We start from the raw sequence: 72089 nt of genomic DNA, 5'->3' as shown, positions 1-72089 counted from the left end.
GATTTTTTTATAAAACCCAGGAAGAAACTGCAAATCACAACATTATGTCACTCCTGCTGCATCGATGCTGTCAGGCTGCCTATCTTCATGTGTGAGGGGTTATTATGGAAGTCTATCTGAAATCCCAGTCTTTGCGATGTTAAACCAGTAAAACTAGGTTAGAATCATAGTCTTTTTCAATTAAATACATGTAGTAAACAGTAAGTAGATTGGTAAGTAGATTACGATATCTGAGAAGGGTCTGAATTGCCTCTAAAGCTTGCACATTGCAATCTCTTTAGTTAGCCAATCAAAGGTGTCATTTTGCTTGACTCCTCACTCCATCCATAATGGCTAACACGGTACAACACCCTAGTACTTTGTAGCGATCAGGTGTCGCTAAGATTCACACTGTCAAGATGACGGTGATTTCTTTATTGTTTATAGTCGATCCCAAGGACGTTCCCAGCCTTGGCTTGACCCACACACACTCACAACAGAGACCAAAATATAGCACACTGGGGAATAACAATAATTAAAGAATGTAATGCAATTAAATCATATAAATGAAAACACTAATACCACCCCTGAATCCCTACGGCGACATTACATCAAACATATAAACACAGCAAAGTCAATGGAAACAACACCGGATGAAATGATAGATGACGATAGTGAGTCCTGAGATCTGCACGCTGCAAGGGGATGAAAAACAGTCCTACCGGTAGCCACTGTAAGGGTGAAGATGGATGGATGGATGGTTCAGGAGCGCTCCTTTTCTTGCAGGGAAGCCAATGAATCCATAATCAATCCTCTGGACACAGGCAGACAGAAGACAATCCAGGACACAAAAGTAATTACGGTTTAAACAGAAGGCAGTCTCACAGGTACATGGAACCAAAATGCAACAAAACGCCCTCTCTTTCCTTTGGCCACCTGCCCTCCTTTTAAACTACTTTGACCACCTTTGACCCCAACAGCCCCTGCAGGGACTGCTGGGAGATGCAGTTTTATTTATAGTAGCACTGCTACAACTTCATACCTGTAGTAAATTAAATGTAGTAATTGTAACACAGAATTATACCATTGGCTTCAGGTGGTCCACCATATCTTTGACTTTGGCATTGTGGTTCCTTGTCTGTAACATATTGTGAACCACCAGATTAGACTTTGATTCGTTTTTTTGTGTTTTGGTTTTGTTCAGCAATATTATGATCTTCACTGGCACAGCACAACATTAATGGCCCCCTCAGTGTAGTGAATCCTGGGCCCACACCAAGATTTAATGCTCCCATATTTAGCATTTTTCCACCTTGTCTGAATGAGCGCTTTTAAGTCACTATTCATGGAGGACAGTGCAGGCTACTTCTAAAGAAACATCCAGTCTGCCTAACAGCGTAGTAGGTATGATCTGTTTGTGTTAGTGTCCTGTCAAGGGGTGGAAGACACAAATTACCTGTATATTCTCAACTTCCCTTCATAGAAACTACCATGTGATATGATAATCTGGAAATATCTACACATCACCTGTGTGAAAGAAACAGCCGGACACACAACAAAGGTTTGGGGCAGCCACCCGTATTGTTTCCCTGGCTGCAAAAGACTTTAAAGTAGCGTGTAATGTGTACAGGTTAGAGTCCAAAACAGAACTGTTTAAGTATGGAGGATGAGGTGGTTCACCGGGTGACATTTTATAGGTGGTTCACGGAAGTGATGTCCTCTGGGTCAGGGGACAGGAAGTGACGTCCTCGGGGCCAGGACAGGAAGGATTTCTCATGTTTGGCCCGCGGAGAGAAAAGAGCGAGGTTTAGTGCACCACGTTGCCCTCCCCTGGCCTGGCATGGAATTGCCGTTCTCTGGTCCCTTTGGTTGACTCCCAAGCGCATGTGTGTGACGCCTGCCAAACTCATGAAAAAACAAAATAAAACTGAACATATTAAATAAATTTCAGTACAAATATCTGTGATGATTTAAACATAAGAAAATAAACTTATGTAATAAAGTTTGACATTTACATACAGTATAACCTGGTATTTTGGCAAAGCTTTAACAATTCAACAGAATGGAATATCAGCACTTGCTAATAAGGTTGCAAAAGTAATTTTGATGTTAGCGTAATGTTGTTTCTGCCTTTAGTGTTTCTGCCACATTGACGTCACAGAGTGGTAATAAAGAAACGCTGCTTACCATGTGTGACAGATAGGGAGCTCTCGCTCCCTTGAACCCTTGTCCACGACTCCAGACACCAGGTCAAAGTCTAATAGTTGACTTTATTAAATCGCCACATTGCACAAAGAACCCTCTCCTCCACTATACTCATATAACAATCACCAACAACAATAATACACAATCCTCCACTCCCAGACACGTTGACACCCTTCCACCCAGCTCAGCTCGCCGTCTGGGAGCTCCCACAATCCTTTTAAATACCCTGACCGAAGCGTTCCAATCCCCAGTCTATGTGACTCTCAATCAATTCGGTCAGGTAAAAGTCCTTTTCTTCACCCGGAAGCACGTCATTCCCTTGTCCATGTGTGCTTCCGGGCGTAGGGAAAATATCTATTGTTCCTCCCTGCAGTGTCCCCTAGTGGCCCCCATGGCATCCAGCAGGGCTGCGTATAAAAACTACAATGTCCATGATGCCCTGCTGGTCTTCTAGGGACCTCCATACTGCAAGGAGGGCTCCATCTGGCAGCTTGGGGGTATTGGCCGAGATAAACGGTCAGCCATACACCACAGTATTCCCCTCCCAGTGACGAATTATCATTCGGAGTGGCCTGCCTCGAGAGGGAAGTCCTTCTCTAAGAGGACATTCCAGTTGAGCTTTGACTAATCTTTGTATCTTGATCCCTGGAGAATCTAGGGGAATATTAGTCCAATTCGACATGTTGTCCCCTCTCTCCAAGGACAGTTTCGCCATATGTGGCCCAACCTTCGCATCCGTAGCACTGCCTCCATCCTCCTGTTATTCTCCTGCGGGACTGAAAACAATTGGGAAATGTTAGGCCCGCCTTTTCTTGCTGGGAAAGAAACCCTGGAGCCTCTAACGGTGCTCTCTCTCCTTTTCCTTTCTTGTCAGGAGACCCCGTTTTATTTTCGGGATCTCCTGTTTGCTTTGGGGTTTTCCACAGTCTAAGCCTCTTTATTTAATAAAAAGACCCTTTACTGTCTGCACCCCTTTAGATTTACAAAAGACCGGTGGCGGCATCTTTAGGACCGCCTGCTCTGGGAGCCAGCACTTTCCAGCTGCCCCGGCTCAATCGATCCTACCTCCGACCGGTCTGTCTTTGATTCGTTTTTTTGTGTTTTGGTTTTGTTCAGCAATATTATGATCTTCACTGGCACAGCACAACATTAATGGCCCCCTCAGTGTAGTGAATCCTGGGCCCACACCAAGATTTAATGCTCCCATATTTAGCATTTTTCCACCTTGTCTTTTAAGTCACTATTCATGGAGGACAGTGCAGGCTACTTCTAAAGAAACATCCAGTCTGCCTAACAGCGTAGTAGGTATGATCTGTTTGTGTTAGTGTCCTGTCAAGGGGTGGAAGACACAAATTACCTGTATATTCTCAACTTCCCTTCATAGAAACTACCATGTGATATGATAATCTGGAAATATCTACACATCACCTGTGTGAAAGAAACAGCCGGACACACAACAAAGGTTTGGGGCAGCCACCCGTATTGTTTCCCTGGCTGCAAAAGACTTTAAAGTAGCGTGTAATGTGTACAGGTTAGAGTCCAAAACAGAACTGTTTAAGTATGGAGGATGAGGGGTTTTTATAGGTGGTTCACCGGAAGTGACATCCTCTGGGTCGGGACAGGAAGTGACGTCCTCGGGGGCCAGGACAGGAAGTGACGTCCTCGGGGGCCAGGACAGGAAGGATTTCTCATGTTTGGCCCGCGGAGAGAAAAGAGCGAGGTTTAGTGCACCACGTTGCCCTCCCCTGGCCTGGCATGGAATTGCCGTTCTCTGGTCCCTTTGGTTGACTCCCAAGCGCATGTGTGTGACGCCTGCCAAACTCATGAAAAAAACAAAATAAAACTGGACATATAAAATAAATTTCAGTACAAATATCTGTGATGATTTAAACATAAGAAAATAAACTTTTGTAATAAAGTTTGACATTTACATACAGTATAACCTGGTATTTTGGCAAAGCTTTAACAATTCAACAGAATGGAATATCAGCACTTGCTAATAAGGTTGCAAAAAGTCATTTTGATGTTAGCGTAATGTTGTTTCTGCCTTTAGTGTTTCTGCCACATTGACGTCACAGAGTGGTAATAAAGAAACGCTGCTTACCATGTGTGACAGATAGGGGGCGCTCTCGCTCCCTTGAACCCTTGTCCACGACTCCAGACACCAGGTCAAAGTCTAATAGCTGACTTTATTAAATCGCCACAGTGCACAAAGCACTCTCTCCTCCACTATACTCATATAACAATCACCAACAACAATAATACACAATCCTCCACTCCCAGACACGTTGACACCCTTCCACCCAGCTCAGCTCGCCGTCTGGGAGCTCCCACAATCCTTTTAAATACCCTGACCCGGAAGCGTTCCAATCCCTAGTCCATGTGACTCTCAATCACTTCCGGGTCAGGTAAAAAGTCCTTTTCCTCTCCCCGGAAGCATGTCATTCCCCTTGTCCATGTGTGCTTCCGGGGCGTAGGGAAAATATCCGTTGTTTCTCCCTGCAGTGTCCCCTAGTGGCCCCCATGGCATCCAGCAGGGCTGCATATAAAAACTACAATGTCCATGAAGCCCTGCTGGTCTTCTAGGGACCTCAATACTGCAAGGAGGGCTCCATCTGGCAGCTTGGGGGTATTGGCCGAGATAAACGGTCAGCCATACACCACAGTATTCCCCTCCCAGTGACGAATTATCATTCGGAGTGGCCTGCCTCGAGAGGGAAGTCCTTCTCTAAGAGGACATTCCAGTTGAGCTTTGACTAATCTTTGTATCTTGATCCCTGGAGAATCTAGGGGGAATATTAGTCCAATTCGACATCTTGCAAGGAGGGCTCCACCTGGTGGCTTGGAGGTATTGGCCAGGATAAACAGCCGGCCATACACCACACATGGAATACTCATAGTGCACATACAGTACATGCAGCACATTTTTATCTTTTCTGAAGATCTTGTTACTTGGCATTATAAGGATACTTTCTATGAATAGTACTTTATTTTTAAAAACATTGATTTCTGAGTATGTGTCACAGGGGACAAAGAAACATACTAGCATGAACGCTGTGGCAGTTTCACAGGCTCACATTAAAAACAATTGGTTTGTTGTTAAGTGCAGGCAAATGGCACAGTGAAAATGATGGAAATTAAGGATGACAGTTTGGCGAACTTCAAATGTTTTGCTCACTGAGATCAAATAACCTTGACAACTCTGCATGAGTGATCTGTATCTCATCTGGGGTGCTGGAATAGTTGTGGAACGACCCTGGTTTAAATAAGCAGCCACAACTCATCGGAGACAGCTTCTGATATTCAATATACAGATCTGGGAAAACGAGGAAAGGTAAAGTAGCACAGAGAAGGGCAATCCGTTACTCACAGGCTCCCACAGGTTTTTTTTTTTCCAACTTCAAAACAGCTCAAGGTTTGTTTGGTTTTATTTTTCTTTTGTGTCTTTTTTTCCCAAACAGCTTTTTGCTGTAATACCATACCAATCAAAAAAACTGTAGACTAATTTTGGAGGTGCTTGCCAGGGCCAAACTTCACAATTATGTTTTTTAATATCTACCTTAACTATGCTCCAGAATGTAAGAGTCTGTGTTTAGTTGTCTTGCCGTTGTTAAAAGACCCATTGTTATGTGTGGAGGTGTTCTAAAAAACACTTTGGGTTGAGCCCCTCTCTCATTACTCCATCATTTTATCCAACCATCCCTCCATTATCCAACCCGCTATATCCTAACACAGGGTCACAGGGGTCTGCTGGATCCAATCCCAGCCAACAGAGGTTGCAAGGCAGGAACAAATCCTGGGCAGGTCGCTCACACACACACACAGACACACACCAAGCACACACTAGGGACAATTTAGGATCGCCAATCCACCTAACCTGCATGTCTTTGGACTGTTGGAGGAAACCCAGGCAGACATAGGGAGAACATGCAAACTCCACGCAGGGAGGACCCGGGAAGCAAACTCGGGTCTCCTAACTGTGAGGCAGCAGCGCTAGCACTGTGCTACCTTCCATCATTTTAAAAAGTTATAATTACTCCATCATTTATTTGTAAAAGTATGTCTGGATAAACACATTACTTGCATTGTGAGGGAGCGTCAGTTACGGCACTATGGCCATGTGGCACGATTCCCCCCGAGTGTGATCCGACCAGACAAAGAGTGCGCCCACCTAACACATGGCTGTGGCAGATAGAGGGTCATTTCTGGAGGGTGGGACTGGACAGCATGTCTGCCTGGGGGTTGCCAACCAGGATCCCGAGCTGTTTCATCATGTGGTGGGTGTGGCAACTTGCTGTACCAGTGCATGCTCCCCAACCTGACCTGACCTGACCTGATAAATGTGCTGTTAATGCCAATCAATCTTTACCCAATAACCCATAATGACAAAGTGAAAAGATTAAATATTAAAACCTGAAATCTCTGAGTCATATACAGTGCCCTCCCTGAGCAAGTTCTGCACTGGTGGTGCCCCCATCCCGAGCCATGAATAAAAGAATGGGATCAAAACATCCTCCGAGAGCAACTTCTCCCAACCATCCAAGAACAGTTTGGTGATGAGCAAGGCCTTTTCCAGCATGATGGAGCGCCATGCCATAAGGCAAAAGTGATAACTAAGTGGCTCGGGGAACAGAACATTGAAACGTTGGGTCCATGGCCAGGAAACTCCCCAGACCTCAATCCTATTGGGAACTTGTGGTCAATCCTCAAGGGGCGGGTGGACAAACAACAACCCACCAATTCTGACAAACTCCAAGCATTGATTATGTGAAAATGGGCCGTCATCAGTCAGGATTTGGCCCAGAAGTTGATTGACAGCATGCCAGGGTGAATTGCAGAGGTCTAGGAAGGGCCAACACTGCAAATATTGACTCTTTGCATGAATGTAATATAATTGTCAATAAAAGCCTTTGAAACTTATGAAATGCTTGTAATTATACTTCAGTGTACCATAGAAACATCTGACAAAAACAATGAAGCAGCAGACAGACTTTGTGAAAATTAATATTTGTGTCATTCTCAAATCTTATGGCCACAGCTGTACACCACAGACTATAAATATAAGAGCAGGTCATGTCCCTTACAGAAATTCTCAGACGACTTTGCGCTTATGGGTTGTATTGATAAGGGAGGTGAGACAGTGGAGGGGAGTCAGGTGAAGTTTGTTTCTTGGTGCAAAATGAATCGTCTGCAACCTAACATCAGCAAAACCAAAGAACTGCTTATTGTCTTTCGCCTCACCAAAGAACCTCTATGTCCAGTTACTATTCAAGGAGTGGTTGTAGAGGTGGTTCGCTCCTACAACTACTTGGGGGTCCACATTAATGACAGGTTGGACTGGTCTTGGAACACAGAGGTACTGTATAAGAAAGGGCAGAACAGACTCTTTTTCTTAGGAGAGTGCATCCCTTTAATTTGGGAAATGACATCCCTCACATCTTTTACAACTCTGGGATGGCCAGCGCGGATTTCTACAATGTGGTAACATCACAACAAGAGAGACCCACCGAATCAACAAGCTGATTAACAAGGCAGGCTCAGTTACACTCTGGACCCCCAGGAGGGTGTAGCAAAGGAGAGAATTAAAGCAAAACTGTGTGCCATTATGAACAATACTGCACACCCTCTTTGTGACACACTAACACTGAGGACTTTCACTCAATGAATTATTCAGCAGAAGTGTGTCAAGAAACGCTATGGGGGGCTCCTTTATACCAACAGCAGTACGCCTGTTTAAGGCCTCCTTGGGACTGGGACTGCCAAATCTATCTATCTATCTACAGTGCATCCGGAAAGTATTCACAGCGCATCACTTTTTCCACATTTTGTTATGTTACAGCCTTATTACAAAATGGATTAAATTCATTTTGTTCCTCAGAATTCTACACACAACACCCCATAATGACAACATGAAAAAAGTTTACTTGAGATTTTTGCAAATTTATTAAACATTAAAAAACTGAGAAATCACATGTACATAAGTATTCACAGCCTTTGCTCAATACTTTGTTGATGCACCTTTGGCAGCAGTTTAGGCCTCAAGTCTTTTTGAATAAGATGCCACAAGCTTGGCACACCTATCCCTGGCCAGTTTTGCCCATTCCTCTTTGCAGTACCTCTCAAGCTCCATCAGGTTGGATGGGAAGCATTGGTGCACAGCCATTTTAAGATCTCTCCAGAGATGTTCAATCGGATTCAAGTCTGGGCTCTGGCTGGGCCACTCAAGGACATTCACAGAGTTGTCCTGAAGCCACTCCTTTGATATCTTGGCTGTGTGCTTAGGGTCGTTGTCCTGCTGAAAGATGAACCGTCGCCCCAGTCTGAAGTCAAGAGCGCTCTGGAGCAGGTTTTCATCCAGGATGTCTCTGTACATTGCTGCAGTCATCTTTCCCTTTATCCTGACTAGTCTCCCAGTTCCTGCCGCTGAAAAACATCCCCACAGCATGATGCTGCCACCACCATGCTTCACTGTAGGGATGGTATTGGCCTGGTGATGAGCGGTGCCTGGTTTCCTCCAAATGTGACACCTGGCATTCACACCAAAGAGTTCAATCTTTGTCTCATCAGACCAGAGAATTTTGTTTCTCATGGTCTGAGAGTCCTTCAGGTGCCTTTTGGCAAACTCCAGGTGGGCTGCCATGTGCCTTTTACTAAGGAGTGGCTTCCGTCTGGCCACTCTACCATACAGGCCTGATTGGTGGATTGCTGCAGAGATGGTTGTCCTTCTGGAAGGTTCTCCTCTCTCCACAGAGGACCTCTGGAGCTCTGACAGAGTGACCATCGGGTTCTTGGTCACCTCCCTGACTAAGGCCCTTCTCCGCCGATCGCTCAGTTTAGATGGCCGGCCAGCTCTAGGAAGAGTCCTGGTGGTTTTGAACTTCTTCCACTTACGGATGATGGAGGCCACTGTGCTCATTGGGACCTTCAAAGCAGCAGAAATTTTTCTGTAACCTTCCCCAGATTTGTGCCTCGAGACAATCCTGTCTCGAGGTCTACAGACAATTCCTTTGACTTCATGCTTGGTTTGTGCTCTGACATGAACTGTAAACTGTGAGACCTTATATAGACAGGTGTGTGCCTTTCCAAATCATGTCCAATCAACTGAATTTACCACAGGTGGACTCCAAGTAAGCTGCAGAAACATCTCAAGGATGATCAGGGGAAACAGGATACACCTGAGCTCAATTTGGAGCTTCATGACAAAGGCTGTGAATACTTATGTACATGTGATTTCTCATTTTTTTTATTTTTAATAAATTTGCAAAAATCTCAAGTAAACTTTTTTCATTATCGGGTGTTGTGTGTAGAATTCTGAGGAAAAAATTGAATTGAATCCATTTTGGAATAAGGCTGTAACATAACAAAATGTGGAAAAAGTGATGCGCTGTGAATACTTTCCGGATGCACTGTATCTATCTATCTATCTATCTATCTTCAGGGCTTTGGCTTCTGAGTTTATTTTAGTTTAGTTTACCTTCTCTAAAAGTGTTAATTTGAGAATTCTACAACTGTTCCTTATTTCAGTTTATTTGAATTTGGTACGTTCAAATGTTTTATTACTGTCAGTGTACAACTATTCCAGCTTCCATTTTTTATTTTTGGCAGTAAGTGTTTACTCCCAGAAGGTAAAATTTGGAAACCAGCAGTGCATCTGGTCCTTTATAATTGTATCTGCTTTTCTTTTTGCTCTTTTGTTATTCAGTATAGTCCTAGTTGTGATTGTTCACAGAGAGCAGGCCCCAGATGGATTAGTTTCCTAAGTTTGTCTTTATTAGCCACAGACACTCCAAACATGATATGTACACAAGTTCTGTGGGATTCTAGTTGAAATGTTTTTTCCTCGGTCTTCATAATAGATCGCTGCACTCTTGACATTTTTGTAAATGTATTGCGGGTTTTCATTAAAGTCCAAGCTATTATCCAATATGGTTCCCAGGTACTTAAAGCTACTAACTCTCTCATCGTGTTCTCCATTGAGGACCAGTGGTTGTAAGCACCTTGAGCATGGGAAAGGTGCTGTATAAGTAAAACGTATTATTATTATTGACAGTATTATTACTGGCTCAGCATTGTTCCTACAATCAATGAGCAGTTCTTTTGTCTTCTTCACATTTAGATGGAGGTTCTGTTCCTGGCACCACCTCGACATTCTCTTTTCCCAAATTGTGCCACATTGTTAGAGGTGCCAATCAAAGCTGTGCCATCTGCAAAGTTGACAGCTAAACTTTAAATCACACATGTACAAGATTACTAGGAGTGCATTGTTTCACTTAAGGAATATAGATAAAGTTTACACCTCTTATAACACTACAAGATGAGAAAAAATTCACGCTTTTGTTTTTAATTGGCTGCATTACTGTAACGCACACCTAACTGGACTACCTAAGAAAGATGTCAATAGGCTGTAATTACTGCAGAATGCAGCAGCCAGATTCCTAACTAGAGAACAAACGACTAGGCACATCACACCAGCATCGTTGCAATGGTTACCCGTGTCCTTTAGAATTTATTTTAAAATACTTCAAATATAAAGCCTTAAAAAAGTGTGCCATTTCCTATATTTTGGAATGCCTGTCCCCCTAGACTCCCAGTTGTAACCTTAAATCTTCTAATGGTGGTCTGCTTAGAATTCCAAGAGCCAATCTTAAAAGAAGTGGTGAGATGGTCGATTGCTGTTATGCACCAAAAGACTGGAATAGATTACCAATAGAAATTTGGCAGGCTAATACAGTACTGTGGAACATTTTAAAAGACTGCTACATTTAAAATTTTTTTTTATAGCTATATTTTAGTTGTACTCTTAATACATAGAATAGTCATACTGTTCAGGGATTTCTAATTTTTACTCATCTCCACTTTTCTCTACTTCTTTTTCCGGTTCTTCTGTGGTGGCATTTTGTGACACCACCACCTGTGCAGCCACCTGTGATTATGGAGGGAAGGCGGGTGTCCCAGCTGTCCATGAGACCCCCTGCATTAAATCCTCTCAGACGAGGCCTGGAAACAAAGAGGAAAGAATTAAGAACATTTATGTTAGAATGGTGGAATGTTTAGTGGGAGTTAGGTGGGCTTTTGGCCTCGAGATCCCTGGAAATTTTTTTTTTTTCCTCCAACTTAACTAGAGTATTTTTTTTTTTTGTTTGTTTGTTTGTTTTTGATTTTTTCGGCTTTCCCAGTCATCTGACCTTATCACCGGACTCATCTTGAGACACTTATATTATGATGTGATATGTCATGTGAAGATCTGTCTAATTGAATGAAGAAGAAAAAATAACTATACTCTGTGATCTTTTATATTGTTGGTTAATTTGTTGTTTAAGTTTAATAGCTTTCTCGATTATAATTTATGATTGTAAATTATTGGTTATTACATCTTTTGACTTGTGGCAATTAACTACTGTTACCTGTTCTGTTACACCTACTGAACAACTAGGCCCGAGCCTAATGTTACTCGATTGTGTTTAACTCTGTTGTAAGTTGCTTTTATCTGCCAAGCAAATAGATGTAAATTCAAATGATATTGTACATAATGACGCTACCCTTCTACTAATTACATAGCCATGTTCCATAAGTTTGCAAGGCTTTTTTTCTTTCTTACTTCTTCATTATTGTTCTTACCTGATCTTTTTGCTTTGTGCCCTCCGACACCCTAAACTATCGTCTATGCGGGAGGAGTGAAAGCTTAAGATTCGTCAAAAATTTCAATCTACAGTTTTCAACTGATCTCGATGTTTTAGGGTCCCCTGATACCAAAAACATCGATATCTTAATGTTGGTGTATGTCTGTGTGTGTGTGTCACAGTTTCTTGAGGACGCTCTACAGCTAAAACGGCTGGACGGAAAAATACCAAACTCGAAACTTAAGCCTGTTATGATATGACGATGTGCTGATTAGTTTCTGAGCCAAATCATGCAAAAGAAAGCGACAATCTAGAGCAGGGGTGTCTAACTCCAGTCTTTGTGGGCCGCAGTGGCTGCAGGTTTTCATTCTAACCATCTTCTTAATAAGAGAGCCGTTTTTGCTGCTGATTAATTTGTTTTGCTTTCGTTTTAATTGACGTGACTCAGACCCCTTGGTTGTTTCTTTTTCCTTAATGAGCAGCCAAACAATAATGAGATACAAAACAATGACCAGCTAACCTGAAAATAAAGAAAGGTGAAGGTCTCGGTCGTGTTGGTCTGCTCAGGTCACCAAAACATCTTGACGGTGGTCTTAGAAAAAACAGAAAATCAGCAGTGAACTGTGGCAGAAGGAGAGCACCAACAAATCCTGATATTCAATAACGGCTTTAACAGCAAGAAATGGCTTCTCATTAAGAGACTGGTTGGAGTGAAATTGGCTGGAGTTTGAAGCCCCAATTTAGCTGGTCATCTGTTGACTCGTGCCACATCTCATTTCTGTTTGGCTGCCATTTAATGAAGAAACAAATCAAATCAGTGGAATGAATCCTTAAAAACAGGGCTATGAAAATGAGGGGAATAGGAGTTAATTAGCAGTGAAAACTGCTCGCTGATTGGGAAAAGGGTTAGAATGAAAACTCGTAGCCACTGCGGCCCACCAGGACTGGAGTTGGACATCCTTGCTCTAGAGGAACCTTCAAATATGGTAATTCTACAATTAATTATGAATTCATCTCTTCAGTTGCCATCGTAATGACCTATTTTATGATCACAAAGATCCTCATCAGAGTGATAAATAATTGCTGAAATGTTATAGAATAGTGTGGGTAACTGGGTTCCTAAGGCGCAAAGCCTACTGATGTTCACGTCTAAATTTTTTCTTTTCTGGTACTTTCTCATTGACATAAACACTTTGAGTTACATTCTTTGTATAAAAACCTGCTTTCAAAATAAATGTTGTTGTTGTAGACAGCTAAATGATCTTCCCAAGCTGTTAGTCTGAATAGAGAAGAGCATAGTGGCGATCGCTGTGCCTTGTGGAGCTCCTAACTATCTATAATGAAATGCATAAATATAATCGTCCATCTTAACAAACCGCTCCTTGTTAGGGAGAATTTCTACAATCCATAAGGTGAAGTAGGAGTTCACTTGTAACTCCTGTAATTTACTGCAAAGGATAGCTGGCTTCATGCAGTTAAAGGCTCAAGTAAAATCAATAAAGAGTTTTCTCACAAAGAAGTCTGGTCTCTCTAAGTGTGTATAGGGTGGTCCAAATCTAATTATACAATTTTCATTACGCTATAACTTATTAAGTTTATTACATAGAAAATCACCCAAAAAATCCCGGACCATCGAGAAGTGTACAAATTGACAACATGAAGAATTGTCTTCGTGCCGAACTGGAATCATCCCCGCATAAATCAAAGTCATCCAGACAATCTGGATCTGCATAATTAGATCTGGACCACCCTGTAGAATGGGTGTGAAGAACAGTCATAATAATAATAATAATAATACATTTTATTTAATAGGCGCGTTTCTTAACAGTCAGTGTCACCTTACAATGAAATGAAACAACAGTAATAAGATATAAAAACAAAGATGATAAGATCAAATAGCAATAAGGTACAGAGGTAGTAGCAAAGATAACCGGCAGTATGAGTGTTAAATTCATAATTGGTATGTCATGTTGAAGAGATAAGTCTTGAGGGCAGTTTTAAAATGTGTTATTAAGTCTAAGATAAGAGAGGGAAGAGAATTCAAGAGCTGAGGAGCACTATGACAGAATGCTCGAGCACTCAGAGAATAGAGTTTGATGTGCGGTACAGAAAGGAGAGCAGCAGATGAGGATCGGAGGGAGCGAGAGGGAGTGTAAGTCTGTAGGAGATCAGGAAGACAGGGAGGAGCAAAGTGGTGGAGAGCTTTAAATGTTAAGAGCAGTATTTTATATTGCATTCGGTAGTAAACAGGGAGCAAGTGAAGCTGAGAGAGAGGAGGTGTAATATGTTCAGTGGATTTAGAGCAGCAGGTTATTATCCTAGCAGCAGAAGTTTGGTTAAGTTGTAAGCGATGGATACGTTTTTGTGAGATCCCGGATAGAACAGCATTACAGTAATCTATACGTGAGGTGACTCGGGCATTAACCAGTACTTCAGTACTGTGTGGCGTAAGAACAGGACGAAGTCTAGAAATGTTTCAGAGAAACATTACTTACTGTATATGGGATGAGAAAGAGAGGGTACTGTCTAGAACGACTCCCAGGCGCTTAATCTGAGAAAAGATGTTTGTGTTAATGTTGTTAATTAAAATGGAAGATGGTTAACCTTAGCGAGTGTAGATTTAGACCCAATGAGGAGCACCTAAGTTTTATTGCTATTTAACTGAAGAAAATTGTGAGTCATCCATGACTTTGTGTCTTGCAGACACGCCATAAGTGTATTCAGAGGGAAAACAGAAATGGATTTAATGGAAAGATAAAGCTGTGTGTCATCAGTGTAACAATGAAATTTAATACCATGGTGTTGAAAGGTATTACCTATTGGGAAGACGTAAATGAGTAAGAGAAGCTGCCCCAAAACAGAACCCTGCACATGTGTCAAATGCGGAGGTGAGGTCAAGAAGTACAAAAATTAATAAAAGTTCCATGTCAGCTGCCCGGAAAAGATCATTTATGATTTAGACCAGGACAGTCTCTGTGCTGTGTTTAGGACGAAAACCAGATTGAAAAAGGTTATTTTTTGAAAGATGGGACTGAAGATGGGAGGCAACTATCTTTTCAAGAACTTTAGATATGAATGGAACATTTGAAATTGGCCGATAATTGTTAAGGATATTTGGGTTTAAGTAATTGAGGCCATTTTTAGTGAAAGGGGGACCATGCCTGTAGTAAGGGAAGAGTTAACTATAGTAGTTATCATGAGGGACATATGTGACAGACAGGACTTAAAAAAAAAAACTTGTAGGTAGTGGATCCAATTGGCATGTGGAAGAATTAGATTTTGTTATAAGCTCCGAGATATTATTTTCAGCTGGTAAACTGAAATTTGAGAATAAGGTGGTTGGTAAAGGAATAAGGATGATAGTGGAGAGTCATTTTTCTGCAGAAATAGAGGAAGCATGTTGCTGGTGGATTTTTTTCATTTTTTGAGTTGAAGAAATCCCAAAAATGACAACAGTACAGTATTTAAAAGAGAGGGAATGGTGAGCGACATTTTCTGGTGGTGTAATTTGTCTATTCATTGTGGAAAAAAAGAGCTCTAGTATTTTTCCTGGAACGGTTCTGTTTGTATGCAAACTGCAATGGATCCAAAGAGGATTTGACCTTTAAAGTGAGAAGAGCAAGAACCAGCCGCTGCAGATATCTCGCCAAGAGTGATGTAAGTACCACTGGACGCTAATCATTTGATTTGATTGGACAGTTACTTTTTGGAATTGGCTGGAATTTCAGAGCTCTTCCAAAGCTTTAGCATTGTGTGCTCATTGAAAAGTTAACACGGGATTTCTGCGAGCTCACTGCCAGCCTTCTTTAAGGAGCCTCCCCTTCTCGGAGCTTTATAAAGTTTCACCTTCGCTTCAGTAAAAGGATTTTGGGACTGCTACTTCCCGGGAGCTGTCATTGCAACATTCTTAACAATCGGTTTTCTCCAGTATGCCATGGGGAGATTCTTAGGTTATCTGGCAACTTTAAAGCAGGCCAGTATGATCAGCTGAGGGTGACCCTGAACTTGGAATTACAGGTTAGATAACGAGACTCATTTCTGTTTTACCGTGTGATTAACATGTTACATGTTTTACAGATATAAATGTATAAGCGCATGGAGTGTGAACTATACAAGATTAGACTTATCTGAGGCAGCAGATGGATGATTCATTTGGTGTATCTGTTGGGAATATATAAATCAGCTTTTAGTGGCTTTTTTAATGGTCAGTGATTAAGACCACCCAAATCATTGTTACTGTGTTTAGCCACAACAGGACCTCATGCTGTGCCTAGAATTATTTAGACAAGAACAGGCCACTCTTTTCAACCAGCTTCTCAGCCCTGTTCACCTTCATCTTCATAAAAAGGTCTGGCTGTGATGAAGGTCCCCCTACTGCATTACTTGATAACTTATTTCAGTTGTCAATGGTATGTAGTGTTTGTACAAATTTTACTCCTGTGTCCTTATGTTCTCATTGAAGAACTTGTTTTAAAGTGAAATAATCACTTCCTATACTATTCGCATCACCCATTTCTCAAATCACGTTTTGCAACTGAAACCATGTTAGTAGTAAACCTGGTGCAGTCAAATTTTGTACATTTTAAATAAAACATTTTAAAAAATAAAGTCAGTCCACTCTTTTAGTAGTGACAAAAACACATTTTAACTGAATACATGTTTACCAAAAAAATATAATGTACTGTAGGAATTTCTGATGATTTTTAATTAACTACCTGTGTGTGGTCTTTGTGACAAAAAACAACCCGAAGACTCCCTAGAGGTTTTACTATATTCATAAACTTGGAGAGGCGTCAGCTCACTCTTAAGAATTACCCAGTGCAGAGGACGTGGGCCCACCTGTGCTTGTTGCCCCACTGGCTTTTGTAAGAAGACGCTGGCGATACCATATCTTAGCCGTATCGCTGCCATATCAGTCCTATTAATCTTTGTCTTAAGAGGTGCTTGACTTGCACGTTGTTGAGATGCAACAGTTGCTTCTTTTTAACGTTGTTTCTCTTCATCTGTGTAATTAATGTGATGTCACGTTATTGTTGCACACCGGTGTTTGCTGCACGCGGGTCTTTTGTAGTGTGAACTGAGAAGAAATTTTAAAAGTGCATGCAGGCGCCATCTAGTGGCTGTGGTTGAGTGTGAGCAGAGTGGACTTCTCATACACACACAGGTCTTTCGATTGTATATTTCTAATAAGATGGCCATCTGGGAGGAAGCCAAAATAATAATGGGATTAATACAATAATTTGGCAAGGTTCCTACTTTATGTACCTGACCTTTCTCTATTGTAGAAGGGGGTCTCCAGCCTTTAGACTTATATCAAGGTAACTGAGGCCCACTCGTTTTAAGAAACAGAATAATACAATTTATTGATAAACCAAAGGAGTATAAAAATAGGATAAGTGCATATATATATATATTGGCATATAAGATGGGCTGCAGATAGACTAGACAGGCAAACATAAAAGATATAGGCTGACTGTTTACTGGTATTTAGCAAAACTTTTACAATACCAAGTCTTTATGGTTGATGTCTGATGAATTGTGCAGTTGTTGCTTTGTTGTTCTTCCAGGTTTTAGTGGAGGATTTTTCATGCATTGGAGTGCGCTCTTTCTCTTTGCTGCATGATTCGTGTCAGTGGGGTGCTGCTGCTTCCTCAGCTTGCCTTCTGCAGTTTTTTGCCACTTCATAAGGAAAAGGCATTACTTGTTCTTGCTCAAGAGTTTAGATGCTGAAGTTCCCTTCTTGAAGTAATGGCTGCTCCTAAGCTTAGGTTGGCAGACTGGGCTCAGCTCTTCAGGCTCACAATGAGAAACGTTTGTTGGTTTCGGCTCTCCAAGTAGGAGGCTCCTAGCTTTTAGTTTGAGAGAAAAAACTTTTATAAAGTCATTTTGGAGAGTTCCCTATTCCTGAAAGAATTGCCATATTTCTCTTCTCTTGTCTCTATTCTTCTTTTCATGCATGTGGGGTGCATGTGGCTTTAAAGGAAGATTGAACCTTCTGATTCAATGAAAGTTACTTCGAGTTACGAAATCAGCATCTTCTCATAGGTGGGTTCTTCTTTTTATCTTAGTTGTCATTTCTTGAATTATAAGTCTTTGTCCTTGCATTGGGTTCATTTACCACCTTAAGAGGTCTGCAGCGTGGTCTCTGGGTAGATGTCGGATTACCAGGTATATCCTGCTACAAGCCGGAGTTCAGTCACTTTTTTTGGAATGCAGCTGGATCCTAGAATCGCGGTTTAATCTGCTTTCTTGACAGGCCTGGTGTGCCACTAAAGCAGCAGAATAGGCAATGTCCACTCTGTCCTACAATATATACACACACACACATATATATATATATTATACCTAGGGTGGTCCAGATTTAATTATGCAACTTTTAATGCAATGCAGGAAAACAATACAAAAATACAATACAAAAGAATTGCTGTTCGACAAATAGATAGATAGATAGATAGATATGAAAGGCATTATATAATGATAGATAGATAGATATGAAAGATAGATAGATAGATAGATAGATAGATAGATAGATATGAAACGCATTATATAATGATAGATAGATAGATAGATAGATAGATAGATAGATAGATAGATAGATATGAAAGGCATTATATAATGATAGATAGATAGATAGATAGATAGATAGATAGATAGATAGATAGATAGATAGATAGATAGATAGATAGATAGATAGATAGATAGATACTTTATTAATCCCAAGGGGAAATTCACATTGACAACCGTCTCCCTGCCATTTTGGAATGCAGGGCAGGTGCTGCCATCTATAAGCAACAAAAATAATTTTTTGTGAATTCTCTATATAATAAACTTAATAAATTATAGCATAATGCAAATTGCTTAATTAGATCTGGACCACCCTGTATACACCATATGGAATTTTAAATATACAATATTTATTTTATCAACACTACAAATGGGCTGACAAAAGTCTTTTATTTGTATAACTCCAGAATCCTAACAGATCAGCACAGTCTGTAAACTGCACTACCCTTATAAACACATTATATAAAAAGTACCATTTGATCCAGAGTCATTTCTTTTGTCATCTGTTCCTACAGAATGATGTCTCTATATTGCTTAACAGCTCACTGAGGTGTTATCAGGACAGCCTAAGTCACCAGGACTATTTCAATATTAAGCTGTTTATCTCTCCCTAACCCACTTTTTCCATGACACGAGCAATTCAGAGTACAAGGCAGGTGTACTCGCGCCTATACTTAAAAGAAGACAATTTTGAACTTGCATTTCTTAGAGATGTGTGGTGGACTTGGAAAACTTATAAACAGCCACTCAACCACTAGAATAATGTGCCAATATTTCAGATCTTCGTTAAGTGACACTATGTGTGGAGACGCTGAGATTTCAGATGATCTCAGAGTATACAAAAAAGACAAGAGCGTATACGTCAAGAAAGATGGAGAAATGATGACAGCTGTGATTGCTTAGTGGCCAAAAATATTGGAGTCCCTCAAATAGAATAATATGCTTGCTAAAGAAACAAAAACAGCTGTTCTTTACGAGTTAATAAATGTTTAAGTACAGTATTTAAGTAACTAATGTTTTTTTGTCAATAGTGTTAATCTCTTTGTATTTGTAGAACATTCCAGCTCAGTTACAAGCCAACTGCTCACTTCACCTTTTACAAGGCTGACACTCATAAAACGTTTCCAACAATGTTGCTTATTTCAGCTTTAGATGCAGGTAAGAAGTATTGGGTGCTGCGAGTTGGAGGCTTACAATTTTAATTTAAATTAAACACAGAAAGTGACTGGTTTCCTAGTTTGAATGGAATATTTTATAAAAAGGCCAAGAAAATTTTTAATACTGCATTGACAAAAATACATGAAGTGAATAAGAGATCATAACAAAAATATAAAAAAAACTCTATAAATAAATTCAGAACTGCTTTCTGTGTTTCCTATTTTTAGCTTATATACTGTGAATTGTATTTTTAACAACCATTGGTCATATTTAAAATTTACATACAGCGTATACCTTATAAAGTCATTTTTTAAATTTGTTAATTATCTAGTTACCACGTGTAAAAACCTTTTAACAGAAAATTATATATGTTTGTACACAATAAAAGTGCATAAAAAAACATGGCTGCGTGAAGCTGGAATTTTACAGAGTAACAAATTACAATATTTAGAATTCTGTGTAAAAACCTAATTTCTATTGTACTGTATTACAATAATTGTTGCCACTTTGTTTTCCTGTAACTAGTCTGACACAGGATGGTTTGGTGGCATAGTGGTCAGCGCTGCACTTACAGTTTCCCAGTCCTAGCACTGCCTTTGTGGAGTTTGCACGTTCTCCCAATGTCTACATGCATTTCTTTCAGCAGAACAAACATGTGCTTGTTAAGTTAAAGAGCAACTCTGGATTGGCCCAGTATGAGCCAGTGTGATGTGAACATGAGTGGTGTCACCCACTTGTGAGTAGGAGGACGTTGTATGGACCAAGTGAAGGTAATTCCACGCCAGGCCAGGGGGTGGCGGGGTGCACTAAATCTTCTCCTGTTATCTCTACAGACCAGCCGCGGGAAAACCTATCTGACTCAACCCTGAAGACGTCACTTCTGGTTCCAGTGCCTCAATTGACATCAGAAGACACTCACTTCCGGTTCCTCTACATCACTTTCTGTCTGACTATTTACAACTACCATCTTTGCAACTCAAGTTCAGTTCTGTTTCGGACTCAGTCTTGTGAACATCTCTGTTCCTTTCAAAACCTTTTGCAGCCAGGGATAATCTACAGGTGGCTGCCCCAAACGTTTAAGTGTGTCGAGTCTTAACTTTTTACAGTGGGCATGGCTCCGCACCCTGCATCGTTTTCCAGCTTATACTCAATTTGGCCAGAAAAGGCACTCCATGTGACCCCCCAAATGTATATGCAAGAAGGATGGATAGAACATATAAATATATAAAATCTAAGAAATAACAATGAGATACTTAACAGTTCATTATTATCCAGAAAGAACAGATGAGGAGAAATTGAGTATTTTTAAAATGGTGGTTTTCAATTGTTGTCTACCAGTGGTTTTTGTTCCAAATCAGTGTTCAGTATTACAGCAATTCTGTCTACTAAAATTTACTTGGATAAAACTTTTAAATTGCCTTCATTAAGCCTTAAATATACAAACAGCAGCAGAATTCCCTTTAACTTCACAAAAAAAAATACACAGAATCAATAGACCACCAGGGGAAAACTGCACATTTTCTACGGATGTACATAACTGAAATGCTACCAGACAGCACAAATCCCATGATGTGCAAACAGATTTATAAATGTGTAAATTCCTCTGCACTTTTTCAATCTATGCACATACTTTAGTAAAAGCATTGCATTCTACAAGCACTGGTATGTTTTTGCATGATGGAGAGCTCACCCGCAATAAAGTTTAGAAGAGAGTGTGCCACAAGGACGAGGAGAACTGAAGCCCACTGTTAGAAAGCATTAAACAGGCATTTGCATGTCTTTTATACACTGAACATATCATTCTCAAACCCACTCAATCCAATTCAGGGTCACTGGTAACAACATTTACAAACTTCACACACCAAAACTCACTCACACCCATTCCCCTTTGTTTGAATAAAGTTAATGTTCGGTAAACCTAAATGAAAATCGCTCATTTTGCTAAAGTGTCGGGACGGAGCCTAGAAAAGACATCCAATCACCTGCGGCCCACTGGAACATCAACCACTTGTCAGGTACATTTGTTTCCCTCAGAAAAGCCTTCCCCATGGGAATGTAATATTCTTCTGTTTAGTCAGACCATTACAATGAAATTATGTTCCAAATATATTATGTTCTAGCCAATGTTTGAACAAATCCATGCACTAATTTGAAGAATTTCTTATACAGAATACGCACCTTGTAGTGAAACGCTCTGCCTTTATTTCCCACCAAAAGCACCTATTAGGCCAAGCTGAAAGTTGCAGCTTTCCGTGGAAATTAATTTAACTGATTAATCCTGAGTGAAAAATTCAGAAGTTTGACCCTTTTCATAAATATAATTGATTCTCTCATTCACTGTACATGTGCTTGCAGGTCATTTTACCAGACTCCAGAAGTAATACATACAAAAATTCAAGATGCCTGTAATATTTATACTAAATAAATTATTTAGTTATTTATCAGAGTAGTTTAAAGTGATAAATATAATGACATTGTGTGATCTTTATACTTAACTGTCTTTTCTACTTCCTAAAAATGTATTCCAATAAATGGAGAAAACAGTTTACGGTCCTGATTTAAAAAACATTGCATTCAGGAATCAGACTAAAACAGATTTGGTATCCATTGTCAATAAATATCTTAATAGTTAACCGTCTGTCATTCTGTTACACCCACTGAATTCCCAGAGGTGAGGTTGATGCTGGATGATCAATTTGTGCTTCAGGATGTTCTGTGCTCCTCAAAACGCTTGTGTGAAGCAAGCTGCTGTCACTAGCTGCAAACTGCTTCTTAAAAGTTTGTACAAGTCCTGTGCTGGATAAATCTTTGTCTGTATAAAGCTGATCATAAATGACAGTTAATGATTTAACAGCAGAGTCTAAATTTCTTCTGGCAGAGCTCATGTCTCTCATTGTGGAAGTTGGTAGTGAGTGTGCCAATAAGCCATAAGTTGTCCTGATGCAGTCATCAATATTTTTTGCTGATAGACACAATGCCTCTGTGTTTCTCTGGAGCTGGAGTGTGTGCTCCATACCTAGACAAGAAAAACAAAAAAGTGAATTAATAAGTTAAACACATTTAAAAAACTGTGAATAAGTGCCTGCAATGCAAGCTACACCCAGTTATTACAAACATCATTTGAACATGGATTCAGAAGATGAGCTTAGCAGGAGAAATATTCATCTTCAATCTGCTAATCATTTTTTAAAGTTACTGACATCGGGATAGGAGCTGGGACTGATTCAATAATAATGACAAATAACTAATACTTCTGTCAGTAAAATGGACCAAAGATCAAAATGAGCACCATCTCATGCAAGTAACTATTAATTCATTAGTGTAATTTCATTGTACTACAAAACAGGGTAATTTAGTTAGAGTATAGTTTCAATATTAATGTTCTTGAAAGCTTAGGTTGAGTAGTACATGTCATCCCACTTTCACATATTTTTACATTGCAAAAAGTAAAATCAAACTAGCTTTTTAAAGAAAATAAATAATACTGTGTTTACTAGGTTTGGGGAGAAACTTTGAAAATTCTTGCACAGTAATGGCATACAATAAAGCAGGGGGCGGCAACCTGTGGCACACATGCCACTGAATGATTTTCAATGGCACTCTGATTGAACTGAAATATAGTGAAAAAATATATTTTAATTACAGCACACACATTTGTGCTCTCACTTACATTTTGCGTATGCAACTTGCATGTAAACAGAAACCATGTGTTCAGTGCAGGCCATGCTGTGTTAAAACAAACCTGTTGTTATTATATTTTACTTACAGCACATGCGTTTGTGCTCTGCATCCCCACCTATGTTTTGCAAATGCGACTTACATGTAATGGGAACCCATGTGTTCAGCGCAGGCCGTGGTACATTAAAACAAACCTCTTGTTATTATTAAGTAATATCTTCTTCTTTCGGCTGCTCCCGTTAGTGGTTGCCACAGTGGATCATCTTCTTCCATATCTTCCTGTCCTCTGCATCTCATTCTGTTACACCCATCACCTGCATGTCCTCTCTCACCACATCCATAAAACTTTGCTTAGGCCTTCCTCTTTTCCTCTTCCCTGGCAGCTCTATCCTTAACATCCATCTCCCAATATACCCAGTATCTCTCTTCTGCACATGTCCAAACCAACGCAATCTCACCTCTCTGACTTTGTCTCCCAACTGTCCAACTTGAGCTGACCCTCTAATGTACTCATTTCTATTCCTGTACATCTTTTCACACCCAACGCAAATCTTAGCATCTTTAACTCTGCCACCTCCAGCTCTGTCTTCTGCTTTCTGGTCAATGTCACCGTCTTCAACCCATAGAAAATAGCTGGTCTCACTACCGTCCTGTAGACCTTCCCTTTCACTCTTACCGATACCCGTCTGTCACAAATTACTCCCGACACTCTTCTCCACCCATTCCACCCTTCCTGCAGTCTCTTTTACACCTCTCTTTAACACTCCCCATTACTCTGTACTGTTGACCCCAAGTATTTAAACTCATCCACCTTCGCCAACTCTACTCCCTGTATCCTAACCATTCCACTGACCTCCCTCTCATTTACACACATGTATTCTGTCTTGTTCCTACTGACCTTATTCCACTCCTCTCTAGAGCATAACTCCACCTCTCCAGGGTTTCCTCAACCTGCTCCCTACAATCGCTACAGATCACAATGTCATCAGCAAATATCATAGTCCATGGGGTCTCCTGTCTAATCTCATCTGTCAACCTGTCCATCACCATTGCAAATAAGAAAGGGCTCAGAGCCGATCCCTGATGTAATCTGACCTCTAACTTGAATGCATCTGTCACTCCTACCACAAACCTCACCACTGTCACACTTCCCTCGTACATATCCTGTACAACTCTTACGTACTTCTCTGCCACTCCCCAACTTCCACATACAATACCACAGCTCCTCTCGAGGCACCCTGTCATGTGCTTTCTCCAGGTCCACAAAGACGCAATGCAACTTCTTCTAGCCTTCTCTAAACTTCTCCATCAACATCCTCAGAGCAAATATTGCATCTATGGTGCTCTTCCTTGGCATGAAACCATACTGCTGCTCACTAATCATCACCTCACTTCTTAACCTAGCTTCTACTACTCTTTCCCATAACTTCATGCTGTGGCTCATCAATTTTATCCCCTTGTAGTTACTGCAGTTCTGCACATCCCCCTTATTCTTAAATATCAGCACCAGTACACCTCTTCTCCACTCCTCAGGCATCCTCTCACTTTCCAAGATTCCATTAAACAATCTGGTTAAAAACTCCACTGCCATCTCTCCTAAACACCTCTATGCTTCTATAGGTATGTCATCTGGACCAACGGCCTTTCCATTTTTCATCTTCTTCAAAGCTGTCCTTACTTCCTCCTTGCATTTCCTGATTCACTATCTCTACATCATCCAACCTCTTCTCTCTCTCGTTCTCTTCATTAATCAGCCTCTCATAGTACTCTTTCCATCTGCTCAACACACTCTTCTCACTTGTGAGTACGTTTCCATCTTTATCCTTTATCACCCTAACCTGCTACACATTTTTCCCAGCTCGGTCCGTCTGTCTAGCCAATTGGTACAGGTCCTTTTCTCCCTTCTTAGTGTCCAACCTCTCATACAAGTGGTGAGGCGGCCTTCTGCTGCTATGCACCTAAAATCTGGAATAGCCTGCCAACAGGAATTCGCCAGGCAAATAAAGTAGAGCACTTTAAAACACTGCTGAAAACACATTACTTTAACATGGCCTTTTTATAACTTCACCTTAACTTAATCCCGATACTCTGTATGTTCAATTCATCATAATAACTATTCATAGTGGCTCCAAAATACGTACTGACCCCTACTCTCTCTTCTGTTTCTTTTTCCGGTTTCTTTGTGGTGGAGGCCTGCACCACCACCACCTACTCAAAGCATCATGATGCTCCAACATTGATGGACTGAAAGCCACAAGTCTACGTGACCATCATCATCAAGTCCTGCCATGAAAACCCTAAATACAAAGAGGACTGTTTGATTTATGTTAGGTAGATTGCCCAGAGGGGACTGGGCGGTCTCTTGGTCTGGAATCCCTACAGATTTTATTTTTTTTCTCCAGCCTCTGGAGTTTTTTTGTTTTTTCTGTCCACCCTGGCCATCGGACCTTACTTATTCTATGTTAATTAATGTTGACTTTTGTTTATTTTTTATTGTGTCTTCTATTTTTCTATTCTTCATTTTGTAAACCACTTTGAGCTACATTGTTTTGTATGAAAATGTGCTATATAAATAAATGTTGTTGTTGTTGTTTTCTTTAGCCTTCACCAGCTCTCTCTTTACCTTGTGCCTTATCACCTTGTACTCTTGTCTACTTTCTGCATCTCTCGGACTATCCTTCTTCTTTTTTGCCATCCTCTTCCTCTGTATACTCTACTGTATTTCCTCATTCCACCACCAAGTTTCCTTTTCATCCTTCCTCTTTCCAGATGTCATGCCAAGCACCCTTCTTGCTGTCACCCTTACTACATCTGCTGTAGTTTCCCAGCTGTCTGGTAACTCTTCACTGCCACCCAGTGACTGTCTCACCTCCTCCCTAAACTCAACCTTGCAGTCTTCCTTTTTCAACTTCCACCATTTGATCCTTGGTTCTGCCCTCACTCATTTCCTCTTCTCGATCTCTAACGTTATCCTACAGACCACCATCCTATGCTGCTTAACTACACTTTCCCCTGCTACCACTTTGCAGTCTTCAATCTCCTTCAGATCAACTCTTCTGCATAGGATGTAATCCACCTGTGTGCATCTTCCTCCACTCTTATACATAACCCTATGTTCCTCCCTCTTCTTAAAATACGTATTCACCACAGCCATGTCCATCCTTTTGGCAAAATCCACTATCCTCTGATCTTCTTCATTCCTCTCCTTGACACCATACCTATCCATCACCTCCTCATCTTCACTGTTCCTTTCACCAACATGCCCACTGAAATCCGCTCCAATTACCACTTTCTGTCACTTGGGTACACTGTTCATCACTTCATCCAACTCACCCTTTCTCACCCATTGCACACCCAACTTAAGGTGCATATGCACTAACAACATTCATCATCACACCTCCAATTTCCTTCTTCATAATCATTACTCTGCCTGACACTCTTTTCACTTCCAAAACACTCTTGACATACTGTTCCTTCAGAATAACTCCTACCCCATTTCTCCTCCCATCCACACCATGATAGAACAATTTGAATCCACCTCCAATCCACCTGGCCTTACTCCCCTTTCACTTAGTCTCTTGCACGCACAATATATCAACCTTCCTTCTCTCCATCATGTCTGCTAACTCTTTCCCCTTACCAGTCATACTGCCAACATTCCTCCTCTCCTGCCTCCAGACACGTCTCCCCCTCTTTTTCTCCTTCGGCCAACAGTAGCCCAATTTCCGGCCAGCACCCTGTTGGCTAACAGTACTGGTGGTGGTCGTTGTTAACCCGGGGCTCGACTGATACAGTATGGAAATTTGTATTGTTGTCCGCATATTGATTTGGCAAAATTTTACCCCGGATGCCCTTCCTGACGTAACCCTCCCCATTTATCTGGGCTTGGGACCAGCACAAAGAAACACAGTGGTTTGTGCATCCCCTGTGGCTGGTAAATTAAGTAATATACTTCCCTAAAATGACTCGTAAAAGACAAAAACTTGATGGTTGCTCTTTTCATGACTCTTGGACGAATGAATATAGATTTGGACAAAAAAAAGGATTGTGTGGTGTGTTTGTGCGTTATGCTGTGAAAGTGTCGTGTGTCAATGTCCTTGTACACTTGACATACATCAAACTAAACATCAGTCCATGTTTAAAAACTCTGACAAGAAAAGTGAAGCTATAAAAGGGGGTGTGTCTGGCTTTAAGAAACAAACTACTTATTTTAGTCAAATAATTGGATCCAAAAATAAAGCCACTAAATGTAGTTTTAAAAAAACTTGACAAAACATTCTTTTCACATATAGTATGATCCTATGTATTTTAAACTATTGAATGAGCAATAATATAACATCTGGTTATAAATGGGCTTCAAAAGTAAATATTTTTAAAGCCCATCATAAACGGGCCAATTTTGACACTATATATAACAAAATTGGTAGAATTATGTCGGCACACGGAATAACATTATAACACAGGTTTAGCAGGACACCACTGAAAGGTTGCCGACCACTGCAATAAAGTAACATAGTATATTGAAGCTTAACATAACTCTGCATATGTCTCAACAGAAAACAAAATAATTCATAAATACAAAAATATAAATATAAAAACATATAAATATGTGAACTAGATATGATAACACAAAAAAATCTCAAAAGACATACTTATACATAAGAATACATTCTTTTTCAGAAGTAAAGGTAACAGAAATCAGAGTAGACATGGAATACTTAGATGCAAGAAATGGCAGCCATCTTAAATAATTCCATGTACTACAATAAATAAAATACTCCAGTTGTGTTTATTAAGACCAATTAAACTTCTGAAACTTTTCAAACTCAAAGAAAGTACTCTATGTATATCATAAGCTTGAAAAGAACGACACAGCTTATCCTCTGGTATCCTCATTGTACTGTTTTCATTGGCTGATTATTTTCTATTTTACTTTCTTTGTCTGGTTTTGTGAAGCGAATAAATATTTCTGCAAACTTCTTAAGTGTTTGCAATTTTAAATATTACACAGTGCTTCTTATTTGTAACAACAAATACATACATTTTTCATTTGAACCTTTAATACGAATAATGGATATTTTTCCTTTTGTGTCTAACCTTCTTTTAGTTACAGTTGCCATATATATATTTTGGTATATCACAGGACACCAAGTATACACCCAAAATTACTCATACAGGGCCAATTCAAAGTTGCCTATAAATCTAAGATGCTTGTCTTTGGGATGAAAGATAAAAGAAAAATGTTTGCAGCCACAGACAATCAAACTTGGGAAGAAAAAAAAAAATCCACCAAGACTGTGACTGAGCCGAGATTAAAACATGGTCTACTAGTATTTTGAGTAAGGAATACTAATGACTGCATAGCCACACATATAAACTTTAAAATAATACCAAAATTAAATAATGTCAAAGAATTATATAAAGAAGGGTGACACACTGGTGCATTAACTAGCACAGCTTCCTCATACTTTCTAGGGTCAATATTCGATTTACACCACATTCACATTACCAAGAAAGTTTACCCCTCCGTCTGCTTTCTCCCCAACCATGCAGGTTTTCTTTGTGTATTCTTGTTTCATTCTACACTGCAAGGCTATAAAAGTTGCACTAACTGGTAACTCTGGATTGGATACATGTAATTGTGATGCTTCCATGATAGGATATGGCTTCCTGCAACCCAATTGAAATGCATAAACTTTGTTCAGAAATGGATGGATGGTATAGAGTAAAGAAATTGGCTCACTAATATTTTTATACATGAAACAAAAGATTTAACATACCTTTTAAAGCAGCAAGTATGATTTTGCAGATTTGAAAGAAAGCCTCATAAAATCTAAATAATTTAATAGCAATAAATGCTAGCGTCTTTAGATTGCAGGTCTCCAAATTGTCTGATTTTTCCTGTTCCGAGGTTCCAATATTATTCTGCAAAACAATTCATTTACTTAAGGTTCTCACAAAATCTGATATTCAAAATGCTTCATAACACTTATACATTAAGTTGCCTCTAAAACCTCAATCTATAACTACTGGCAAAAAGGTATGAATTACTTTGACTGATCAAGAAAATCAGTACAGGATAGGTTCAAATTCAATTATTATAATTCTTAATTAATCATTTTAGATTTAAGTCATCCTTCTTCTGAATAGCATCTACCATACTGATCACTTAAAGGACTATTTTGTGAAGAACATTAAACAATGCACTCTGTATACACGTGAAGAAAATAGAAAAAATACCTTCATATGACATTTCTTAGGAAAGGATGAAGAAAGGAAATTTAAAAAATATATATATTTCAAAGATTTATTGTTCTCACCTGTTGCAAATGGTTAATATAACTACTTACAGAAGCAATCAAAATCAAAGAATTCTTCTTTATTGCCTGGAAAATCTAAATAAAATTAAACAATCATAAGCATACCACTAACTATATTGATAGAATCAACAAAGTTCTTTTGACTTATAATAATAATAAGGAAACATTTTGCATTCAAATTTTACAAATTTATATTTGTCAGTGTAGGTTTCCTTAATCCCATTATAGTTATACTGGCATCCTCACATTATTACCCAAAACCAGAATAAGTTACACCAATTCAAATTTTACGTGGCTAAAAGAAAATAAAATAAGATGGTTTCACTTTTCAGAACATAGATGGGGTTAATGAACTATTGGGGAAAAAGTAAATACCTCAGTACCAGGATGCATTTGTTGAACATCATTTTCTATCTTCTTACTGTTAGACGCCAAATCCTTATAAAGACACGCCACACCTTTTTTTACTCCTTCACAAAGGGCAACAGCAACTGTGCTCTAAAACAGGTGTTAAGAGCATAACCGTTGAAACATATTTCACAACACAAATATTACACACTATCGAATAACACAAACATTGTCCACAAATATTTATAATGTATAGAAACACAGTAACAGCATTCATTGTGTCTTATTTTTGGTCCCTTTGAGAAAGTTGTATTTTGTTTTACCTTAAATGTAGTTTCAGCCTCACATTCCCATTCTTCGACATGCAGCTCTGTCCCAGTAATGGCTGAAAGGTGTCCTATTAGTTTTAAGGTTGTGTTTAAGGACCCATTTATTTTACTGTGAGCTTCTTTAACCATTGAAGAAATATCTGAATCACATCCCTTGAAAAAACAATGTGCATTGCTTATGGTACTGATTATTTCAACATTATTTTGGCATTAATTATAACAGAAACCACCTATAGAGTTTTACATCCTTTATTAGTGACTAAATATATATTACAATATAGCTAAAAAATACCTTAAAAGTAATAGCAATACTTTCATAAATCTGACTTTAGTTCCCTTTATTAATATCACTGCCAACAGTTATGAAAAAAAATTAGTTTTGCAGTTTGAATTGGAATATTTTGTTACAGGCAACACTTACTTGAATGAGTAACTGCAAGTATCCCCCTACTTTTCTTAACTCCTCATGTAACTCCTCTGCAACACTGGATGTGAAGCACAAGCAAGACTTGATATTGGAAAACCACTGCATTATAGATAAAGCCAGTCTTTCAAGTGATAAAGTTATCTGGATCAGGTGGAACTGAGCCTCCCGGCTAGCAGCAAACACTAATATAAGAAAAAGTAATATGACAGAATGTTACAAGCACAAACGTACACACAAACAAATACCAATTATAGTCATTATGTTCGGACACTGTATCAATTTTTTTAAAAAGTCTTACGTTTTATATCCCTTTTTTACTTTTTAATTCCCTGAGAGTACAATATTATGGTGATCAACTATAGTATACTGAAGAGTAAGTCTCCATCAATGACTTGCATAACTAAAGTATATCCATGCACTTTTGAAAGATACTTAAGGAGTAAAAACACAAAACTCTATGAATATGACAACAAATGTATTTGCAACAGATCCTGATCACCACATTATTCCTAAGTAAAATTGTTTACTTGCCAGTTCCATTACTCACACAGCAACAGTGAATATTTCAACACTTCAGTTATGGAAGAACAATGTTCCTAGGAATACTTAAAAGTGTGTGGAAACCATAGCTAATTTTACAATGATGTCTACAGATACCAAACAGATCAGTATTTCTTTGGTTGTAGATGCTAAAACATTACTATAATTGATGTTCTGACAAAAACAATTTGAAGATTGGAGAAGAATGCATACTTTTGCCACTTTCTACTTCATAATATAGAAAAATCACTCCAACTCATACAGAAGTGACATGTACTTTGAACTTGAGAGAGGCACAAATGATTGCAAAGTGAGAATTTCTACTTTGTTTTCTGCTAAAGTTACAAAACAAAAAATATAATGAATTACAAAAAAAAATCATACAGTTTTCTTGAGTTTCTTCATCCAATTGCTCATAGCATTTGGAGATGTTGTTTACACCCGAATTAATAGTTAGAACATCAATTATTGCTCTATCGGCAATGCTTTCTTGTGTCTGATCACACTTCTTCAGCTTTGCAATGGTGGAACCAATCAGATCTTTGCAAATTTTTGGCAGTGCTGATTCAGGAACACTAGATCGTGCAGAAGGTTTGCTCATCAGACCTTAAAATAATAATAAATGTTTCATATTAATAAATATTGGTTTGCTAAGACACACTGCTGTATTTCAAAACAACACAAATGTATATACAGAAAGTATTCAGACCTCTTCACTTTTTTTTCACAGTTTTTTATACTGTAGCCTTATACTAACATCATATAAATTAATTTTCCCCCCTCATCAAGCAGTACTCAATACCCCAGAATCACAAAGTAAAACCTTTTTGCAAATTTATTAAAAAAAAAAAAAATGAAATATCACAATTACACAAGTATTCAGCCCCTTTACTAAGAGCTAACTTAAAACTCCTCTGACAGTGATTACAGCCTGAAGTCTGCTTGGTCTGATGTAACAAGCTTCACACATATGGATTTGGGGATTTTCTCCTCTGCCAGGCTGAATGAAGACCATTAGTCGATGGCTATTTTCAGGTCCCTCCAGACATAGTCAATTGTGTTCTGGCAGGGCCTGTCAAAAGCAATCCCAGAGTTGTCACTAAGCCACTCCTGTGTTGTCCTTTCTTTGTGCTTAGGGTTACTGCCCTATTGGAAGGTAAACCTTTGGCCCAGACTGAGGGGAAAGTGCTCTGGAGTAGGTTTCCATTAAAGATATCTCTTTACTTTTCTCCATTTATATTTCCCTCAATCCTTTTTTTTTTTTTTTGTTCTTTATTTTGGCTGATACAATTTCTTGTATTAGGAATTTGCTAGTTTTCGCATACCCCTTGGGGTCCGAGTGCAGGGTCTGCCATTGTACAGTGCCCCTGGAGCAATCCTGACTAGTCTCCTAGTTTCTGCAACTGAAAAAGAAACTCACAGCATGATGCTGCCACCACCATGCTTTACTATTGGAATGGTATTATGCAGGCAGAGAGTGGTGCCCGATTTCATCCAGACATTATGCTTAGAATTGAGTCCAAACAGTTCAATCTTGATTTCAGTAGAACAGAGCATCTTGTTTCTCACAGTCTGAGAGTTCTTTAGATACCTTTTTGCAAACTCCAAGCAGGTGTTCATCAGTCTTTTACTGAAGAGAAGAGGCTTCAATCTGGCCATACTGCCATAAAGACCAGATCAGTGGAGTACTGAATTAATTTTTGACCTTCTGGAAATTTTTTCCATCTCTGGAGCTCCACAAACATAACTATTAGGTTCTTGGTCACCTCTTTTAACAGGGCTCTTGACAGCAAACTGCTCAGTATGTCCAATCAGCCAGCTCGAGAGAGAGGTGTGTCTGTTCCAAACTTCTTTCATGTAAGAATTATGGAGGCCACAGTGCTCTTAGGAACCTTCAATACTTTAAAATTTTTTCATAGCCTTCCCCAGATCTGTGCCACAAAAACCCATGTCTCCAGGCTCTGCAGGCAATTTCTGTGAAACCATAGCTTGGTTTTTTCTCTGATGCACATTTTTAACTGTGAGACCTATATATAGTTGTGTGCCTTTCTTAATTATGTCCAATCAATTTAATTTTCCACAAATGAGCTCCATATAAGGTGTAGAAACATCTCAACAACGATCAATTGAACTTGTCTCAATGTGGTATATTGTTTATACATTTGCATACATTTGTAAAATTCTGTTTTTGCTTTGTTTGTAGACCCCTGTGACCCTGTTCAGGACTAATGAAGTTAGAAAATGACTGACTGACTATTCTAAGGTATTTCATGTTGCTTAATTTGGGGGAAATGAATGTAAATTATTTTAGGATAAGGCTGTAAAATAACAAAATGTGAAGAGTGTGAAAGGGTCCAAATACCTTTTGAATGCACCGTACATGTGATACTACTAGAATGCAGTTTTATAATCCATCCTGAATGAAATTCTACAAAGATAGCAAAATTACTTATTATCTACGTATGTGAAATAATAATAATTATTATTACTTTAGAAATCATTATGCTATTCACAATTACAGCATATTCACAAGATATTTGGAAATGGAGAAGGGCTTTCAAAGTTAGAGGATTGAAGATAAATAGGAAGAAGACAGAATCGATGAGGTGTAATTGTGATCAGGATTCAGAAGCTACCCTTGTAGGCAGAGCTATTGAAAAGAGTAGATAAGTCTAAATACCTAGGGTCAGTGGTAGCAGAAGATGGAGAACTGGATGCAGAGATAGCCTAGAGTGTAGTGTGGATGGAACTAGAAGAGATTATCTGAACTATTTTTGATTGAAGAATGAAAGCAAAGTTTAAAAGTTTGCTTTTAAGGATGTGGTAAGACGAGCAATGATGTATGCTCAGACATGGGCAGTGAAGGGAGCGCAGGTAAAAACATTGGAAAAGATGTTATCGGATGGTAGAAATTAGAATGTTGAGATGGATGTGTGGAATCACAAAGGAGTGATCAAAAAGAAAATATGAAATGAGACAATCTGAGGTAAATCTAAAATAGGAGAGCCATCTAAAAGTACAAGAAAGTAGGTCAAAGTGGTATGGACATATGATGAGGAGCAACAATAAATGCATTCACATGCACACACATAACTGGGAAAGGTGAGGAACCTGGTTAAGGCAGAAACATGTAATTTTTAAAAATCCATGTTTACATCTCCAAGTATTCATCTTGAGTTCCCCTTTTTCAAACTATTCTGACATCATTAAATTGCATAAAAAAAAGTTAAATGTCATCATCGGCCACTGTTACTCCAAAAACAAGCATGAAGTCTGTGAATTTTCTTGCATTTTAAAAATGTACTTAGTCCTTCATATTCTCTAAAGTAAAGAACATTCATCCTGTTTTTACATCCTCGACCTGAGCCCACGAACACTAGCTGCTACATTACTCGATCACACTGTTTCAACTTATGCATAGCAAATAGTTGTATTAAAAGTAAACTGACACAATATTAATAATTTTTTGTTACCGGATTGCATGCAGCACACTTATTTTTTCTTGGCTGTGTGACTGAACTCTGCAAAAGAGCAGCACACTGGTATGTGTGCTTCTTGTCTTAATACACAGTGTTGCTGCCATAATATTAATACAGACATTTTTACTTCAATGAAAGTATTGCATTAGGTTGCTCATTTCTTTAAAAAGTAATCGGACAACAAAACGTACGTTCCTTTTAACACATTACCCTACAGCATGTGAGATTGTGCTACTGAACTTAGCACTTTACATTCAGCTAATCAACATAAATTTAAAGATTTCTAAAATATTGTGATTATTTCAACCAGGAGAAGGAATAATCTGCCTCGGAAATGTATCCTGTGACTGCGGAAAGCATGTGAGAAGGTGACATATGGAACAGACATGAGCAGACTACAAAATCCTTAACTGTAAACTGGTTAAGAATTTACATAGCCAAATAACCAGGTTACTCATAAAGAAATCTACTTCTATTAACAAGGTTTCTCAGAGACAAAGATCCAGTTTCTTTAACAAGAATAAGAGTTTACATGACATTTTAGAAACTCCCTTTCTCTGAATAAGTGGGTTATTAAAGCACATGTAAACACACTCAATGCACAAAAGAGTGATGGAAATTGAAGTACAGGGTAAGAGAAAGTGGAGGTGGATGGATAAAATAAAAGAAGATTTGAAGGGTCTGATTGGGGAGGAGATGCAGGACCGAGCTGTACGGAGGGGGTTAATTGACCCCATACAGAAAGTGGGAAGGGGTGAAGAGAAAAAAAAAAAAAAGAATTCACAGGATATTTGATGTGGGTGAAAACAGTTCACTTCCATTTTTATTACAAACCTATTTTTTCTATTGCTGAATCCTCACCAAATCCACATATTTACATTCCCAATAACAGCATGATTCCCATTCACAAAATAAAATTAAATGTCATTTACACATTCAAATATTTTTTTTTCTGTTTTTAAACTTATGAAAGGAAATCATTACATTTGTCAAGCTTTTTGAAAACTGATGGGGAGTTTACAAAAATCTTAAAATATAAACTTTCACAAATCATTAAACATAATTCTGAAACAAAATGAGATGTTTACCTGAGTATTGTGAATTATACAAACTCTGTATAGGATGGACTCTGATTTCGTAAAGGTGCCCAGATATTCTCCTGCTTTTTAAAAGGCTTCTGCTCCTATAAATTATAAAGATTGCAGAAAAATTGTATATATCCTACAAATTAAAGTTCTAATCATATTATTAACAATTTGATTTATATGTAACTCAAAAAAAATCTGGATGTAAAATTTCCTCACAAAAATGAACTGAGCAACCTATGTTAAAATTAAAATGTTAATATAATTGACTATTATTATTAACCTCTTTAAATACTGTCTAGGTAAAATGGTGTCCTTATGAGTTGAGATAGACAATGGACAAAAAGCCTAATTTTCAAGTAATGCAAGTAATCCGTCACAAAGGCAAAAAGCAGGAAGAACAGTTTATATTATGTTTATATTACATGCTATTTATATTTTTTCCAAAATTGATAGCATCTATTTCCATTTTAGGGTGTGTAACTTATATCAAACAATTATATTAAAAACAGAGCTCAAAATGATCAATGTGCTATATTTCATAACTTAGAAATAACTATTTTTCATTCTGAAAATTTGTGCAACAATACTAAATTATACTATAATGAAATTGGAAAAACATCAAACAAATAAAAATCAATAAATTAATAAAAATATTTTTTCTTGTCAACAATGGGGTTCTTAGTTTACATTATGACAATTACCAACAATATAATTAGAGGTTTGCGGTGGAAAAAAAATCATATACTATATACACTCATTATTTTCACCTTCTTCTAGAAAGAGACGAGGAGGAGGATGCTGCTGAAGTCATTGATATATCTGGTTCCCACTCATCAGCTGGGTCATAGAAAATGTCATCACCTTTTCTACCAACCTCACCCTTCAAAATACAAAAAAAAAAATTTAAGTTAGTTTCAGCAGAAACAAATGAGGCAAACGATCACAGAGATCAGAGCTTTATATTGTCTTTATTTTAAATTCCTTGTTTCATCCCCTTCATACATTTGTTCATTCCCTGAAAAATTTTGCAGACTTCCACAATATTCCCCAAGACCAGCCACCATCCAGGAAGAGGAAGTGGAGATGGTGCAAAGCTACAAGTCTTTGGGGGGTCCATATGAACAGCAAACTGGACTGGTCGGACAACACACTGGCACTGTATAAAAAGGGTAGGAGTAGACCGTACGTCCTAAGAAGACTCCAGACTTTTGATATTTTCAGAAAGCTAATGAAACTGTTTTATCATTCCACAGAAGCTAGTTTATTTTTCTTTGCCATGTTCTCACGGAGAAGCAATTTGAGTTCTGGTTATGCAAAATGCCTGAACAAACTTGGCAGTAAAACCAGCTCAATCACAGGACTGAATCTGGATACTATGAGGACTATGAGGAAAAGAGGATGGTGGCAAAATTCAGATGCCATCATGAACAATCCTCCACAGTGTAATAAGCGTCGTTTGGATATTTTCTGCCGGCTGCCATTAGGCATTTCAGCACTTCCTCCCGATGTCCCATCCTTTACTCCAGGTAGAAGCTGTATGAAAACAGTAGAGACTCAATCTAATACAGCATTTGTCATAATATTTATTGTATTATGTTTTTACTCTATTGTCTTATATTGTACCTTGAGCTCATGTCTGTGTATTTTATGCTTTTATGAGCTTTTTTGCTGTGACATGCATTTCAATTTCCCCATGGGGGTCAATAAAATATATCTGATCTAATCAGGGGAGTAAAATTAGGAATCAAAGAAAGCCCAATGTAGAAAGAACATTCAATGTCCACACAGACTGTACTGTGCTTGAACCCATATTCTTGGGGCTATGAAGGAACAGCATGAGTGAATGGCCCAGCTGACTACATCACTGCCTTTCATTGTAAAAGTAAACCAACATATTGAAAATAACATCACAATATAACGTATTTTATCAAGTATTCAATATTTAATTAGAATATGCTTTATAATTAGAAAAGCTTTATAAAATTAAATTATCATATACCTAAATTCCTATCAACTACCAATTTCATTAATGTTATCCATCTTCTGTTTTGCAGCACCAATCCTATCTATCTATTGCATCCTTTCACCTTCAAAGCCTTCTATAGTTTTATAACTAATGCAAATTGTGGCTTTGTTAACCTTAAATTTGCAACCATGTTTTAAATTAAAAGTGTCATTTATTTAATCAATGCTTGGAATTATGTAAAAAGTATACTATCATTTATAAAAAAATATTTAAAGACTTCAGACTTCACAATAATCAATAAACTTTGATAAAAGATATAAAACAGGACCCAAACTCAAATATTTAATCTGATCAGTTGCTTGCATTATGGTATCAATTTATCATTTATCACAACCTGCAAGAAAAAAAAAACAAACCTGCACTTTGTTGTTTTAGTAATATGTTTTGTTAATGCTAATTGTCACCTCCTAAACAGTGAACACAATGCCATGAGTTAAAGTGTTGCATCTTTGTTGTGATATCACTGACATTCTTCAAATCATTTTGCCTTACCTGATCAAGCTCCCTCATTACTGCCAAGCTGCTCTCAAATTTCTCCAGACTCCAGAATGTAGTGATTCCCAGTTTGGTGTTCTGAACCTGCACTTGCAGCAGTTCTTTACCATTTTCACAGCCTTTCTCTGAGATTTCATGCCTGTCAAATTGAGCAAAGACATAATGTAATATTTATCTGTAGAGTCAACATTGCCACAAAACATAAAAACTGCTGATGTTTTTATCTTTACAAAAACTTTTTCAAAAACATTTTTCTATTGGCCTTGACAACAACCAAACAGTTATAAGTACTTTTAAATAATAATACCAGAACTTTGAACTTGTTATTAATGGTTTTATTTTTTATATTCATCCAGCATCACATAAAAGTAAATTGTTTATCTATTCATTACAAAACAATCAACATAAATTTAGTAAAACAAAGTAAAAAAAAAAAATTTATATCAAAGATCTGACCTGCTGAATATGGTGTGTTTGCCCAACTTTCGGCTAATGGCATTGGCTTCCTGTATCATTACAGACAGTTTCATGGAAGTCCACTGGTTCTGATCTGGGATAAAAATGCACCTAATTTAGTAATAATACATACTATATTTAAAAGCAAATGAAAATGATGACATAAGTAGTACTTCATAAAAAGAAACAGAATATCAGTTTGCCTAAGGTGTGTACTGAAAAATGAGCAGCAGGCCTTTTTGGTCCATCGGTCTGCATATTCTAATACATTTTTATACCCTTAAAGTGTTATGATCATATTGTTGCTGGGCTGTGTGATTCTATTTCTGTTTACTTGAGTTTGTACTTCTCTCTATATGCTTATTTTCTAGTTAGAAGTTTGACCCTAAAACTCGCATTTGGTCACTACAAGGAACCTATACGTTTTTTCCTTATTTTTCCTTGATGGTCAATTTTCTACAGCTCAAAAGAAATGCCTTTTGTGCAAGTAATAATAATAACACATTTTATTGATATAGCACATTTTCATGTTCAAAGAAGAAATAAAAAAGGCAAGTTGTGAGCTGAGAAAGCTCTGATGAACTTTCACTTTTAACACTGAAATAAATCTGCATAAAAATGATAAGCTAATCCAAAGCTATAAATATAATGACCAAGGAAAGGCATGTAGATGCAGAACAGAAAAAAGCCAAGGACAAATTGAGGAGCTCCTTGTGTGACTGGTGCTGAGCTGGACCTACTGTGGCCAAGCCTATCAAAATCTTAGTAATCATTTAGATAGGAATTAAAGCATTGGAGGGCAGTTCCAGAGATACTCAGAATGTTTTTCCTTCCTGGAGAGTACAACATCATGTTTGACAGTGTTAAAGGCTACACTAAGATCTAACAGAATTCATTTACTGGATTGCCACATAAATTATTGTGATGTGAAGCTGAGCAGTTTTACAGCTGTGAAGTGATCTGAAACCAGATTGAAAGAGTTCCATCTGCTTGTTAGAAGTCAAATAACTAGTAAGTTGGGAGGCCACAACACACTCAAGAACTTTTGACAGAAAAGGTGAGAGATTTTAGAAGTAGTATGTGATCAATGAGAATTAGCATTAGGGTTTCAGCAAGTCATAATAACAGTAAAATAGGCAACCCATTACTTACTATGGAGAGTATAAAAGTGAATAGACAGGGGACAAATGCCTGCAAACTATTTTCCAAGAATACTTGAAACCAAAACCAGGTGGAATTATCATTGCCATCACTAGTAATAATAATAATACATTTTATTTATATAGCACCTTTCCCAAGAATGTCACAGCAAGGTATCAGTCCAGAGGTGCATCTAAACAGAGCTCATATTAGACAAATGTGATTACACTAAAAGTACTAAGACTAACAACGGTTTAGGCTGTTATAAACAAAGCTGCAACTACGGTTACATCAAAGGCAACCAAATGTTTAAGTACTATACATAATGTAAGTACTATAAGTACTATATATAATGTACTATAGACTTGTAAAAAAATGACTGTCTTTTCTTAGTCTTCAGTTATTGTTCATAATTCTGACAAAACCCTGTTCATCTTGGTACATACTCAGTCATAAACAGGCACTCATCAATACCAAGCCAAAGTAACTATGTAACCTAAAATGTATATATATATCCATCCATCCATCCTCTTCCGCTTATCTGGGGTCGGGTCGCGGGGGCAGCAGCTTAAGCAGAGAGGCCCAGACTTCCCTCTCCCCGGCCACTTCTTCCAGCTCTTCCGGAGAATCCCATGCGTTCCCAGGCCAGCCGGGAGACATAGTCCCTCCAGCGTGTCCTGGGTCTTCCCCGGGGCCTCCTCCCGTTGGACGTGCCCGAACACCTCACCAGGGAGGCGCCCAGGAGGCATCCTGATCAGATGCCCGAGCCACCTCATCTGACTCCTCTCGATGCAGAGGAGCAGCGGCTCTACTCTGAGCCCCTTCGGATGACTGAGTTTCTCACCCTATCTTTAAGGGAAAGCCCAGACACCCTGCGGAGGAAACTCATTTCAGCCGCTTGTATTCGCGATCTCGTTCTTTCGGTCACTAACCATAGCTCATGACCATTGGTGAGGGTAGGAACGTAGATCGACTGGTAAATTAAGAGCTTTGCCTTACGGCTCAGCTCTTTTCACCACGACAGACCGATGCAGACCCCACATCACTGCGGATGGCGAACCGATCCGCCTGTCGATCTCACGTTCCATTCTTCCCTCACTCGTGAACAAGACCCCGAGATACTTGAACTCCTCCACTTGGGGCAGGATCTCTCCCCAACCCTGAGAGGGCACTCCACCCTTTTCCGCTGAGGACCATGTCTCGGATTTGAGGTGCTGATTCTCATCCCAGCCGCTTCACACTCAGCTGCAACCGATCCAGAGAGAGCTGAAGATCACGGCCTGATGAAGCAAACAGGACAACATCATCTGCAAAAGCAGTGACCCAATCCTGAGTCCACCAAACCGACCCCTTCAACACCCTGGTTGCGCTTAGAAATTCTGTCCATAAAAGTTATGAACAGAATGGTGACAAAGGGCAGCCCTGGCGGAGTCCAACTCTCACTGGAAACGGGCTCGACTTACTGCCGGCAATGCGGACCAAGCTCTGACACCGTTGTACAGAGACCAAACAGCTCTTATCAGGGGTCCGTACCCCATACTCCCGAGCACCCCCACAGGATTCCCCGAGGGACACGGTCAATGCCTTTCCAAGTCCACAAAACACATGTAGACTGGTGGGCAAACTCCCATGCACCCTCCAGGACTCTGCTAAGGGTGAAGAGCTGGTCCACTGTTCCGACCAGGACTAAAACCACACTGTTCCTCCTGAATCCGAGGTTCGACTATCCGACGGACCCTCCTCTCCAGAACCCCCGAATAGACTTTTCCAGGGAGGCTGAGGAGTGTGATCCCTCTATAGTTGGAACACACCCTCCGCCCCTTTTAAAGAGGGGACCACCACCCCGGTCTGCCAATCCAGAGGCACTGTCCCCGATGTCCATGCGATGTTGCAGAGACGTGTCAACCAAGACAGTCCTACAACATCCAGAGCCTTAAGGAACTCCGGCCATCTCATCCACCCCCGGGGCCCTGCCACCAAGGAGTTTTTTGACCACCTCGGTGACTTCAGTCCCAGAGATGGGAGAGCCCACCTCAGAGTCCCCAGGCTCTGCTTCCTCATTGGAAGGCATGTTAGTGGGATTGAGGAGGTCTTCAAGTACTCCCCCACTGACCCCAACGCCCTCGAAGTCGAGGTCAGCAGCACCATCCCCACCATATACGGTGTTGACACTGCACTGCTTCCCTCCTGAGACGCCGGACGGTGGACCAGAATCTCCTCGCCGTCCAAAGTCGCTCTCCATGGCCTCCAAACTCCTCCCATGCCCGAAGTTTTGCCTCAGCAACAACCGGCCGCATTCCGCTTGGCCTGCCGGTACCTATCAGCTGCCTCCAGAGACCCACAGGACAAAAGTCCTATAGGACTCTTCTTCAGCTTGACGGCATCCCTCACCGCGGTGTCCACCAACGGGTTCGGGATTGCCGCCACACAGGCACCACCACCTTTGCCACAGCTCCGTCAGCCGCCTCAACAATAGAGGCACGGAACATGGCCCATTCGACTCAATGTCCCCACCTCCCTCGGACGGGTTGAAGTTCTGCCGAGGTGGGAGTTGAAGCTACTTCTGACAGGGGACTCTGCCAGCCGCTCCCAGCAGACCCTCACAACACGCTTGGGCCTACCAGGTCTGACCGCATCTTCCCCACCATCGAAGCCAACTCACCACCAGGTGGTGATCAGTTGACAGCTCCGCCCCTCTCTTCACCCGAAAGTGTCCAAGACATATGGCGCAAGTCCACGACCACCACAAAGTCGATCATCGACCTGAGGCCTAGGGTGTCCTGGTGCCAAGTGCACATATGAACACCCTTATGCTTGAACATGGTGTTCGTTATGGACAATCCGTGACGAGCACAGAAGTCCAATAACAAAACCGCCGGGTTCAGATCGGGGGGGCCATTCCTCCCAATCACGCCCTTCCAGGTCTCACTGTCATTGCCCATGTCAGCATTGAAGTCTCCCAGCAAAACGAGGGAATCCCCAGAAGGTACGCCCTCTAGCAACCCTCCAGAGACTCCAAAAGGGTGGATACTCCAAACTGCTGTTCGAGCATACGCACAAACAACAGTCAGGACCCTTCCTCCCACCTGAAGGCGGAGGGAGGCCACCCTCTCGTCCACCGGGGTAAACCCCAATGCACAGGCTCCAAGTCAGGGGGCAATAAGTATGCCCACACCTGCTCAGCACCTCTCACCGGGGGCAACTCCAGAGTGGTAGAGAGTCCAGCCCCTCTCAAGGAGATTGGTTCCAGAGTCCAAGCTGTGAACCGTCACCTTATCGTGGTGGAGGGGTTTGTGTGTCCCAATGATCCTAGGAGCTATGTTGTCAGGGGCTTTATGCCCCTGGTAGGGTCACCCAAGGCAAACTGGTCCTAGGTGAGGGATGAGACAAAGAGCGGTTCAACAAACCTCCAATGAAGAGCAAAAACATTGGACAACGTTTTCCCTTGCCCGGACGTGGGTCACCGGGGCCCCCCTCTGGGGCCAGGCCTGGAAGTGGGGCTCGATGGCGAGCACCTGGTGGCTGGGCCTGCACCCATGGGGCTCGGCTGGGCACAGCCCTAAGAGGTAACGTGGGTCCTCCTTCCCATGGGCTCACCACCTATGGGAGGGGCCAAGGAGGTTGGGTGCAGTGTGAGTTGGGTGGTGGCCGAAGACAGGGACCTTGGCGGCCTGATCCTCGGCTACAGAAACTGGCTCTTGGGACGTGGAACCTAAAATGTACATTTATGAAATATAGGAACAACCAATGAAAACCCCACACAAACCCAACCAAAATGTGCAAAACCCACACAGATACTTGCCAGAAAAAATTGAAATAAGGTCTTTATATCTAACTCAGTAAAGCTAAGCACTATATCACCATACTGTACAAACATATTATGCCCTACAAAAATATAACATCCAGATAATGAAAGAAATTATATTTCATCAAATATGCCGGTTATTAAGTAAAAATAATACAATAAAAAAAATCAAAGCATAATATTGATTTCATCAACTAATATGTATACTAAGTAATTATCAGTTGAAATCTAGAATTTGTAATTAATGCATATTCTAATTTGTAAAAAAAGAAATAATAATCTTGAAATCTAGAATTTGTAATTATAAACTAATGTGTAAAAAGAAATCAAAAATATTACCTCAACACCTATCTGTCATAGGTGATTTATTATAATGTAAATTACCATTTTCAGGGAAACTTTCTTTTGATAAATGTTTCATATGACCCCTAATTAAATCTTCTTAAGTAAATCTGTCAATGCACTTTTAGTCTATCCTTAGGAAAAGAAGCAGCAAGTTTACAACCTTTCTAATTTCATATCTTAATTATTAAAACCAAAGAATTAAATATTTATGTAATTAATGTTATTATAGATGCATGACACTACATACCATTTTGAGCTGAACCGTTTATTTTTTTCTGGTTTAGTTTTTCTTGTGTTCTTTTTAAGTCTTCAGCAATCTTTTTTTTTTCTGTTTCTAAAGCTTCAATAATTTTTGCATGTCTTATATTATGATCAGTGAGTGCCTATAAACAAGTAAATAATTGAAGATTAAGTGAAAAAGTAGAAATTTCCCTGTGAAATTATATAGAGCAGTGGTTCTCAGGTTTAGTTCTGCCATACACCATAATTCACAAATTAATGATTTAAATGATTAATTAAATTACTCTTTTCTTCTCTCATTTTGTGTTCATAAAAGTGCACTAGTATGAAATTCAAAAATGTGTACATTATTCCTTAGCTTAAATAAGCTAGTATTCATGGTTATTTGCACCTGTGTCTACACTACTCATCACTAATTGTTAGTATTTGGATTCAATTAAGGAAGCAGACTCCACAGAAAAATGTCAATTAAAAATTATTTGTTAAAATAAAATTAAGCATTTAAAGCTATGGTAAAAAATATAAATGTCTGAATTACGTTTATATGTTAAATACTGTATTATATTAATACATTTTTCAAAATGCAAAATAGAAAAAATGGTAACTAAATAAGATCACTTAGAAATTAGACTGACATACCGATTTTGTGAAATTAGTTGAACTGAAATCCTAAAGAAACAGTGGTACCTTAGGACTGAACTCGAGAATGCTGATATGGAGTATTATTATTATTCAATGCACAATAAAAAACAATGCCTAACACTATTTAAAATCTATTAAATACCTGTTGTGTCGCCATTGCTTCCATTTGAAGACGTTTTTTATTTAAATTCACCTCCAGTTCGAGGTGTGTCTTCTCTTTTTCAAGTTCTTCAATTTTACTGATAACCCTTTTGTTATCAAGCTCTTGGCATTTTTGTTTTTTGGATTCTTTCTCCTAGGAAAACAACAAATTTCAAAAACACATGTTGTATATATACACACATGCATATAGATACTCTATATATACAGACACATATACACACCTTATATATATATATATATATATATATATATATATATATCTATATATACACACACATATATACTATATATATATATATATATATATATATATATATATATATATATATATATATATATATATACTGTATATTTTTTTTTTTTTTAGGTTAGTACATTCATTTAGGTTTACCAAGACAAGAAAGAGAAAAATGTCAGATATTGAAATGTACCAGCTCTTTTTCCAAAGCTTTTATCCGGTTTTCAAACAATGTTTTCTGATCAGAAAGTTCTTTCTGAGCCATCTCCTTAGCCACTTGTATGCCATGTATCATCTCTTCTTTGGCTTTTAGTCGGGCTGCTTCTATCTCTGCTTCAAGCCTAATATAATAGAGCACCACATCTTAATCTATGCCAACCATCCCCAGTATAAAAAGAGGCAATGTAATAATACTGTCTAGAATATAAAGTTGTTCATATGATTATCAGCTGTGCCTCTCTTCATATTTACTCACACTGCTCGCTGAGCTGCTAACAATTCATTCCTTGCAAATTCAAAATCTTTTTGTCCTTCTTGCAAGTTCATTTTGCATGAAACTCGTTTCCCACTTTGCACTTCAACAGGATGATTAAAGCGAAAATAATGATCACCACCAAGGATCACTCTATCACCCTATAAAGAAATTAATAAGAACCAATCAACTCACCAGGTTAAGAAATGTCAATTAAATGGAATATATCTACATCTATTAGGACTTTAATTGTAGTTTAATGAAACATACATGATGCAGAACAGTTGATTCATTGATGAGGGTACCATTTACATACGTTTTTGCATCCTTAACTGGTATAATTCTTACTGTCCCACCTATATTTGAAATCACACTAAAATGAAAGAATGAGATAAATTTATTCAAATATACATTTGTAAAAACATGGATTTGAACACAACTTCTTAAGAACTTTTATTAGACTTTATCAATGCTGATAGCCTTTAAAAGAATATGAGTCTAATGGTTAGCTTAAGGTTAGTCCTGCTCCAATATTCCATATACTGTACTAGTCAGAGGTACAGTACATTTGAATCATAAATGACTTCAATTAATTATTGTGTTTTTGTTAACAAAGATAACATAGCAGTACTAATGAGAAACCACTTGGTACAATGTTGACTCTGTCGTCCTGCTATAGATCACAGCAGTAATTTTGTTCTTCACTAATACTCCCTCATACAACTAAAACAATATTTATAGTTATAATATGTGCATGATAACCTGAATAAGTATAAGCATGGCTTCTATTTTAATTAGTTTCATCGCATTTAGGGACCTGGCAGAAATAAATGTCCTGCCTGAGAGAAGCATTACACTAGCCATATAATACTCACAATAGATTACTACTTCTCTTAAGTCATTACACTATAAGATAAAATAAAACATTAGAATCATCTTACCAATGGTCATCAGCAATGAGAACCCCAGACAACTGGATGTCATGAAATGAATTTGGTTTATATTTTCCCACTTTAGTCTGCCCCTCTTTAATCATATATAACAACATCTCTGAAAGCTGAGGATCTTCATTAAGATTGACAAGATTTGGTAATCGATTATCCATTTGGAATGTAACACCAGCTTTCTGTTAAAAGACAACCAAGTTATTGATATATCATTCAGTATAAGGAAACAAATTTACTTATCTGCATATGCAAAGGGGAACCATAAAATTCCCAGATGTAAATAAAAAAAATATATACAACTTACAGCAATTCAATCTTAGCCACCTTCAAAATACACCCATTGAGATGTAATACAGTTGTCGCAGTGTTTATTCTACTCCTACATTACCTGTGCTTATTTTTTATTATCATGTTTAGCATCTCCTACAGTTCTTCCTGGTTTTCTACCATGGTAGCAAATCATCTGCCTTTCAGTCTCAGTTTTAATTTCAGGAACAACAAAAGCCACAGTGAGCTAGCTCTGATGAATTCAGGGAATACAAAGCAACAACCACATTGTTCTTGGTCAAAAACTATTTGATTGACAACATGATGTGTGCAAGTGCACTGTCATGTTACACTCTTAAAAATAAAAGTGCCACAGTGGTTCTTCAAAGTGATGGCATAAAAGATACAGTGGTGTGAAAAACTATTTGCCCCCTTCCTGATTTCTTATTATTTTGCATGTTTGTCACACAAAATGTTTCTGATCATCAAACACATTTAACCATTAGTCAAATATAACACAAGTAAACACAAAATGCAGTTTTTGCCCTGTGTGAAAAAGTAATTGCCCCTGAACCTAATAACTGGTTGGGCCACCCTTAGCAGCAATAACTGCAATCAAGCGCTTAAGTATAACTTGCAATGAGTCTTTTACAGCGCTCTGGAGGAATTTTGGCCCACTCATCTTTGCAGAATTGTTGTAATTCAGCTTAATTTGAGGGTTTTCTAGCATGAACCGCCTTTTTAAGGTCATGCCATAGCATCTCAATTGGATTCAGGTCAGGTCTTTGACTAGGCCACTCCAAAGTCTTCATTTTGTTTTTCTTCAGCCATTCAGAGGTGGATTTGCTGGTGTGTTTTGGGTCATTGTCCTGTTGCAGCACCAAGATCGCTTCAGCTTGAGTTGACAAACAGATGGCCGGACATTCTCCTTCAGGATTTTTTGGTAGACAGTATAATTCATGGATCCATCTATCACAGCAAGCCTTCCAGGTCCTGAAGCAGCAAAACAACCCCAGATCATCACACTACCACCACCATATTTTACTGTTGGCATGATGTTCTTTTTCTGAAATGCTGTGTTCCTTTTACGCCAGATGTAACGAGACATTTGCCTTCCAAAAAGTTCAACTTTTGTCTCATCAGTCCACCAGGTATTTTCCCAAAAGTCTTGGAAATCATTGAGATGTTTCTTAGCAAAATTGAGACGAGCCCTAATGTTCTTTTTGCTTAACAGTGGTTTCGCCTTGGAAATCTGCCATGCAGGCCGTTTTGCCCAGTCTCTTTCTTATGGTGGAGTCGTGAACACTGACCTTAATTGAGGCAAGTGAGGCCTGCAGTTCTTTAGACGTTGTCCTGGGGTCGTTTGTGACCTCTCGGATGAGTCGTCTCTGCGCTCTTGGGGTAATTTTGGTCGGCCGGCCACTCCTGGAAGGTTCACCACTGTTCCATGTTTTTGCCATTTGTGGATAATGGCTCTCACTGTGGTTCGCTGGAGTCCCAAAGCTTTAGAAATGGCTTTATAACCTTTACCAGGCTGATAGATCTCAATTACTTCTGTTCTCATTTGTTCCTGAATTTCTTTGGATCTTGGCATGATGTCTAGCTTTTGAGGTGCTTTTTGGTCTACTTCTCTGTGTCAGGAAGCTCCTATTTAAGTGATTTCTTGATTGAACATCCAAATGAAGGTTCCAGAAAGAACCTTTATTTATTTAGATCCATAAATAGATATCAAAAAATTACAAAATACCAATGGGTCATGATTTTAAAAGGACTGTTGCTGCAAACAGTAACACAGGCTAAGTTCAGGTTTTCTTAATCTGTCAGTGTCCTGCTAGGTACCCTACTAGACATTAAAGAATTCTGCTTCTTTCTACATATCAGGAAGTTTTTCAAAGCACAAAGAACCAACTTCATTTGCAAAGAACCCTTCCCAGAATGAAATGGTGCTTTGTCAAGTATTAGTTCTACAAGGAACCACACACCCCAGTAAAGAACCACAGAGTGCCATTAAGGAATCTTTCATTTTAAAAGTGTGCAAAACTGTGTGCAAGTGTGTGGTCATGATGTAAAATGGAATTTTGAGTGGGCCACTGCTCAACACATTTTTGTCCTGATGCTTTCCCACAGACGCTTCAACATTTTAGTGTAATGTTGCTGATTAACAGTCTGTTCATGAGAAAATTCTTTATTAACAAGTACATTAATATTGAAAATGCGATCTTTGTTGCCTTGATGTTTGATATGACCCGACATGTTTTTTTCTACTTGTAAAGGAAAAACAAAATTGCAGAACTCGCCTGTCTGATTTTCAGAATAAATCTCAGTAACTCATCTCCATCAACTCAGCATAATGGTACTTGGTAGACTGTATAACAAATCTGTAGGCATGCAATACCTAGCAGAATAATTGATAAGTACACCCTATTCCCATGCTATTGACAAATTCTAGGAAACCTTGGGAACCCCCTTGTATATCTGGGTCAAGAAAAACCTCCATTATAACTCACAAATAAAGTTATACATTGTTGAACTATCCTTAGAAAATAACTTTCAAACAACACTGAAAAGACGTGAAATAACAAATATAAAATATTTTATAACAAAAGCAGGTATGAATAAACAAAATTACTGAGAAGAATCAAAGGAACAAAGCAAAAATTATGTCTTCTCTAATACAGTTACCCCTAAGTGCCTAATAGGTCACCTGTAATTCTTTAGTCTCTTCACGTTTTCTTTTTTCTGCCTCGTCTAACTTTTCTCTCCAAGTTCTGAAAACAATAAAAAAATATCATCATTGCAGTTGTTATATTCTGGACAAATTTCCTTTACAGACCACAGATTTGCAACTGAAACCTACAGTGAAATTTATCAAAGAAAACATTGTGTATTTCACATATGAACTGTCATTAATTTTAAAGACATGTTACATAATTGTAAAATTTTTTTCTAAATGCATGACACATATCTTTCAAGTTCCACATAATTCACGTTTTGTTGTTGCAAATATAATCATAGAGAGCACTTTGGTGAAGTGATAAATGCTGCTACATCTCAGCTCCTGGAGACTGAGATTCAGCCCCAGCCAGTCTATTGTCTATAGAAAGAACACATGTTCTCCCTTTGTCTGAGTGGATTTATCCTCAAATATTGCAGTTTTCTTCCCATTAAAAACATCCATGTTAGGTTAATTTGAGGCTTAACGTCTCGTAGGATATAAAGTGTGCCTTGTAATGGGCTGCCACACCAACAGAATTAGATACTGCTTTGTGCCTGGATAGGCCTGGCACTCCATAATCATGAATTAAATTTGGAAGGCATGAATAAAAAAAAAATCACTTATTTAAGTGAATGTATCTTTGAAATTTTGATTTAAAAAGTTGCAAATAGCTATTAATTCCCTTAAAGCATTTTTGCTAATTATTTTACTAATGAAGAAATACCTGTGAGCTTCTGCCATTTCTTTCTCTTGCTGTTTTAGCTGCATTTTAAGAGTTTCAATTTCTTGCTTGAAGAGTTTAACAGTTTCAGGTTCCATGTCCTTAGTATTCATTTGTGCTGCTTTAAGTTTTTCAACTTCAGCCTTTAATTCTGTAAATATTACAAAAAGAATGTTAACTTGGAACACCAAAAGTTATTTCTGAACATTTCTTTGCCTACATTATTCATGATTATTTCAATCCCATTGCAATATCCGAATTAAATGATGCCATATAATGAAAAACAAAATGTATATATTTTACACTTCCAGTATTGATAACTCAGCAAATTATTCATAATTTAAAATGCAACACTCAAAAAATGTAGTAACTGCAGTGATACTTCTTGGTAAAGTAAGAACAGATAATTATATGTGTAAAACAAATAAAAAACAACCTAACATAAATCAAATATAAAATAGCATAAAATTATACATAATATTATGGAATTAAATACTTTCAATGCAAGGTAAATATGAAATAAAGTCTGAAGACAGCAGCATTTGGAAAAGCAGCAATGGCACCCTCTTGTGGTATAATGCCATGCTAACAAAATATGAAATATTTACACAAAAAACTGATAAAATAAATACATGTATAGCAGACTTTATTTTAAATTTTTCTGATAGAACAAGTAATTAGTGACTCACCTCTAATTAGTTTAGCATTGGTATCTTCATTCACTTTAGCATTATTAATGATCATACGAGCCTGTCTGGCATAACGAAGAGTGCTAAGAGTCTCCTCCACATTGCTTGCTGCTGGACTAATTGTGGCTATCATAGCTGTCTTGGAATTTCCACCAAGACTCTCTTTCAATAACCTATCGCAAAAAATAAATGTTATTCATTTTCTGAATCCATCCATCAACTTTATGAACCTGCCTATTTCAAATATAGGGTCAAGGTGGGCAACAGTATATCCGAGTAGCATTAGGAACAAAACAGGAAACAATTCTAGATGGGACATCAGTCCATTGCAGGATATTTCCAACTATAATGTCACATTAATTCATACAGGGCAAATTTAGAGTTACCAATCAACTTAACTTGTGAGAAGATACCTAAACACCCAGAGACAACCCACTGACAAGTGGTGAGAACATTCAGTCTCCACATTGACGATGGACATATGAAGTAACAGCACTGACAACTGTATCAGCATAGCACCCCAGTATCAATCTGATTTGGATAAATGCAGCTTAGTGTAGCAGTCACACTTTTAAAATGATTCTCTAGAGTTTAAAGATATTCAAAGGCATAAAAGAGCTGTTCCAACCGTTGCAACATATGGTATATGGTATTGTAGCCAACCATTGAGAATTGCACCGAATTAAACTTTCTTACCATGTCAAAACTGACTCTCTGTAGGGAATAAAAACATTCTTTTTAGTTTGTGATTGTTCTGACAATGCAGAGATGACCTTTCCCAAGGTTAACAGAGATTTATTGATGCTCACACCTTCCTGTTGAAATAAGAACAATGAAACCACACTGGGTGCAATGGAGGAAGAAGGATTTACATATAGTAGGACAGAATACACTTTTCACAAATGAAGTATTATTATGGGAACAGTTGTAAACTGATCAATTTTCTAAACATTGACAAATGAATACCACAAAAATTATCTGTTTATACATGTTGACTAATTGTTTACTTCTGCTTTCTTTTCTCAAGTTATCCTACATGTTTTTGTTACAGGTTACACGTTTTATGCTTGTTTCTTCTCTCAGACCTCTTGTAATTCATCACAAAATGACTTACAACTTCCACAACCAAATTGTCCCACAATTTTACACTTGGCTACCTACTGTATTTCTTTGTAAATCCTATACACTGTCTTTTCAGTGCTTTCCATCTAAGTTTTGTATTAATCATACAACTACCTATAAAAGTTGCTTAGAAACATTTTAATGAAAAAAATCAGTTATGAATGAAATACTGAAAGATTTACAAGATAAATAGGAAAACTACACTCTTTTTGTCTATCAATTTTTTTATTTTTAATGTACAGTAAATGTTTTACTTGCTTTTTCAGCCAATGTACAAATTTAAAACAAATATGCTGATCCTTTTAATACAAAAATTAAGTTACTTTTCTCTACAATATTGTTAACTTATTAAAAAATGTTCTCAGACAATACCAGGGACAGATGAAGATACCTCTACTGTACTTAGGTTTTTTAAAATTACACTTCCCTGTCTATACAGAAGCTGGAAGAAGTACCGTATACAAATCTTTCCAATTAAATCCTTTTTGGTAAATTTCTAAATGACATGCAACACACTCTGTAATAAATATCAGCATTCAAAAATGTAATGCTCACTTTACTACTTTAAATTTAAACTAATTAACCATCAATGAAAATGCAAAAAAAAATAACACTGAAGGAATTGTATTTAGCCTGCATGTGAATACTTGTTAAAAATTCTTTGAAGATTCATCACATTACTGAAGTTAACTTACTTACACAATAATGCAAATTTAGGTTTAGATATTAATTTGTAATCAAACTATAAAATATGTTCAGCATTTGTGATTCAGCAACTAGTTGTTGATGAAAGAAATAATGTTTTTAGGCCCAATATACCAAAAAACACTGTGTGTGCAATCTAAGAATGACAGCAGTTACACAGTACATGGAAGAGATTTATGAGAGAAAACATCAGATGACAAAATACCTAAAATAACATAAGGGAAAATAATAAACAAAACTCATAGTACATCTCAAAGCCAAACACGACCATAATGATTACCTTCAGTCTTTCACCAGAGGTCTGTGCTGTGGAGCAGCGCTCACTTCCTGCGAGGTCCACTAAGTTAATTCTGCTAGTTATTGAATGGTCATGCTCTTCCTCTTCAACAAATTCAGTCTGTAAAAAGAAGGTCAGATATAGGTAATTAACTTCAGTTTCTTTCTTAGTGAATTCTCCTGTGCATATGTTTCATACCATGCATATGTTTCATATCATTCATTTTGAAATTATGCCACTGACTATCAGTATTAACCCACAAATAGACCATAGTAAATAATTTTGTGTGTTAATTTATTCATTCCCCCACAATCCAGTTAAGGTCATATTGAGTATATAAACATATTGTATATAAAGTTTAGTACCAAGCTGGCATTTCTCCTTTTTACTTTCTCGTATACATAGTATAAAGTATAGGAATCATGAAAAAATTCAACCTCGAGATTTTGATGAATCTTGACATTTTACACCTCTCTGAGTCCAAAATACCATTATATAGAAAGGATAGGAATCGTTTTATAAAAAAAAAAAATCGACATTGAGATTTTGTGAGTCCAAAAATACCATTTTGACATTAGGTCTGTCTGTGTGTAAACACAATAACTCGAAAACACTTTGACCTAGGTCAATAAGATTTTGTACATCTAATTTATATCAAAAATAAGGCATCCTGTCGACTTTTGGGGCACTTCCAGCAACCAGAAGTGGTACTTTAACTGAATACTTTCGAGAATTTTCCTGTAAAATATGGTTATAATAACAGATAGAGGTTTCAGATTTTGTATAGATATTTATAATGATAAAAAGCGAACAGATATGAAATTTGAAAAAAATTACTCAACCGGAAGTAGTATTTTATTTAAACAACCATTTATGTATCATGGAAATATAAATGTGTACACAATATTGAAAACTGTATTCAATATAACACACATTCTTTCAATAACTACTATTAATTTTATTTTAATTTATACATCATCAGTTTAACAATAACGTGTAAACATTGAACATACCATGTAAATACAAAGATGTAATGGGGACAAAAAGCTGCAACATCTCCGTCGTGTTCCTAATAATACATTTAATTTTATGATTTTTATTTCTGCCATCATTATCATAATTAAATGTAGCGAAATGAAGTTTTACCTATAGTAATTATATAATACTAACACTTTTTCTATGTTTTTAGGCAACTATAACTCTTTTTACTTTGCACATAACCTAGGTAATACATATGTAATCATGAAAAAATTCCACCACCATTTTCAACCACCCAAAGTGCAAAAGTATAATTTTAATATAATGTTTGATTATAAATAGAGATAAATGATTGCGTATCAATATTATCAATTAGTTATGATGAGAAACAAAGAGATAAGATGTTTGAGAAATATTGCCATTGTAAGCCAATGTCTGCCAAGTAAGCGGCTCTTCTTGTGTGACACCAGCACTATTAAGTAAGGTAATATGGCATCACCATTAACTGAAGTAATTCTGATGGATCTATAGTCTCATTCGTAATGTTACAGCTCTCTGAATAATTAAAATACTGAGATGTATACTTGATATAATTTTCATGATGATAGGAGTTAAAGCATGTTATTAAACATGGGAACACGTATGGCGAAAGTGATTTTATGCCAAGTTTCGATGAAATAATTTATTGTAGTAGTACTGTCTCTTTCAAATGTACTAGGCCCCCAATTCCTGTCCTTACTTTTCTTTCTCCAAATACCCAATTGCCACACAATCAGCTCTGTAATAGGCGTTAAGCCATCTGTAAGCTTACATTCTCTGATTCTTCAAAACTTTAAGGAACATTGAAATATCTTCAGTAGTATCCCAAGCGTGTTAAATTATTCTGTCCTTCACACCAGTCCCAGTGAAGCATATAGTGCGAGGCAGGAACAATCCATGAACAGAGTGCCAGATCATTGCTACTGTAGCGACTCGTGTCCTTTAATTATTAACAATATAGATTATTTAAATTAAGTTAAAGTTTTATCTGTATAATATAATAAACATATTTTGCTGCATTTCATCTTAAAATGATATCGTCATCATATGTAAATCGCGCTTTATAAAGTGGCTCAGGTTGTACAATATTATAACTGTATTGCAAGTTTACAGTGAGGTAGTTGTACTTATAAGTACGAACAGTTCTACAAGAAGCACTTGATGGACTGATTGAGTGCGTGTATAGTTTTGGGATGAAACTGTTTCTGAACCGCGAGGTCTGTACAGGAAAATAGAGCAGTTCAATAGACAGCATGGCTGAAGCAGTGTGTGCTAGATGCTGTATACCGATAAGTCTCTTTCTGATCAGCTGCTGTACAGCTGTGATTTCCCACTCAGATACAGTGATATAAATACTCAGAGTGGTGCAGTGAGAATAATATGGAAAAAGATGACTGTGGCAACCCTAACGGGAGCAGCTGAAAGAAAAGAAGAAGGTGCAGTGAGAGTAACATCGCTAAAGCAGCTATTGTATTTAGAATAGTTTGACCATTCTGTGGACCATTATATTGTTACAGGTTAATTACAATCAGGTGCATTAAACTAATAAACAATATGAGGTTAATTTCAGTGTATTTATAAAGCCGCATCAGGGATATGGATCTAAAAAAGAAAGGGAAACCACACTGGAACAGTAGCACTGCTTTGACGCTAAGTGTCGCCAGTCTGTAAAACCAAGCGCAGAACTTGCGTACGCCAGGGTATGAGCTACCGTGGAAATGTGCATGGCTTTATGCCAAGTTTAGGTTTTATACATAGCGATTTGAAAGTGGAAAAGTTTGTACGCAACATTTTTGTGCGTACACACCATTTATACTTGAGGCCCCTGGTGATTAAAATAGAGTAATAGGTAGTTTTGTTGGCATTTGTCATGGCTTCCATTGCAACATCTTAATATTGTCCATTTTTCATATGTCAACTGGCTTGCCAAAACCTCTTTTGAGGCTATTCATTCTCTGTGGTCTTACCAAATTCCTCATACAGAGTTTGTCTTTCCTTCGCCTTTCAGCTTTATCCCAAGCGCCACCTAAAATTCCTCAAGAGGCTTATTTCCTTTAATCTGACCCTCACAATTTGTGCCCAACAGGTCCTAGGAACTCCACTATGAAAAACATGAACCACTTTCTGGGCACAGCTCATTGTAGCTCCCACCATTTATTGAGGTTATAAACACAACCTGTTGAAAATCTTTATAACTTATGTGAGATATGGTCCTCCTGAGGAAATAATTATCTCATCTCAAATATCTCCTTGTGTGGCAAATCCAGAATAAGGCCAAGAATAGTGGTGAGACTGTATCTGACCAACATTTTTCAGCTTCCAGAACCACTTCTGGCACTTTTGTCACTGGTTAAGAGATATTACATGTTACAAGAACCAGGTTCTATCATAAAGGTCTCATCCCTCCAAAACTGTCCCATTCATGCTCCTCACCTGAATTGTTTTGCACCTAAACTCATCTATCAACTTTCAAATGTTGACCTAACACGATGACTCTATATGGCATATCTGGGCTGAACCTACACACACCAGGAAACAACACTCCTTTGTCTGGCTTCAAGAGTGTGTCCTGGTATAGCCTTAGTTATACCATTCTGTCACAATACATAAGAGAAGAATTGAAACCAAAGACTTATTTCGTTCATGTCTTCGCACGGTCTCATCACTTAAGAACACTTCAATGTATCTAGCAATTACAAAAAAGGCAGCCTTTTTTACCAAACGGATCTAAGAAGATGCTATTATCAATAAACACTCACCTTAGTCTGAGTCATGACAAGAGTAAAGACAGAATGAGACCTTGAGCTCTTGTCATTCATTCCTGTAGCTGCTGTGGCTCGTTGTTTATTACCAAGTTCAAGCCAACTCTGGAAAAAAAATGTAGCCATGGAAAATATCAGGAATCAGTATGTCTTTTCATAGTGAAAAAATATGGTCTCGGGATAAGTTTAAACACTTACTTGTATATCGGCATATGAGGTGACAACATTCCTAGAACAAGAAATTACCAGCATTTAATTTTAAGCCAATGTTAATTTTCTTCGGAAAGCAAACCAAATTTAAAAATTTTAGTATCACACACAACGATGAGGTATACATTATAAATAATATAGATGTTAGGTTTTATCGAATTAGAATGCATTCTGTTCTAAAAATTAAGAAAATATCAGTTTCCAGGTAAAGTATTTCTTAAACACAGTTATATACTGCCACATTTTTAAAAACAGCACAAAGAGTATTGCGACCACCTTTTATAGTAATTAAAGTATATGTAACAAAAGTGCAGTGATCAGTCTAATGTTTTTCCTTCTGATGCCAAGGAAGATGCTTTGCAATTCCACTATTTGCCAGTAAAGGTCACTGTATCTTTTTCTTTTTTAATATTTTATTGATTTGAGGTCTGCATTACAATGCATAAATTTTAAAAAAATTGTAAGATATACAGCACCAAAGTCACATTATATGTGTTCTTCCCCACCTCTTCAGACAGTAGACAAAAAAATGATTTAATAGAATGCAACCAATAAAAGATACTAAAACATCCAGAGGGTTAGTAATATTTAAACATTCTCAATAAACAGAAAACAACACTGAATATCTCCCAGATTCTACAGTATTTTTGAAGTGTTCCTTATCAATTTAAATTTAGGTAATTTCTATTTATTTTAATTAGACAGAACTGCTAAGTTTCAGTAAACCTTAAAAGATCCATGGAAGGGTAAAAGTCCCCTTCCTTAATAAACAGCTTAGGCACATACAGTTCAGGCTCTGTATGTACAGATCAACAGTTACATTTACATAATGGGCATTACATCAAGTCTTATCAATGTGTGCATTGAAATACACCAAGGTGGCATCTTGCCTCCTCTCCTGTTCATGATTTTCATTGACAGGATATCAAGGCACAGCAAAGAAATTAACAATAACCAGTGTTGGAACAAAATTACTGCATCTATGCCATTTGCTTATAGTGTTGTCCTTCAACTTCATCAGACTGTGATCTCCAGTGCATAACGTAATGGTTTGGAGCCAAGTGTGATGCAGCTTGGATAATAATCAGCACCCACTGAGATCAAGATCCTCTCCTGGAGAATAGTGGTATGTTCTCTCCAAGTAAGTGGTAAGAAGTTGCTTGATATGGAAGAATTCAAGTCATGAGTAAAGGTAGTGTTAATTATGAGACCAACCAATAGATTGGTTCAGTGACAACAGTTTTGTGGGTTTTGTACCACACTATTGTGGTAAGCCTGGAGCTAAGTCCAAGAAAATGTTTCCCACTCAATTCGAGTAGAATCTTATTAATAAAGTTTACACTGTTGCTTCTCTGAATGTTTGGATATACAATAAGAATGTCCCCTTACCATTGTGGGACTGTGGGGGAAGAAATTCATGAAAATAGGGCTGTCTGATCAGTTCGGCTGGATATATTGTTACCAGTGCAGGCAGGGAAAAATTATGATTGATAATCTTAAGTAAAATAAAAATTCTTTTCTCATTTTTTTAAATGTAGGTTGGTTAGGATTCTTCTAATTGAACAATTTTTAGTGCATTCCGCTACACTCGGGTGGTTCGTCATGTGGTGGATGCAGCAACACACTATCAGCGCATGCTCCTGACCAAAAACAGTTTCAAGCCACAATTACTTTAAAAAAATCCCTAAAGAGCATATATACAAATCAAAAATAATATATACAAATCAAAAATAATTTTTGAAGATAAATAAAAATGGAAACCACAATAAACCATATAAAAAAGGTATGTGTGAAACATGACCTTTCATAAAAATCAATATTTAATAATCAAGTCTTTCAAGCAATCAATCAATCTAACCGGTTCAGAGAGTCAGCAGAAGATGGCAAATTAGTGCAGTCTATAAGTTCAGTTTCATCATGGACAACTGCAGTCTTTTTCACAGAACATACCATTCCAGAAGGACCAGAAAAGCATACACTAAACCCAAGCTTACTGTATCTTCTGCCTCTCAGGAAACAAAATATAATGCTTACTCCCATGATCCTCTACTCTCTGCATAACAGACAGTTGAAAACCTTATCAAGTGTAATGGTAGAACAGTACACGTATCAAAATTCAATCTGCACTTTTCTTCTGTTTAAAACGTAAGCCTATGCAATCTATTGGGAAAGAATCATTTTTGTTCAAAGACACTTTAGAAGTTTAACTTACGTTGATAGATCTGCCACATAAGGCCCAAAGACTGGATGCTCTCTAACACGAAGCTACAAAGAAAAAAAACGTATTTATGCAAAAATATATTTTTACTTCTGCAGCACTTGTTCAAAGATGCAAAGTTTGAACTCCTACTTCTCGCATACTAAAGTATAATGTCAACAAGTCAAAAATAAATAATCTGTATATTGGACTTACTGGTTGCTTCTTTTGTCCACTTTCATCCTTCACAACCAGCAAATCATGAATTTTTTCATTATAGACTTCAAAGTAGCTCATTTCAAGATTAACAGTAACCTAATCAGAAAGAAAGGAAATTTCAAAATTAACCTTTTTGATGCAGCACAACTAATTCTCCTATTTATGCACAAACTTTGTTATGAAAATACATAAAATAATAAATCTCAAACCCATTTATTCAGGTATAGGGTCACAGAGTGAAACCTATAATGGTAGTACAGAGTGCAAAGAACCTGTCTGGGACTGACTGCAGTCACGCATAAACCTACAAAAAGCTAGTTTAGAGTCACCAATTAAACTAAAACAACATGTGTTTGGGGATGTGGGAAGAACCCCAGAGTACACAGAGGGAAACATATGAACACACTGGGAGAATGTGCCAACTCCAAACATACACAATTCTGTGAACTATTCAAACACAGGATACCAGACAGATGAAGGAGAAGCACCAAACATTGCACTACCATGCTACCCTAAGAAAATGTACATAAAAGTAAATCTGTCTAACAGTCTGAATTATGGAAACAATAATAATTCACAACCACATGAAAAAAATAGACAAACAAAGGTAAAGAAAAGGTAAAATCTGAATGTTTTCAGTATAAATCTAAAACAATAAACAAAATAAAGCAGTCCTCTTTACTGAAACATCTGAGCTCTAAAAAAAAAAAAAACAAAATAAAATAAAACTTTATATGGATATTTCCTCATAACAGTGTGAAAAAGAAGCAAAGTGGCTTTATATTATATTTATAGTGAAACATAAAAAGGAAAATTACTTGTTTAGTATTAGAGTTTTTCATTCTGCCGAACAAGTTTTCACAAAAGCGTGGAGTCACTCCTTCTTCATCAGTGAAGCCCATCATTCTGTATTTGACAATAATCAAAATTATTAGGAGATATCCTGTCGTTGGATACAAAAGTATATGACCCCTTAAAACAGCTTATTATAACTCCACAGACATAAGCATGAATGGCTACACACTGAGAACTCTGCAATAAGTTTGAAGACCTTTATCATATTCCTCCTAACCCATCAACTTCCATCTACACAATCACCAAACACTGGACAACCATTTGGTAATGTGGAAATACAATCTTGGTATGTTGGGTTGAAATGCGGTTTTCTTTTAGCTTTAACTAAATGGTTTCGTACTTTTTTCCTGTATATATACTGCATGTTTATGTACTTTAAAATGTAATTTAAATATCACTTGAGTGTATGTGTATATGTGTCTACACTTATTTTCTGTTTCATGTTATTCTGCCTTAAGGAATTATTTTACCTTAACTACACCATAAATGTACAGTATATATCAGCATTGCTCTGGTGTGGTGAACAGACGTACACCATGTCTAAACTAACTCACTGAAATGTACTACAATTTCTGCTTGATTTTTTCATAAAAGACAGCTTTGCCTTTATCAGCTAAAATCTGTGACTGAAAAAGGGCTCAAGGCTAAGAACCAAAGACTTACGTGTAAGACTTTCCAGAACCAGTCTGGCCGTATGCAAAGATGCAGGTGTTATATCCTTCAAATGCCCAGTTCAACAGAGGTTGAGCCAACTTTTCATACACAGTGCTCTGACTTGCAAAATTTGGATGGGACTTATCAAAAGAATAAAAAGACAAATCATAAACAAAGGAATGGGATTGCTTAGAGTCTGGATGATGAACAATGATCTCCTCTCCTTCAACGAAAATCACCTGCTTGGCACTTTCCATCTTCTCTCTATTAAATAACAGAAATATGTTTAGTTAATAACTGTACCTTAAAAATAATTTACTTATTACAGACCTTTTTATTAGTGCAGTGAATCTATATAAAATTGGACAGTGTCCTAGAATAAAAGGATTGTGGTCTTAATAATGGAAGGAGTGTATGTGCAGAAGAAATTCAGTGAGTAAAGCTATACTTTACTCCTTATAGGATTATTCTTAGCATATTGCTCTAAAGAGATGGGCCACCCAAAATACAGACTCCGTTAAAAGTTCAGCCAAGAACATACAGGAACTGACCCAAAAAAGGGATACCAAGACCTAACCATGGAGTCAGCTGTGGGAGTACTGGCCTGGCCAAACTGCCATATAACCAGGGCAGGTTCAGCCTGAGAAATTTGTATGAAATGCTGTGTGGGCCAAACACCCACAAGAAGAAGGGCTTGGGACTATATGTAATGCAAGTTTAGTAATAGATACAAACAGAACAAATTTAAACTAAACTAGATTTTAGTAATTAAAAATGGCTTTTCCAAAATGAAAACAAATGAAAGAGTTTGAGCAGGGGTCAATCCAGAAAACAACTGAAGGAGTCACTCTGTCTCAGACTGGAATGTCCATAATCAGTTGGCGGTAACTAAGTATAATCTGCCCCAGCCTTTCAAATAGTAAAATGTTTTACTTAACATGCGATAGAGCTGGTAAACATTCAATAAACTATATTTGAACTACTGTATATTATCTATTCTCACATAAGTGCAGGTGTATTAGTGTGGTATATTGCATCATGGGCGGCACGGTGGCGCAGTTGGTAGCACTGCCGCCTCACAGTTAGGAGACCCGGGTTCGCTTCCCGGGTCCGCTCTGCGTGGAGTTTGCATGTTTTCCCTTTATCTGCGTTGGTTTCCTCTGGGTACTCCAGTTTCCTCCCATAATCCAAAGACATGCAAGTTAGGTGCATTGGTGATTCTAAATTGTCCCTAGTGTGTGCTTGGCGTGTGTGTGTGTGTGTGTGCCCTGCGGTGGGCTGGCGCCCATCCTGGGGATTGTTCCCTGTGTTGGCTGGGATTGGCTCCAGCGGACCCCCGTGACACTGTAGTTAGGATATGGCGGGTTGGATAATGGATGGATGGATATTGCATCATGCCACTGACACAAAAACAACTCTGTAGCACAAGGAACCTTGGGCATTTTGTGTGCTGTAATTTACATTAATTTTTAGATGCACATTTTTTTTGGTTGAATACTTACCGGTTATTAAAAGGTCTCACTCTTACAGCAACTGTGACGGCACTGTTTTCTGTCTTCAGATTGTCACGGGCAACAGTTTTGGTCTGCTGGGACAGATCTTCATTAACAAGAACTCCTTTACCAGGTGTGCCTTGACTAGATGTTATCACGTCTCTGCCCTGAGTCAATAAATTCCATCCAGCAGTTCTCTTACTTTGAGTAGTTTCTTGAAGACAGGGTCCAAAGTTTTTAGCTAGGGTTTTAACTGGGACTCGATCATTTTGAGAAGGAGTGCGAGACTTGGAATGGAGAATTGCACTCTGTCTATTAGCCTGGCCAGGTGTTCTTGATCTCTCTATACTTCTGGATTTCAGATTGGTCCCTTTATCAGAATTCTGTTTGGATATTTTTTCATTTGTCTCTTTAGCATTTGGAGTTGCAACTGTAGCTCTTTTTGTAGGTGTTGAGAAAACTCTACTAACACTTTCAATTTTGCATTTTTCACTATTTTCCATACCTCTGGGCTCACGTGAATTGCTATCCACTCGAACAGCAGCTCTATTTACTATACCCTTAATTGATGGACTCTGAAAGCTTCCTGAGCGTTGTACCAAAACACTACTGATCTGCACACCTGAATTTGTTGCAGGCGCCAACTTACTCTTTGCTGGCTGTACCAAATTAGAAATCTCATTAGGTTTGTCATTGGTTACTTCCTCTTTACCTTCATTGGTTTTGTCTGTAAAACCCATCCTTGTTCTCCGTTGCAGACTCAATTTTTTTTCTGGTACTTTAATTTCATTTTCAGAAGTCACATCCATGCAAACTGGGGCACCTTTGCTCCCCATTTTCCTTTTCTGCAGCATCAATCTCTCTTCTATCTTGGATTTTTCAACTGTTACACCCGACTTCTTAGTGGCTGAAATTACATAGGTCGCATTCATTTCTTTCTGTGTTGATTCAGTACGTTTGAAAGACTCCGACTGCTGATATTGGGTAACAGACATATCTTTGTTTTCTTTACATACATCAGTCAACTGATTCATTTTGGGAAGCTCAACACGCTTAAAGATAGCTGTGTGATTTCTAGTTGGAGTGGCGTTGATGGACATATCTTATTTTTCGTTATCCGCAACAAGGTGTAATTAAAACTTAAGCAATCAGAGTTCAGGAATTTTTCTCATCTGCATGCTAATTGTAAAACAATGCAAAATACATAACAATCCCTAGAAAAAGAAAAGAGGAAAAAAAATTAGAGCAGTAGATCATAAACAAAATGATGTTCTACTTAAATTAAATTCAAATAAGTTTACAGCAAATTAAAACATCATTATAATAAATTATTCTGTCAGCTTACCCAAATAAACTAATACACTTTGCTCTAATTTATTGGCTTGAGGTTAGAATTTTCACTTCAAGTTATAATGGCCATTATAACTTGTGTTGCATTATCATATGCATCTGAATATGAAAGTTACAGTATATGCTTTCAGATGCAAGATAACCTAACCTGCACGTCTTTCAGTGTTGGCAATTCCCAATTGTAAATTGATCTCTGTGTGAGCGGGGGTGTCTGCAGGAGTGGCCCTACAGTGAACTGGCACCCAGTCCAGGATGTTTCCTGCCATGTGCCTAATGCTGTCAGGACAGACCCTGCCACCCAGTGACCTTGAATTGAACTAAATGGCTTTGGGAGCATTAAGACCATCTTTAAATAAAATTTACCTTCAACTGTACTGTTTTTAAAGTTTGAAATTATGGGAATACAACTTAGAGCAAGTTAATAGACCTTTTTGAGTCTAAGTGTGCTGGAATGGGATTGTTTCAAGTTCATCTCCTCAAATGTTAAGTGGCACTGCCCACTGAAATTTAACAAATGCAATTTCCATTTAGGCTAATGTATAACTATTTGTAAATGTGAAAGCCACTAAAAATATTTTTGTACCAGTGGCATGATGTTATTATCCTTGCAGTAACACAAACAGTCTGGCTCTGCAAGTTAAACATTTATTATTATTTAACTAGGTTTCTTCTAAAATATCATGCATTGAAAGATCAGATATTTGATACTTTTACTGTGAATTACATTGTTTTACTTTATAAAGCAACTACTGATGGTATGCCACAAGAAGGGTGGCCCAAAAACTAAAGATTGATTGACTGACAGATTGATGTCTACAGTGGAAAGCCAAATATTATTGAATGGTACAAAAAAGAAAAATTGTAATATTTTTCAAGGTAATTTCTTTATCTAACGGTACAAAGATAATGATCCCTAAATATGACAAAATTAATCTAAATATTTTACAACCCAGTTGTCCAATTCAGAATTGCAGGGTCTGAAACAGAAAAATAAGATGTATTCTTGCTTGTTTTATTAGTTCTGTGTGAATTTTGTTTTGGGTGTGTTTGTTCTATTTAACTAAAATATTCTCCACCCCGTACATTACCAAGAGAACGATTAGATGAATACAATAAATACTTTTTATTTTGTTTTCAATAAAATCTTATATACAAGATGATACTCTTTAGATATTGCTACAGTTTATGTCAAGTACCATTAATCTGTTTAACTATTTTGGGACCTTTACAAATACAAAGACTGAGCTATGTTAAGATTCTGCTATTTATCTGTATGCTGATTGGTGTAAACTAATAAGCTTCTTGACTCTTTTATGCAAATCATCTTAAATGAACTTGCTTTGTTATTTTTCTCAGTCCTGTCATAGAGAATTTGCCTGTTAAAATGACAGGTCTCCAGCAGGGTTGTGTAATAAAGCAATATGTAACTCGAGTTTTATTATTCTTTATTCAAGTTCCAATTTAAAGTCACCACTTAATCTAACAAATAGATCTTTTGAATAGGAAATTACCAAACATCACCCTGAAGATTACTCTAAATCTGTATCAAGACACTTCTTATAATACCATGTTAAAACAGAAAGAACACCAAATACAATATACTAAATTCATCCCATTCCCAGTTTTAACTGCTTTATCCAGCTCAGGGAAATATGTAAATGCACTGACTGTATGTATATTTTTCAATTTTTAGGTCATGCCTTATAAAAATAAGGTGTGGATTGTGGAATAGACTAATGGCTGACAGGCTGGGCATCTGACAGCAAGTCTAGTGGTGGCTAGAAATGATAATAAATGTACTAAATATATCATCATTTCCAAAACTGCAGTTTTCATTCAAAAGCTGTATTCAGGGCCAAAGAAATTGTTAATGGCATTAATCAGAAGGGAGAAGTAAACATATCATCCTTTAAAAAGATAGTCTGGAAAACATCTGCATCCATTATATATACATATATATATATATATATATATATATATATATATATATATATATATATATATATATATACACACACACATACATACACACACGTACACATATATACATTAAAATAATGCATAGTGCATGGAGATTTAGTATTTTACAGATCTATACTTTCATTCACTTAAAGAATACATTTAAATATTGTTGTTATTAAGTGTTTATTTACACAAGTTAAAAATATACAGAGAATTCATCAAGTTATAAACTTGTGTCCAGTTTAATGATTTGCATTTTGGTCCGAATTGCAGTAAAAACGTTTCTTTAAAGCCACAAAAAATGTACAAAGAAGAGGAAACCATTCTGTAGTGTTAGTTTTCTGGTATGGTTTAAATCAAATAATCTTAAGTCAAGTTACTAATCTCAAAGGCAATATAAGGTAACATACTGGACTTCAAATAATAAGGCTTCTAGTTCAATAATAGCCTCTGACGCATTCCACCTCCATGAGAAAGTCACTCAACATGGCCATGTTCCAAATGTGAAACCATTTGCAAGGTTTAAATTTTGGTGTGGGGTTGCAGTATTTACTCCAGTTTACACAATAAAGCTGGAAAAACCCACTTAATTTTGAAGGCAAAAAAATACACTTTTGTTATTGCCATTTTTATCCCACTATGGAATTAGTTCAGAAATTAAAATACTTTATGCATGTTTTGATTTGTAAGCAACTGGGAATTGTCATTATCATCATTTTAAATGGTGTGTGTATATATATATATATATATATATATATATATATATATATATATACACACACACACACACAAACACATATATATAAACATACATATACACATTTATATGGAAGTGAAGGTTTGTGATACGGTTTGCATATTTATCGTATCACAAACCTTCGCTTCCATTCATGCAACCTTCGGGCAAGAAGCCCTCCAATGTATTACACAATGGGAATTTTCGGCAATCCGAGAAGCACACAGCTATGCTATATATTGCCTTTGATTCTTGTATGTCTAATCATTATCATCTGGTAACGGTTCCTAGCAGGAGCTGAAAGTTCAGGAATAAAAGCTACTTTATGATACGCGATTCATTCTCTCCATTTGTGGATCTCCAACTACAAATACAGTGTATATATACACACACACACTGTTTATAATGCTTCTTTGAGTTCTATGCAATACTATGCTTTTGTGAAAGGCCATTTATCTGTTCTCATCCTCTTAGATCTGAGTGCTGCATTTGACACCATTGATCATAACATTCTTAGAAATCGCCTTAGTCAATGGGTGGGCCTCTCTGGCACAGTCTTAAATTGGTTTGAATCCTACCTGACAGGGAGAAAAATTTTTGTTAGTTGTGGGAATTACAACTCGAAGACACATGATATCCGATATGGTGTTCCACAAGGCTCTATCCTGGGTCCGCTGCTCTTCTCAATCTACATGCTTCCGTTAGGTCAGATTATCTCAGGGCACAACGTGAGCTACCACAGCTATGCTGATGACACACAGCTGTACTTATCAATAGCTCCTGATGACCCTGATTCTATTGATTCATTAACAGAATGTCTGACTAGTATCTCAGAATGGATGAATAGTAATTTTCTCAAGTTAAATAAAGAGAAAACTGAAATTTTAGTGATCAGCAATAATGGATACAATGAGGCTATTAGAAATAAACTGGATACATTAGGATTAAAAGTCAAGACGGAGGTAAAAAGCTTAGGGGTGATTGTTGACTGTAATCTGAATTTTAAATCACATATTAATCAGATCATTAGGACAGCATTTTTTCACTTAAGAAACATAAGTAAAGTTAGACCGCTTATATCACTGAAAGATGCTGAGAAATTAGTTCACGCTGCTTGTTTTCAGTCGACTAGATTACTGTAACACACTCCTCTCAGGACTACCCAAAAAGACATAAATCGTTTGCAACTAGTGCAGAATGCAGCTGCTAGAATCCTAACTAGGAAAAGAAAATCTAGAGCACATTTCTCCAGTTTTAATGTCACTACACTGGTTACCTGTGTCATTCAGGATTGACTTTAAAATTCTGCTTATGGTTTATAAAGCCTTAAATAATCTCCCCATTTTATATATCGGAATGTCTGACACCTTATATTCCAAATCGTAACCTCAGATCCTCAAATGAGTGTCTCCTTAGAATTCCAAGAACAAAACTTAAAAGAAGTGGTGAGGCGGCCTTCTGCTGCTATGGACCAAAAATCTGGAATAGCCTGCCAATAGGAATTTGCCAGGCTGATACAGTAGAGCACTTTAAAACACTGCTGAAAACACATTACTTTAATATGGCCTTTTTATAACTTCATTTTAATCGTAATTTAACTTAATCCTGATACTCTGTATGTTCAATTCATCATAACAACTATTCATGGTGGCTCTAAAATCGGTACTGACCCCTACTCTCTTTTCTGTTTCTTTTTCCAGTTTTTTGTGGTGGCTCTGCCACCACCACCTACTCAAAGCTTCATGATGCTCAAACAATGATGGACGGATTAAAAGGCAGAAGTCTACGTGACCATCATCATCATCAAGCCCTTCCGTGAGAACTCTAAATCCAAAGAGGACTGTTTCATTTATGTTAGGTAGAATGCCCAGAGGGGACTGGGCGGTCTCATGGTCTGGAATCCCTACAGATTTTATTTTTCTCCAGCCGTCTGGAGTTTTTTGTTTTTCTGTCCCCCCTGGCCATTGAACCTTACTCTTATTGATGTTAATGTTGATTTATTTTGTTTTATAATTGTGTCTTTCATTTTTCTATTCTTTAATATGTAAAGCATGACATGTTCCCATTTCTGATCAATAATAAAAACTTGATTAAAAAAGTAAAAAAAAATAAATAAAAAATAGCTAATGTCTTCATCATATACTGACACAAACATACTGTAGTGCAAATCACACAACAGCAAAAATATCATAAACTTAGTAACCTAAACAAACAAAGTAAGATATTGACAAACAGATCTTAAACGTGTGTTGTTACAAAAGATGCTTCAAACAGTTTGTGTAAATAAAAATATCTTGTATAATATTGAAATTCACTACTTCATGTGGTACTGTTATGTTTGACATTTTTATTTTTGATTTTAAGTGTCATTTATTTTTCAGTAATTTAACAGAAAAGGCCAGTGAAATTTTTTTGAAAACATTGTAGCTATGCATACATGGTTAGATAAATCCTAGTCACCTTCATCATATTACTATCTACAGACCCTACAATGAAATAAGGTCAAGAAAAAATAAACTCCCCCCAGTCTGATTTTACATGGGGGAACCCACAAACGACATTCAGGCCCTTGTTTGGTTAATTTGCTTTATTGTTAAATGCTACCAATACAAAAGATTTTTTTTTCATATTTGCTATCAAGTAAAGCAAGTAAACACATAATACATACTGTATAATAAATGATATAATAAATGATACCATAATTACCACAACTAAGACCAAATCATTCATTATAGTAAAATCTATACTTTTCAGTAATCCTTCACTATGCATCATCATCTAAACAGTCTTGGGCGATGGTATCTGCCAAATTTAAACATGAATGAATAACATTCATATTTCCTAGTTCTTTTAAAGATACTGGCCATGTTAACAAAGATGAGTTTTTTTTATTAATATCCTGTTGCAATATTCAAAACAGGACACTGCAAAAATAAAATACAAATATTATACTTAATCAAAAAAAAATAACCAAAAATCAAGAAAAAAGTACACATTCAAAACAGTATTACACAAAATTATCAAAAACCATGTAATTCAATTCAGGGTTGCAAGATATCAGAGTCTATTCCATCAACAATAAGCACAATGCAAGAAACAACCTTAGACAGGGCAGCTGTCCAACTCACACACAGCTGTAGACATAATCATACAGGGGCCAAATTACTATTATTAAGTAAACTAATTTGCACATTTCTAGCGATACTAGAAAGAAAATCCAAAGACTTAAAGAAAGCTCCACACTGGCACTGGGAGAACAAGCAGGATCCACATGTACAACAATTAGGACACAGTGCTACCGTGCCCATTAACAGCTTACGTCAAATTACATCTTTTTGGGGAAAAGAATTAAAGGTCCACAGCTTTATGATGGGAAAGTGATAAAATGATGCCTTAATTGCTGATGATCTTTAAACTAGAAGCAGATTTTCACCTTTAGCCTTGCTGATAGGGTGCGTACTTATTATCCAAAAAAGCACTCTTTAGAAAATTGAAATTTGGCTTACATAGGATATCATTAGTTTTCTCGTTTGTTTAAACAGTCTATCCCTGGAAAAATATGAACCAATCATAAACGTGTACCAGTCCGTCTCAAAGGTCTCGCTCAGAAGGGGTCATTACATCATACAGTTTAGATTTTTTGATCATGTTAACCTGCAAGGCTTTGGGTGTGGGATGAATAGGTTGTTACCTGAAGAAAACACCAAGTGACCCAGACGGGGAGCGAACACATGTGTGTGGAGCTGCAAGGCAACATTACTAACCACTACGCCACCGTGCCGCACCCACGATAAACCACGGAGACCAAGCATATTTGAACAACACGTTGTAAAGTGTAGTTTCATGAAAAAACTATCAGGCAGGTACTGAACGATAAGTCAGCGCACATTGAATTTGCTATCCAATGGCATAGAATGTCAATAATGCTTCGATGTCCGTTTACGTTGTACACACGTTGCTTACATTAGATGTCATTCATTAGTCAACACTTACATTAAATGGATCTGGTCCTGGCGCGGTACTGGGCAAACGTCTCCACGCGCTGCAAAAAAGCGATCTCTATCATTTATACATTTATGTTTGGTTCGCTGGTAAACAAAAGAGTACCTTTGCTTTGCGCCTTCTTCTGTAACGCCTGAAAAGCTACAGTTACCAAATGAGTTACAAAATATTTATATTTCCTAGGCGTTCACGGCACCTTGCCATCATCGACCCGCCTCCAACTTTCGAAATGCGCCCACACTTGTGATTGGATAGAGTGACAGTACGTCATTACATCGCGACTCAAAAGGATCCCAATACAGTACTGGCGTTTCCGTAAACAAAAGCGGGCTATAGCGTGACTGTCTCGCGTTTAAAATATGAATTGCTTATGGTCTAAGCCAGGGGTGCCCACAGTTTTTCGGCTTGCGAGTTACTTTTAAAATGACCAGGTCGAAATGATCTATCTACATAAAAAAATTTATATATATTATATTATATATGTTGTCGTACCTTGTATAACTGAATAACCTTTATGGCACAATAACAATTCAATACATTTATGGTTACTACAGTATTTGGATTTAATAATCTTCATGTGGGAAAAGGCTGACTCGCATAAATAAGTAGAGCCGTATAATGCAGTCAAGGAGCTTTTGAATTCAGCCGAGTGAAAAATGACGGCTGTCCGATTAACGGCGATTTTAGTTCCCTCTCCTTTCTCTTTCTCAGATCGCTTTTCGGAAGGAAGTCAGTTTCGTAGTTTTATGAACAGTTCGAAAGTGCCTTTCCACATTTTCCTTCTTTGGAATAGCAATGATAGATTGACAGATCAGACAAACGCACTTCGATTGTGGCATTGTTAGAAAAAAAATCCTCTTCCAATGCCACATCCAGCCCATACACTCCCCAAACAGTTTTTTTAAATCCCTTCTTTAGTCGATATAAATTGGAAGGCTAATTAGATCACTTAGCCGGAGTTTCGCAGTAGCTCGCGCGTTTGATCGTGCGTGCGGGATGGCCAGTGTGTTAACAGAAAACAGATCTCAGACTGGCCGCCCTGTATGTCAATCAAGTGGTAAATGCTATAGGGAGGATATATGATAGACTAACATAAAAAAAAAAAAATTAATGCACCGCGATCTACCTGCACTACCTTTGCGATCTACCGGTCGATCGCGATCGACTCATTGGGCACCCTGGTCTAAGCTAAGTAGAATATATATAGTGTATATAAATATCAAATATATCCTGTTATTGTTATTATTAGGTCTCTCTTCTTTGAAGCGAATACATTTTTCTTCCAAATTATTTATTTTGGACTTTACAGACTGAACCCGGGTTCAGGACAACAAATGGCCCTGTTAAGAAGGTATCTCAATGCACATTTCAATATCTGCTTTTCGCTGTAGAATTAGCTGGCGTCGGTGATGACTCTACCCTAGTCACCATA

At 37.7% G+C, this 72089-nt stretch overlaps 1 protein-coding gene across 3 annotated transcripts; it reads right to left on the bottom strand.

Moving 5' to 3' along the window:
* Nucleotides 1-21708: 21708 nt before the first annotated feature.
* On the bottom strand, nucleotides 21709-70903 carry kif14 (kinesin family member 14). 3 transcript variants are annotated; one of them, XM_039735344.1, is made up of 30 exons: nucleotides 70649-70903; nucleotides 62617-63821; nucleotides 61124-61378; nucleotides 60424-60511; nucleotides 59603-59701; nucleotides 59402-59454; nucleotides 57178-57208; nucleotides 56977-57084; nucleotides 53204-53320; nucleotides 51793-51911; nucleotides 51097-51269; nucleotides 50411-50558; nucleotides 49675-49738; nucleotides 46698-46882; nucleotides 46027-46129; nucleotides 45760-45917; nucleotides 45478-45625; nucleotides 45027-45179; nucleotides 44250-44385; nucleotides 38713-38806; nucleotides 38254-38395; nucleotides 36503-36615; nucleotides 35736-35830; nucleotides 31553-31774; nucleotides 30623-30810; nucleotides 30196-30354; nucleotides 29900-30022; nucleotides 29525-29599; nucleotides 28985-29129; nucleotides 21709-22542 (listed from the first exon to the last, which is right to left on the bottom strand). In XM_039735344.1, the coding sequence occupies exons 2-30, from the start codon at nucleotides 63705-63707 to the stop codon at nucleotides 22175-22177; spliced, it is 4953 nt and encodes a 1650-aa protein (XP_039591278.1). In that variant the 5' UTR covers nucleotides 63708-63821; nucleotides 70649-70903; the 3' UTR covers nucleotides 21709-22174. The 3 variants fall into 3 exon arrangements, with proteins under 3 accessions (XP_039591278.1, XP_039591280.1, XP_039591279.1); XM_039735346.1 differs by having other exon boundaries at nucleotides 29555-29599; XM_039735345.1 differs by having other exon boundaries at nucleotides 70763-70903.
* Nucleotides 70904-72089: the final 1186 nt, after the last annotated feature.

Source organism: Polypterus senegalus, chromosome 14, assembly GCF_016835505.1.
Source record: "Polypterus senegalus isolate Bchr_013 chromosome 14, ASM1683550v1, whole genome shotgun sequence".
NCBI lineage: Eukaryota > Metazoa > Chordata > Cladistia > Polypteriformes > Polypteridae > Polypterus > Polypterus senegalus.
Note: the sequence above shows the minus strand (reverse complement) of the source record. Positions and strands in the feature narration are given on the sequence as shown.

What these genes read in the sequence shown, in the direction of transcription:
- kif14 (XM_039735344.1), bottom strand. Translation starts at nt 63,707, where the DNA reads ATGTCCATCAACGCCACTCCAACTAGAAATCACACAGCTATCTTTAAG. An exon ending in TAATGAGGGAGCTTGATCAG is followed by an intron (nt 36,616 to 38,253) that starts GTAAGGCAAAAT and finishes TGTATTTTGAAG; the next exon opens with GGTGAGGTTGGTAGAAAAGG. An exon ending in AAATGCATCCTGGTACTGAG is followed by an intron (nt 29,600 to 29,899) that starts GTATTTACTTTT and finishes AATTTTATTTAG; the next exon opens with ATTTTCCAGGCAATAAAGAA.